General features: G+C 42.8%; 1 protein-coding gene and 1 long non-coding RNA gene across 2 annotated transcripts in view; one reads left to right on the forward strand and one right to left on the reverse strand.

The window, feature by feature from the left end:
* The first annotated feature begins 31,251 nt into the window (after nt 1-31,251).
* Nucleotides 31,252-32,067, forward strand: LOC134455840 (uncharacterized). Its single transcript, XR_010036171.1, has 3 exons — nt 31,252-31,334; nt 31,701-31,834; nt 31,959-32,067. It is a non-coding gene; the product is annotated as an uncharacterized LOC134455840 (long non-coding RNA).
* Nucleotides 32,068-68,117: 36,050 nt separating this feature from the next.
* Nucleotides 68,118-72,089, reverse strand: part of fen1 (flap structure-specific endonuclease 1) — a 7,182-nt gene continuing 3,210 nt past the window's right edge. Inside the window, exons 7-12 of the mRNA XM_063207180.1 lie at nt 71,843-71,979; nt 71,120-71,186; nt 70,456-70,587; nt 69,859-70,010; nt 68,891-69,005; nt 68,118-68,419 (exon numbers count right to left, since the gene is read on the reverse strand). Of these exons, the coding sequence (XP_063063250.1) occupies nt 68,342-68,419; nt 68,891-69,005; nt 69,859-70,010; nt 70,456-70,587; nt 71,120-71,186; nt 71,843-71,979 (681 nt within the window). The 3' untranslated portion in view covers nt 68,118-68,341. The remainder of the gene's footprint in view (nt 68,420-68,890; nt 69,006-69,858; nt 70,011-70,455; nt 70,588-71,119; nt 71,187-71,842; nt 71,980-72,089) is intronic.

Genomic DNA, 72,089 nt, shown 5'->3' on the forward strand with positions numbered 1-72,089 from the left:
CTCGAGGTTCAAAGATGAATACGACGGGTGCTTCCCCCCATTTTCCTTCTTCGCGGACTTCGTCTACTATGAGGCAGAAACCAGGAACGACCCAAGTTTTGCTATCCCCAACAGTAGCAATCCTCCTGTGAAAGACAAAACAGGCTATCGGAGCGGAAAAGTGCCAGTATCAGTCCACAAAACCGATGTTGCTGCAGAGACTGAGTCTGACGTCTCCTCGAAGCAGGCTGAGAACCCTGGCAAGAACTGTCCAATCCATCATAAGCCACACCCTCTGAAGAAATGCCGTGGATTCAGAGCTAAGACACTCGAAGAACGGAAGTTGTTCCTCCGTGAAAATGGGATATGCTACAGGTGCTGTGCATCAACTACCCATCTGGCCAAAGAATGTAAAGTCACCCTCAAATGCAGTGAGTGTGAAAGCGACCGCCACATCTCAGCCATGCACGCTGGTCCGGCACCTCAGACACCCAAAGTTCCAGCTCCTACTTCTACGCCAGGGGAAAAAGAGGAAGGAGAAGAACTCGCGTCTGTGCCTACAGTCACGTCACGCTGCACTGAGATTTGCGGTGAAGGGCAACCACCAATGTCCTGTTCAAAAATATGCTTGGTCCGTGTATTTCCCAAGGGGCAGCGTGACAAGGCCATCAACATGTATGCCGTACATGACGACCAGAGCAACCGCTCATTGGTAAGACCTGAATTCTTTGACCTATTCAATGTCAAGAGCAGCTCCTCTCTCTACTCATTGAGAACATGTGCTGGCACCATGGAAATGTCAGGCCGCAAGGCAGAAGGCTTCGAGATAGAGTCTGTAAATGGAGGAGTTACCCTTGCTCTGCCACCGCTGATAGAATGCGACCAAGTACCCACCAATAGGTCAGAAATTCCTACGCCAAGGGTAGCTCTGCTCCATCCCCACCTGAAGTCCGTGGCAAAGCACATCCCTGAGCTTGACCCAAACGCACAAATCCTTCTCTTGCTAGGGAGAGACATCATAAGAGCACATAAGGTGCGCCAGCAGATAAATGGTCCACATGATTCCCCCTTTGCTCAGAGATTGGATTTAGGCTGGACGATAGTTGGAGAAGTGTGCCTTGGACATGCCCACAAGCCTAAGGTGAGTGCCTTCAAGACCCACGTTTTGGAGAAGGGACGCCCTTCCTTCTTGTCACCCTGCAACAACTTCATCGACCTGAAAGAGAAAGTGTGCCACGGCGGGGAGCAACCAAGTGGTCTCGCCAACACCTGCAAGTCCAGTCCAGAAAGAGTTACAGAGCATAGCTTGGGTCAGAACCTGTTCCAAACAACAGAAAACGACAATAAGGTTGCTCAATCCATCGAAGACGTAGCCTTTCTAAAGATCATGGACTCGGAGGTGTACAGAGATGACAAGAACAACTGGGTTGCCCCATTACCCTTCAAGGTCCCACGAAGGCGACTCCCAAACAATCGGAAACAGGCACTCAATCGTCTCAACTCACTTTGTCAGACCCTGAACAGGAAACCTGTGATGAAGCAGCAGTTCCTTGACTTCATGAGAAAGGTGTTTGAGGACGATCATGCCGAACCAGCCCCTCCCCTGATGCAAGACGAAGAGTGCTGGTACCTCCCGACATTTGGAGTCTATCACCCTCGAAAGCCTGATCAAATTCGAGTGGTATTCGACTCCAGTGCTCAGGAATGTGGCGTCTCCCTTAACAACGTGCTGTTGACAGGTCCAGACCTTAACAATATCATTATCATCATCAGCTTTATTCCAGACTCAAGGTCCATTATCAACAACAACAACACAATACAGAACATTAAAAAAACATACAAAACACACTTATAAAAGACACTTGTACCAGTGTTTCCACATGTATGACTGGTATCGCACTGCGCTAAGCGCCGGATTTGACAGCAGCATAATAATTTGATTACATGAGCCATCCAGTCTACAAATAAATTTATACATCAAGTTCCTCAACAATGCATGAAATGTGTTGACCCCTAGACCACAAAACAATTCACTAGCACTGCTCCACCTGGGCTTCTTAAGCAGTATGCGCAGACCATCATTATATGCAACCTGGAGTTTCTGTAAGCTACCCTTTTTATACTTAGTCCACAAGGGGGCAGTATACAGAGGGGTGCAGTATGCCTTGAACAGGCTAATTTTCACACTATCAGTGCACCAGTGAAACTTCCTTACCAGCATGTTAGCTTGTGCATATAACATGCGGCGCTGCCTGTAGATGTCATCGTCATCACTCATTTGATCAGTAATTATATGTCCCAAATATTTTGTTTTGTCACTTACAGGTAAAACCTGCCCCGCCAAATAAAAGGAAGGAAAAGTGAGGTCCTTGTCCCCCTTGCTTTTACATAAGAGCACCACACTTTTCTTGCAGTTGTATTTAACATCATAAGTCAAACCATAATTTGAACATACATGTAGCATTTCTTGAAGACCAGTACTGCTGGGAGAGAAGATGGCCAAATCATCAGCATACATGAGATGGTTTAGCAGTGCATTCCCAACCATGCATCCTGTCCTACAGGCCCTTAGTTGCTCAGACAGGTCATTCATATAAATATTGAAGAGAGCGGGAGAGAGTAAACCACCCTGCCGAACCCCATTTCCCACCCCAAAATGGGTAGAGAGCACCTCACCCCATTTGACCTGCATGGTCTGGTTGGCATACCAGTATGACAGGATCCTAATTATGGTGCAGGGGACACCCCTCTGTCTGAGTTTTAGAAACAATTTAAAATGATTAATTCTATCGAATGCCTTGGACGCATCAATGAAACAAATTAAAATGGAGGAATTCTGTGATCGGTACCTCTCCACCATCTCCTTAAGAGCGTATATACACTGATCAGTGGCATGTTTCGGCTTAAAGCCAAATTGATTATCAGATGTGCCAATATAGTTATCAAGTCTATCCAGCAGGATCCTTTCCAGGACCTTGGATAGCACACTGGCAAGTGCGATAGGCCTATAGTTATCCAGGCTCCCCACCTTACCCGCCTTGTCCTTAATCACAGGTACCAGTGTCACAGACAGCATGGTGTGAGGCAAGGTGCCGTGGATCATGAGTCCTGTGAAGCATATTGCTAGAAGAGTGGCAGCTCTAGGGCTAGCAAGCTTGAGATGCTCAGCCGGTTAACATATCCTGCCCACTAGCTTTATTATCCGCTAACTGTGTGATAGCATGCTGGATATCCCTACATGTTATACCCACAGTATCATTACTGGCAATATTGTCAACCATGTATACATCACTTTTAACACAGTTGAATAGTTCAGAATAATGTTGTTTCCACAACTCAGCTATGTTGCTGGTCCCAGACACCCCTTCAATGGAACATGGCAGTGGTGTGCTGACCCGGTTTATATTCTTCACCTCCTTCCAAAAAGCATTGACATTTTTACCAATAAGTTTCTCAGCCATAGCATCTGCCCTCATTGCTTGCTCATGCTTACTGATGTACCGCATTGCATATTTATACCTTGCATTAGTACTCTTTTTGTGGTCCAGGGTGGCCCATGTCTGGGCCTACCTGCCAGGATCCAGGCCTTGTATGCATTTTTTGCTTCTGTATGAAATGCACTCACATACTTACTCCACCCTGGCTTACTGGTCCGTTTTTTATTGGGACAAGTAAAGAAAGACCTACTGGCTTCAAATAGTGCAGTAATAATGGAATTGTACATAGAACACAAGTCCTCTCTATGTGAGCTATCCCTACAGTTTACATTGGAGCACAGGATTGCATCCCTGGGAAAGAATGTGTGCTTTAAAAAATTGTCAGTATTATAAAAGTATGCGGACACATCTTCTCTTGAGAGCTTAGTCCAGTCCAATTTGGCGTGTGAAACACTGCTCGCTTCTTGTGACAACTCGGGGAGATTATCACAGTCCAGTACCATAACCAGAGGGATATGATCAGTCATTGCAGCCTCATACACAATCTCCATAGATGTTATAGCAGAGTGTGCATCAGATGTACTAATGCAGTGGTCAAGCCACGATGTAGAATGCCAGGCCTCACTAATGTAGGAATAACTTCCTGCAGGAAGGAGTTCATGGCTGGATATAATTAGATTATTATCATTGCAAAATTGTTGTATGTGCTTGGCAAATAGGGAGCCTTGATCTGCAATGTCAGCGTTCATGTCTCCAACAATAAACACACTCGTGGATGAACTGACAGAAATAAAAGAGTGAATAAAAGCAAGCCTATTTAGATATTCATCCTCATTTTGCTGTGACTCAAATGGCATGTACACATTAAGGATGATTAAGTCTTTGTTACACACCCTTATCTGGACAGCGACACACCAGTCCGCCTCCAGCTTTAGGACTGACACAATGGGGTCCAACCTTTTATGCCACAGGACGGCCACTCCTCCTGCGATTCTCCCCCTTACAATCCCTGTTGACAAATCTGTGGTAGACACCCCTGTGCCATGAAAGTTTGCATTAAAAGAGTTAAGTAGCCCCAACTCCTGTTTTGGTAAAAACGTTTCTTGTAGGCATAGTATCTCACAAGTTTGCAACAGATTTTCCACAGCAGTGCGACGGGCTTTATCGCCTGGGCTGTAGCCCAAGCGCAGCCCTCGGCAATTGTATGATCCAACTCTCATGCGGAAGCAGTAGCCAGTGGAGCAACAGCCCCACTCAGAGAACCAGAGTCAGAGAGCGGCCTTGCTGAAGTAGCCACCCCAGCCGCTTTTCGTGGCTCGTAGTATCGTCTCACAAGCGAGCCTTCCGGCCATAGTTCTGGATTGTACATTTCATTGATTTCATTACATTCCGCCGTTACTTTAAAAGATCCGTATCGATTACCTGCAGTGGCAATGCGTTGACAGTTCACGCTACGACCCATTTGGCCACTCAGGTATTTAGCCAAGGTCTCAGCATTAAGGTCCGGTGAGAATTTAGTAGCAAAAACACTTACTAGTTTAGTGCGGATCACACTGATATTCCCACTTGCTCCAGTACCAACAATAGGTTTAGGCGTTTTCCGTGCGGGTTTACCACCACCCACTGCGATTTGCCCCCCGGGATGATTTTTCCGCGGTCGGCCCCTTTTCACCACACCGCTCCAGTTTGGTGAATTGACCACAGGCCTATTCCCTTCAGGAGTCGGGCATGCTAGATCGGTAGATCCACTCCTCGTCCCTTCCTTGCCACAGGCGCCCCCGTCACCGGAGGGCACACCAGTGCAAGGAGATTCAGGCGCACGAACACTGGCGGATTTCGCTGGAGAGCCAGGAGTGCACCCCATTCTCCTCTCCTTCTCCCCCGACGAGCTGTCGTGTCCCCCGTTACTGCTCGCCCCCAACCGCCGCTCCACAGCGTTGACGCGATGGCCTATTGACACCGTCATAGCCCGCAGGTTCTCTCCGGTGTCTGCCTGAAGAGAGACTGCTTGCCTCAGCGTAGATACTTCGCTGTGCAGCCGCTCCATCTTAGCAAGCAAGCTTGAAACATCCAGGCTGTTGAATGTCACTGGTGGTAACTCGTCAAGGTAGTGGGATACAAATCTAGGAGTTTTATCTCCGCACTCATTTAACAGCTTTAAGCAGCTTTTGATATTGTTAGCGTCCTTCTGAGTGCCTTTGTGTTGCACACACCGCAACTTGGTGTTAGGGCAGAGTTCGAACAGAGTGTTTTTGGAGGACTCAATCCATTCAGTGTCAAAAGTGCTTGACGCTATCAGAACAATCTCGTCCTGCGTCATTGTTTTAATTTTAACCGCAAGGAAATTTAGGAACTCGTCCTCAACGATAACTTGCCCCTCAATGGTCTTATAAATTGTGGGTTTTTCTCGAGACCGATGCTTAAAGCCAGGAGCTCCTAGGCCGCGCTCGCAGCCGTCCGCCATCTTGCATAGGCCTACTAGCCTACTAGCCTGTACTAGGCCTACTAGCCTGTACTAGCCTGTACCTATAGGCCTAATAGCCTGCTGGGAGTCCTTATCCGCTTCCGAAAGGAGCAAGTGGCAATCATGGCGGACATCCAGAAAATGTTCTACTGCTTTCTGGTCCGGGAAGACCACCGGAACTTCTTGAGGTTCTTGTGGTTCAGGGATAACGACCCAACGAAAGACATCATCGAGTACCGGATGAAGGTGCATGTTTTTGGCAATAGCCCTTCGCCCTCCATTGCCATCTATGGGCTGAGGCTTGCCGCCAAAGAGGGTGAACATGAGCATGGCGCAGACACACAAAGGTTCATAGAGAGACACTTCTATGTGGACGACGGGCTCATGTCCTTGCCCAGCGACACAGAGGCCATCAGCCTTCTCAAGAGGACGCAAGCATCTCTCGCCGAGTCAAACCTTCGACTTCACAAAATTGTCTCCAACAGCCCAGCTGTAATGAGGGCCTTCCCACCAGAGGATCATGCTGTAAGCATTCAGGATCTAGATCTGAGCGAGGAGGGTACTGTTTTACAGCGAAGTCTTGGGTTGTGCTGGGAGATAGCTAGCGACGCCTTTACCTTCCAAGTGTCCGTGGGTGACAAGCCGTTCACCCGGCGTGGTGTCCTGTCCACCATCAACAGTGTCTTTGATCCACTCGGTCTCGCCTCTCCGGTCACAGTGCAAGGAAGAGCTCTTCTACGGGAACTTACCTGTGACACTTCGGATTGGGACGCTCCACTCCCGGAGGAGAAACGAAGTGAATGGGTAACCTGGAGAGACTCACTCCTGGAGCTGAAAGAGCTGCACATCCCGCGTACCTACACACCAGATTCCCTCACTAAGGCACGCCGACTGGAACTGTGTGTGTTCTCCGACGCCTCCACCAAGGCTATTGGTGCAGTTGCCTACCTTCGAGCCATTGATGAAGACGGAAACAGCAACGTTGGCTTCGTCCTAGGGAAAGCCAAGTTAGCCCCTCAGTGCAAGCCTACCATCCCTCGGCTCGAACTTTGTGGCGCTGTGCTAGCAGTAGAAATGGCAGAGCTCATCCTTGACGAGATCGACCTCAAGATGGATGCAGTCAAGTTTTACTGCGATAGCAAAGTGGTCTTAGGGTACATACATAACGAGGTAAAGCGCTTCTACGTGTATGTACACAACAGAGTGCAGAGGATACGTCAGTCGACCAAGCCAGAGCAGTGGCTCTATGTACCAACAGAGCACAATCCGGCTGATCACGCATCCAGGGGTGTCTCTGCATCAAACCTGGCAAAAACTACATGGTTCAGTGGACCAGCTTTCCTCCAAAGACCGTACAATGACCTGCAAGAGGAGTCCGAGTCCTTTGAACTCATCAGTCCCGAACTTGACGTTGAGGTCCGTCCTGAGGTATCAAGCTTCCACACACAGATCCAAGCGCAATCCCTCACGACAGATAGGTTCAAGCGCTTTTCAACTTGGGACTCACTAGTGAGAGCTGTTGCCTTGCTCATCCACATAGTCCGGTGTTGCAAGTCTAAGGACTATGCCAAGGGATGTAAAGGCTGCTGGCATTGGTGCGAACAACCCCGCACACTTGATGAGCGTTCACAAGCCATGAATGTCATCATACAGGCCGTCCAAAGAGACGCTTTCCCAGCGGAGTTCTCTGCTCTTACCAATGGTGAGCCTCTACCCAGCAACAGCCCACTCTTTAAGCTCAGTCCAGTGGTGGAAGAAGGCATCTTGAGAATTGGAGGCAGGCTCACACATGCACCATTGGAACACGCAGAAAAGAACCCCCTTGTTCTACCTAAGCGCAACCACGTCTCTGCCCTGTTAGTGTCTTACCACCACAAGCAGGTGAAACATCAGGGGCGGCATTTCACTGAAGGTGCCGTAAGGTCTTCAGGCTTGTGGATCATCGGAAGCAAAAGGCTCGTCAGCTCCATCATACATGGGTGTGTCACCTGTCGGAAGCTACGAGGCAAGTTGGAAGAACAAACCATGGCGGATCTGCCACCCGAGCGCCTCAGCACATCTCCACCCTTCAGTTATGTTGGGCTCGATGTTTTCGGGCCGTGGAAGGTCACTGCGAGACGCACCAGAGGCGGGCATGCTGAAAGCAAAAGATGGGCGATATTGTTTACATGCATGAGCACCAGAGCGGTGCATATCGAGGTAATCGAGTCCATGGACACATCTTGTTGCATCAACGCCCTGAGGCGATTCTTTGCAATCCGTGGACCTGCAAAGCAGCTAAGGTCTGATTGCGGGACCAATTTCATCGCCGCTAGCAAGGAACTCGGACTGGCAAAACAACAACAAGGACCCAGTATCCAGAGATACCTGAGTGACCAAGGTTGCTCTTGGGAGTTCAATCCCCCCTACTCGTCGCACATGGGAGGCTCTTGGGAGCGGATGATTGGAGTATCCCGACGAATCTTCGACTCCATACTGCTACAGGAGCACGTCCATCTCTCCCATGAGGTCCTTTGCACTTTCATGTGTGAAGTGTCTGCGATCATCAACGCCAGACCCCTTACTCCAGTGTCCACCGATCCGGACGCTCCTTTCCTCTTGACTCCCACAACGCTGCTCACACAAAAGGGTGCTGTGCCTCCTCCACCTGGGAACTTCTCAGACAAAGACCTCCACCAGAGCCAATGGAGACAGGTTCAAGCCCTCGCGAGCACGTTCTGGACCCGATGGAGACGTGAGTACCTCCCTACACTACAGAGCCGTCGCAAGTGGGTTGGGGCACACCGCAACCTGCAACAAGGCGATGTAGTGCTGTTAAAAGACAGCCAAGCTGCAAGAAACGAGTGGCCCCTGGCACTGGTGACCACGACCTACCCAAGCCAGGATGGAAAGGTGCGCAAGGTCGAAGTGAAGACTGCAGCGCAAGGGATACCAAAGACATTCCTGAGACCAGTCTCAGCCGTCATCCTTCTTCTTCCCAAAGAGGACTAAGTGTTTGAATGATTTAAATGTTAGTGGCATCACAGACGCCAGGCGGGGAGTGTTCTGCCTCCCAGGCAGTTTTCAGTTTTTTGGCATTTTAGCGCCCCCCTTTTTGGTAATGTGGTCAAATGTGGTATTGCAACAGGAAGTTAGAAATTAGGAAAAGGAAATACAGGAAGTAGTTTAAGCACATGTTCCTGTCAGTTCAAGCAGATGTCAGCAGATCATGAAGCTGTCTTCTCATCTATTACCATCCGTTTGTTTTGAGCCGTAGAAAGCATCGTCTGTAAGTGTAAATGTGTTGATAACATTGATATCTTTTAGTTTTCATGTATATTGAAGGAAATTTCTACTTTGCTAGATTAATATCTAGATGTTGTTTGTTATCATTGCTTAGCATAGGATATGCTAATTGTACAATGTATCCAGGTTATTGAAGATACCTGTACTGTATTTTTTACTATAATTCATCTGATTTTGGTTTAATATTCATACTCTAGTAATTGTATAAAGAATTCATTCCGCTTTATTTCTGTATTATTTCAGTTTTACACCTTGTCTGACAACAAGAGTCTACATAAATCTTGGAGCTTGAGACGCTACATCCTGACTCTCGTGTCATCATTCAGGGAGTTTGGCTGGCTGTCTAATTTTGGTTATGCACACCATTAGGAGGGCAGTACAGGTGAGGCAGAGAATCTTTTTCAGGATTATAGAGGTTTGATCTTGGTGAGACCGCTAGGAAAGTGCGTTTTCTTACGCTGATATAGCCTATTCTCCGACCCAAAGATAGGCTACTGTTTCCACTGTCAATGTCCATGTAATTTAAATAAATCCACTCCACGTGATAACTGACGTTTACTGTTCTTCTCAAGACATAGGCCTACAAAATGTGCATGAACTAACTAAAATATCTGTAATGAAAATAAAAGGTTATAAAGTCTGCGAGAAGCTTGGAGCTTCAGAGCAACATATAAGAACTGGTGCTCCCACGCCACGGTTCTTTGCGATCTAAAATGAAAGCCGGCTCGTCCATTCTTAAAGCGACAGTACACATTTTTAATATAGGCTACAAAAGACCCAACAAATGACCTAAACCTGTGAATTCTTATTGTTTTAGCTTTCCTATATAATATTCATCATTTTAATCATGGAATATGCCTAATAATTAAATTTCAAATTCAAATTAAATGATCTTTTTAACAATTTTTAACTATTTCTATTTATTATAACTTAAAGTCTACTTTGGCTGCTACAAGGATTATAAAGATGACAGTGGGTTAATTGATTAAGCATCCTCATATTTAGCCTATTAATTTACTCATCATTTCATTTCATTTAAGATGAGGATGACTCAGAGCCACAGACCTCTGCACATAGGGCAGGTAGGCATAAGACTGATCATCTCTGTGACTGATACAGGTTTAAAAACTATCAAGGCTTTTTCTCATAATTTCATTTAATTTAGGGGCAGCCACATACCACACACGAGGAAATGTGGATCAGGAGACATTTAGGGCAGGTGGGCATAAGGCTGATCATCTCTGATATGATTAATAGGTAGGCCTACATGTTTAAAAACTAGCATGTTATATCATATGGTACGCATATTCAGGATACTTTACAATAAAAAATATGAATAATTATGACAATGATATACTACTACTACTAAAAATAATAATACCCATGGTGCAGTTTCCTAAAAATTCTGAAGGCCGCTCATTGTTGATGGGTTTTTTTTTTTTGGGGGGGGGGGGGGGGCCCTTTCTTCAGGTTAGAGCAACTGCCATTTGAAATTCCTGTGCACGTCCCTGAGTGAGTTGGTCTAGTAATGCATTGGATCATTGGAGGTCAGACACAAAAGGACACAAAGCGCGTCCTCCAATAACAGCATAAGCCCGCCCCCTTCCTGAAACCTCCTCATCACCACTTTTAAGCTATTACACTTAAGCTCATGAACCCTCACTTCCCCATGTATCATATTGGACACAGCTAATGTACGTAGTCAGTCTTACTGAACCAGACAAACACGTCAAGAAAATATTTTTGCCTAGCTACTACTGCAAGGGTCGTCCCCCGTTTGAATCATTAGGGCGGGTTAATCACTGTTGGGGCGGGTTGATCTGATTGGCCATAGCGATCAGAGACAGTTTGAATGAATGATTTGGCACTACCCACAACCCTCAGCTTTGTTCTTATTTTAAAAGATATTTTGCTGGTCCTTTTACACTTTATTAGTGACAGGACTGTTTCAGAGAGAGACAGCAAACGTTTGGGAGAGAGAGACGGAGAAGGGTCGGCAAAGGACACGGGCCGGAATTGAACCCAGGTCGTCCGCACGGCAGACGACTACCCTACCGTTAAGCCACAATAGAGCCAACCCTTAGCTTTCTGAACTGTGTGGTGCCAGACTAGACTTCTCATGATAGTCTAGCTTTACCAGACTGATATGTGGTATTTATTACTGAAGTCTACTTGTGTGCCTTGCCAGGGTAGTACGCTGTATGCATTACAGAATTGCCTTTACTAGGCTAGTACAAGGTATTTATTACTGAAGTCTACTTTATTGTTTGTGAATTGTAAAGTTTTAAGTTTGAACCCCATGTTATGCATAGCTGAAGCGTAATGAGCAAGTCACATTTCCTTTGAAGAAAAGGTGTCAGCTAAATATGATGCAATTTAATGCACTCAAAATCCAGACAGGCCGGCAGAAAGACGATCAAAAACAGTGACAAGTTTCCATCTACATGCAAGTCTTTTTTTTGTTTTTCTTTTTATTTCATTTCCAAAAATATATACAAAACAAGTTATTAATGAAGCATGGGTTAAAAACAAAAACAAATTATAAACAGACACACACAACCCCACCCCCAACCCCACCCAAACCCCCTACTGACCCCACAACCCCATGGTGACACCCCCAACCCATCCTAGATCTCAAAATATACAATATACAATGTACAATATCTTTTGTATTTGTCATTGTGATGAGCACAACGAAAATGGGTGTATGTGTTGCCAGTGTGAAGTGACCAGGTGATGGTGGGGGGTAATAGGGGGAGGGGGCAGTAGCAGAGCAGCTCAGAGTCACTACTGACCCCTCTGACACCTCTGATGGGCCTGATACGTAGGGTTCTTCTGCCATCTCCCTCGTCCTGTATGTGAGTTGTGATCAGGGGCGGAGTGGCCCACCTTTTCCCACCGGGAGAATTTTCCCCTTGGCGGCCCTCTTTAAAAAAACAAAAAAAACAAAGTGAACATGGTTTCCTAACCAAAAAGACAAAAGCCACGAAATCTGCAGTCGTACTACATGTGGACATTAGTGTTGTCAAAATATCAACCTGAAGTGGAGAATTGTAGCCTACACCTTGATGAAATGCACAGCCAGTGGTGTAGTCTACGTAAAACGCAGGTATACGCACCCATTTCAAAATTTCAGGGATTACAGTATACCCACTTAAAATTGATTGGTCCATTATTTACAATAGCACAAATATATACAGTAGACTATACACACATCAAATAATGCTCAAATATACAGTATACCCACTTCAAAAAGTAGACTACACCACTGGAGCCATCATCACAGTCCAAAGCATTCATAGGCCTAGGTTAGGCTACATCACGCTACTGTTCCATGCAAATGTGCACTCCACTGTCATTTTGACAGTTTGAAATTGAAATATCGTTTAAGGAAGACAGGATGAGCATGGGCACAAAGTTTTGGGTGTGGGGATTTTTAGAAGAGTAGGCTTACAAAATATAGTATAGTAGCCTATAGCTTACAAAAAGTCTGTCCACATTGTGCAATAAACCCACCATGCAGCAAATAAGCCAAACTTAGCTACTTCAAACCACAACCATAAGTCAACAAAATGTATAACCAAACGGTGTAGGCCTACCTTAAAACGCTGTCTTCTCGCAGCAAATGTCTTTGTTTCTTGCAATCACTCTACTTTAATCCACAGCTTATTACTGTAGCTAACACACCCAGCACTGGTCACATCAGAATCTTGTGTGGTAATTATTTTGTTCCATTTCTTCAGACATAGGCTACATCCTAAATGTACCACATATAAATATATGTATGATAATAATATTATTTCGACTATAAGGAGATATACTGGTAGGTCTAACAAATCAAAACAAAACCCATTGCTTCTGTTAGGTGCAGTTATCTTGCTTCTGTTAGGTGCAGTTATCTTCCTTACCACTTGGTGGAGTCTGTTCGTAACCCAAGTCAATAACCACAGAGCAAGTGAATCAGGACTGGAAAGACTGTAAACTGTAACAGTCGTGTGGAAATCGGAAAATAAATCATAATTTATTCATATTTCCATCCTTTGGTAACCAATATACACATCACAGGTTCTTCAAATACTGAAAACGAAACTGTGTTACTAAGATCTTGCAAACTTCCGCGATCTACGGTGTATGAAAATTATCAGTAGAGAAGGGGTGTTTGACACCGTCAGTGAGGTATTGCCGTCTGGTGAACGGTATAAATACTGGCTAGTCAGCTTAATTCCTGTATAGGGAAGTGGACAGGGGGAAGTCAGTACTTGTGAATACCATCTCTAAACTTCAGGGCCGGTAGGAAACGCAATGCGGTCGCATTATTACATTTCACGGCCGCGGCCCACCGGGACAAGTCCCCGATCTCCCGACGGCCACTCCGCGCCTGACCACGATAGTGTAGACGGACCCAGCGGGTTGCCTCACTGCCAGGCCACTCCAAACCCGGCTAAACAGCCACCTTGATGAACTGCTCGCTTATGATCCAACTGACTGACTGAATGAAGTGAGGTCTCGCTCCGCAGCGGGACAACGGGGTCTCGCTGCCCACGGACAGGGAAGTCCGCTTTTAAACTTATTCCTTCATTTTGTGTGTGCGTGTTTGCTGGTGCGTGTGTGAGCGCGTGGGTGCCATCGCTCTGTTAAGTGTAACCCGGTCACCAACGAAAGTCTGTCTTCTCACGCGTGTACTGTCTTATTAGTGGTAGATGTTTTGATGATGATTCTGAAGGGTGCCGTGTTGATGCTTTTAATGGACTCATAATTACTTGCCGTGATGAATTGCTATATAGTGCTGTGATGAATTACTGAAGGCCTGACTTGCTGTGATGAATTGCTGTGATGAATTTTCCACTGAGTTGCTGTGATGAATTGCCGTGATTATTTTGTTGTAATGTAGCTTATTTATAGCCTCTATTTATTGCATGGTATTTATCTAGCTATTTATTGTGGGGATTGGGTTATGGGTCTAAGCATGCTGTGTGTATTGTAGCCTAGTGCATCACTTGACCTGTATGGCTTACTCAGACTTCTTGTTGTGTGGGGCGGGGAAACCCTGTGTAGGGGAGATGGCCTATGGGGCTCAGTTATTTTAATGAACTTGCATTAATAATAAAGAGTTGTTATTCCTTGAATCCTTTTGTGCATGGTTGTTCCATACCGGACCATACCGGGGTATAATTAAAGGTGGTGGCAGCTTAATTAGCATACTGTCATTTTAGCGCCCTCTTGTGGCAGCTCACAAATTTATTACATTGGTGGCAGCGGTGGGATTTAATCTTGCAAAATGGAACGACCTGCACGTGTGGATTCTAGTAATGCAACTGCGGGGGGCTCACATGGTAACACGATGGGCCGTCCGGTGTTCATGCCCGAAACGTTTACAGGTCAAGGTCGGGATTGGTCAGACTGGTCCCAGCAGTTTGCATTGGCCGCAGATGTTAATAACTGGAATGATGATCTTAAATTGAAATTCATGTCTTTGTTGTTATCTGGGCGGGCCAGAGATGTTTATTGTGGATTGACTGAAGAAGAAAGAAGTAGTTACACAAATTTACGCACAGCCTTGAATAAATGTTTTGACCCTTGTGAGAGTGAGGATTGGAATCGAGCTAGTTTCTCTTCGAGGAGGAGGTTGGCCACAGAGTCGGCACGTGAGTTTGGCAATGCCCTGAGACGTCTGATTTCCAAAGCGTACCCATCTGCAGGGGGTGCTACACAAGACTTACTGGCGAGAGAACATTTTGTGGCACATGTTGGGGTGGGGGAATTGCGTATACAACTTCGTAGTCCAAAACCAGCTACCCTAGAAGCAGCCATAAATTTAGCCTCTGAATTGGAACTGATAAGAGACATGGAACAGGGCCAGACAGCGAACAAGGCTAAAATATGCGGAGTGTCAAGTAGCTCCCCTGATCCCCAAATGACTGTGTTACTTCAAACAGTAGAAAGCCTACGGCAAGAGGTTAAGTCTCTTAAAGTAACAGTCGACAAACTCTCAGCTTCTCAAGATGGTAATAGGCCTACCCCTGTAGTCAGAACTCCACGGGTGGGACCTCAAGCACCTAGTCGCGCTCCTAAAGAGCGCTCTGACGTATGCTGGGAATGTGGATGTAATCGACACTGGAGAAAGGACTGCCCATATCTGTCGGGAAACTCGAAGGAGTGAGTGGTGAAGGCCAACGACTCACTCCCCCAAGTTACTCAGCGGGCCTACAAATTAGTGCGTCACGGGGCAGCCAGGGTGTGGGGGTGTTTTTACCTGCTAAAGTGGGTGGGGTAGACTGTAGTCTATTAGTGGACACCGGGGCCCAGGTTTCTGTAGTAGCCAAGGAGTTTTGGCAGAGGGCCACTGGTGGCCAATCTACACTGGAACCTTACACTGGGACTGTGTCGGCAGCAAATGGGGGGCCGATGAGCATCATGGGGAAATGGGCAGCAGCATGTCAGATCAATTCACTCGCCTTAGTAATTGACTTTCTAGTTGCAGACATTCCATTGCATGATGTTTTACTTGGGACTGACTTTCTCCTTAAATTTGGGGCAGTGATAAATCTGGGGGAACGCTGTTGTGAGATTATGGGAAAACGACTGCCTCTACTGTATAGTAATCTCAACAACCAAGTGCGACGGGTTGTGGTGCAGGAAGATGTTATTGTTCCTCCCTGTTGTGAAATCATACTACCAGGAAGTGTAGAGGGGGTTTTTGAGGAACCTGTAGAGGGGTTACTTGAGCCTGCTAATGGTGTGGCAGAAGATATTTTGATAGCACGGGCTCTCTGTAGAGTGAAGAAGGGTGTCCTACCCCTTAGGGTTCTCAATGTAACAGAGGGGGAGCTCTTGTTGAGAAAGGGAACGACTGTGGGTACTCTGGATGTGAATGTGGATGTGCTTACCGGTGAAGAGTCTGAAACAGAGTGTATGACAGGGGTTGCACAGTGGACTTCGGACTCCTTGATGACCCAATTTGGGCTAGACAACAAGGGGCTAACAAAAACCCAATTGCAAGCTGTCCGTGAGCTGTTTAATAACAATGTCTCTGTTTTCAGCCGTGATGATTCAGACCTGGGTAGGACACATCTGACCCACCACCAGATTGACACCGGGCAAGCAAGGCCCATCAAAATGGCCCCTCGCAGAGTACCTCTTCACTTGCAACAAGAGGTGTCGGAGCACATCAAGCAAATGCAAGGAAAAGGCATCATCCAACCCTCCTGCAGTCCCTGGGCAGCACCTGTAGTACCGGTGAGGAAAAAGGATGGTGGTTTGCGCTTTTGCGTCGACTACAGGAAACTAAATGAGGTAACGAAAAAAGATGCCTACCCCCTCCCACGCATTGATGACGCCCTAGATAGTCTGCATAGTGCCCAATGGTTTTCTACTCTCGACCTTGCCAGTGGGTACTGGCAGGTTGAGGGGGACCCTCAAGACCGTCCTAAAACGGCTTTTACCACCCGACAGGGGCTTTTTGAGTTCAACGTGTTACCATTTGGGCTAACCAATAGTCCTAGTACTTTTCAGCGACTAATGGACTTAGTTTTAGCTGACTTGCAATGGACTACATGTTTAGTTTACCTGGATGACATCATCGTCTTTGGGCGGGACTTTGCAGAACACCTTCAGCGTTTAGACCAGGTCTTGTCAAAACTCAAGATGGCGCACCTTAAAGTGAAACCGGCAAAATGTAACTTTTTTTCCACTAAAGTTCACTATTTAGGGCATGTCATTTCAGCGGAAGGGGTGATGGCAGACCCTGAGAAAGTGGAAGCCGTACGAGGCTGGCCCACCCCTAAAAACCAGACAGAGGTGCGTAGCTTCCTCGGACTAGCGTCATATTACAGACGTTTTGTTAAGGGTTTTGCAGAGATAGCTAGGCCATTGCACAAGTTGACGGAAAAAGGCCGGCGGTTTCAGTGGGATGAGGCGTGTCAAGAAGCCTTTGTCAAGTTAAAAACCTGTCTAATCTCTGCGCCCGGGCTAGCATACCCTGATCCCCAGAAAAGTTTCATCTTGGATACAGATGCGAGTGACACTGGTATTGGAGCGGTGCTTTCGCAGGAGGTAGATGGCTTAGAGCGAGTGGTAGCCTATGCAAGCCGAGCCCTGACCAAACAGGAGCGTAAATATGCTACAACGAAAAAAGAACTTTTAGGTGTAGTGGCCTTCACAAAGTACTTTAAACATTTCTTGCTCGGTAAAGAATTCTTACTCAGGACGGACCACAACTCCCTCAGGTGGCTCCATAACTTTCATGGGATAGAGGGACAACTGGCCAGGTGGCTAGAGCAGTTGGCAGCATTCCAATATAAGATTGTTCACAGACCTGGGAAACTTCACACAAATGTTGATGCGTTGTCTCGATTACCTGGGTACAAGGGAGACCTGCCCGGGAGTACATCTCAGATATGTGCAGTGGGTCAAAAAGGGGGGGAATTGCCTCCTGAACGGGGGGAACCAACATCAGACCCCCTGGACGATGATGCCTTGACTGAGGCCCAGCACGCTGACCCAGAGTTGAAATTGCTGATTAAGCTAAAAGGACAGAACGGGGACAGACGGGTGGCATTGAATACTTACCCGGACCTGAAGAAGTTTGGGTTGGTTTGGGACCAATTAAAGGTACAGGGACGGAGGTTGGTACGGGTGTTGCCTGCAAAGCCAAAATTACCTGCCAGAACCCAACTTGTGTTACCCGCGTCCTTGGTACCAGTAGTATTACAGCAGTTACACGATAAAACTACGGGTGCTCATTTGGGAGTTCAAAAAATACAAGGGAAAATAAGGGACAGATTCTACTGGCCAGGGTGGTTTCAAAGGGTAAAGAAGTGGTGCCAGGATTGTGGAGAATGTGGGTCTCAGAAGCAGTCAGGTGCAACCCCCAGGGCACCCATGGTGACCTCTGCCACTTCGGCTCCCTTTGAGAGGATAGCAATAGATATTCTGGGTCCCTTGCCTAAAACGGAGCGTTCTAATGTGTACATCATGGTGGTGGGGGACTATTTCTCAAAATGGACAGAAGCTTATCCTATCCCCAACCAGGAAGCAGAGACGTTGGCCAGAGTGTTAATGAACGAGTGGGTCTCTCGCTATGGCACTCCAAGGAGGTTGCACTCTGACCAAGGTCGCAGTTTCGAGTCCAATCTATTCCAGCAACTGTGTCATTTACTGGATATAAGTAAGACCAGAACCACACCATACCACCCACAATCGGACGGCATGATAGAAAGATTCAACCGTACACTTTTGTCTATGTTAGTCTTTTATGTGGATGAAAATCAACAGAACTGGGATAGTCTTCTTCCATTTGTGATGATGGCCTACAGAAGTAGCGTGAATGCCACTACAGGTTTTACCCCCCATAAAGTCTTGTTTGGTAGGGAGATGGTTTTACCAATCGATGTAATGTTAAATGTAAATGAAAAGTTCCCCTCGGCTAAAGGCTATGTGGAAAGGTTAACTGAAAGCTTGTCTACAGTGTTGGAGGCAGTAAAGAAACACCAGGCTAGAGCTTCAGAAAACCAAAAGTTTTATTTTGATTTTAAAGCACAACACCAGTCTTACTCAGTGGGGGAATTTGTGTGGGTAAGAAATAAAGCCAGAAAGAAGGGGGTGAGTCCAAAGCTACAGAAAAGATTCAAGGGACCTTTCAGAGTTATTGAGCGAGTATCAGACGTGCTTTATCGAATACAACCAGAAGGGGGAGTCTCCAGTAATGTTGTGCATTTCAATCTGCTAAAACCCTGTGTGTCTCCTACCGTTACAGAACCAATGCCACAGCTGGGGGCCCAAGTCCATGACCAGCCGGCTACAGGGGCATCTCCGCAGCTTGGGCGGAGGGGTGAGAGGCCACCGGGTGGTGCCAGTCGGGTGTTCCGGCGGTCGAGGGGTCCTGCTGTGGGGAGCACGGGGGCTCCTATGGATGCCAGAACTGTGCCCAGGGTCATCCCATCGGCAGTCGGAGGGTCCCAGAGGTCGGAGGCATCCACAGGAAGCCCAGCCAGGGGGACCAGATCGACTTCTGCTCCTGTGGTCTCTGATGGTGTGGCCGCCGACGGGGCAGCTGCGGGTGGGACATCCGGTTCATCTGCTGCAGAGGGTCTGCTGTCGCCTGAGGCATCTGCTGTGGAGGACTTCATCCTGCCACCCGAGTCTGGTGCCCAGGAGACACCTGAGGTTGCTGGGGAGGAGTCCGGCCTGTCAGCAGCATTGGCTGCTGGGGGGTCCTGCGTCCCAGTTGCTTCAGCTGGGGGGGAGGTCAGTTGGCCTTCCACGGATGGAGAACCTGGTTCTCCAAACGAAGAGCATCCCCAGCCGGAGCTGGGGACATCGCCAGGGGGGTCACTACTTCCAGGTAGTCCGGCGGCTGGTGACCTGGGCCGGCCGGAGCGTGCAAGAAGGCGCCCTGCATGGTGCCAAGACTATGTTGTTTCTTTGTGAGGACTCGGGGACGAGTCCATTTTTCTGGAGGGGGGGTAGTGTGATGTGAACTAATGGGTGCGAGTAATGGACATGGCTGCGCTCGCTTCCCCAATTATCGCACTGCCCGGCTCACCTGTTGACAATGACACTGATTACTTGGCGTGCCAAGAAAACCATGGCTGTGTTGTGGCTCATTGGCGAGAGGCCGAGAGACAGAAGCAGTTGGGGCTGCTGGGTCCAATTGTGGGGAACGTTTGGTGGCGTTCGCGGTTGTTTAGGACCGCCGGCGCTGAAGACACCGGGGACCACTTAGTGACCCGGAGTAAGATAGTGGGGGGAAATGCTTAGCTAGCCAGGACCACGATAGTGTAGACGGACCCAGCGGGTTGCCTCACTGCCAGGCCACTCCAAACCCGGCTAAACAGCCACCTTGATGAACTGCTCGCTTATGATCCAACTGACTGACTGAATGAAGTGAGGTCTCGCTCCGCAGCGGGACAACGGGGTCTCGCTGCCCACGGACAGGGAAGTCCGCTTTTAAACTTATTCCTTCATTTTGTGTGTGCGTGTTTGCTGGTGCGTGTGTGAGCGCGTGGGTGCCATCGCTCTGTTAAGTGTAACCCGGTCACCAACGAAAGTCTGTCTTCTCACGCGTGTACTGTCTTATTAGTGGTAGATGTTTTGATGATGATTCTGAAGGGTGCCGTGTTGATGCTTTTAATGGACTCATAATTACTTGCCGTGATGAATTGCTATATAGTGCTGTGATGAATTACTGAAGGCCTGACTTGCTGTGATGAATTGCTGTGATGAATTTTCCACTGAGTTGCTGTGATGAATTGCCGTGATTATTTTGTTGTAATGTAGCTTATTTATAGCCTCTATTTATTGCATGGTATTTATCTAGCTATTTATTGTGGGGATTGGGTTATGGGTCTAAGCATGCTGTGTGTATTGTAGCCTAGTGCATCACTTGACCTGTATGGCTTACTCAGACTTCTTGTTGTGTGGGGCGGGGAAACTCTGTGTAGGGGAGATGGCCTATGGGGCTCAGTTATTTTAATGAACTTGCATTAATAATAAAGAGTTGTTATTCCTTGAATCCTTTTGTGCATGGTTGTTCCATACCGGACCATACTGGGGTATAATTAAAGGTGGTGGCAGCTTAATTAGCATACTGTCATTTTAGCGCCCTCTTGTGGCAGCTCTCAAATTTATTACAATATATTGGAGCTTGAGCTAATCCTCTGACCCCTCTCAATGGGTACTTGCTTAAAAAAAGACACCACTGTGTCCTAAACCAATTCACAAAATATTATTCAGACAAATATATTATCTCACCTCTCGATTAGAAATATGGTCACCAAAGCGTATTTGAAGCCGCTGCCGTAGCCGACATCTGTGTCCAAGAGTGTCAGGTCCCATTTCAAATTTTCAGCCCGTGTTGGAGTCTGGTCTTGCGAGTCCGATATCCAAGGGAGTATGTTATCCTGACATGGTTAGTCCAGTGTCCCAAAAGCCAAAGTTCTTCCTGTAGCTCTGCAAAAGCCACCAAAGTTTCAAGTAGCTCAGCCTGCTGCTAACTCTCGTTACCTTGCTACTAGCCGAGTGATGATGAGCCTTGTCGCGTGTGCATGAATGATGGGGGCGGGGTCGGTCAAGTTCACGAGTCGGTGAACGCGCAGGGAGGAGGGGTGAGTGCTGGCGGTTGATGGACGTGTCAGAAACCAATAGAAGTGATGATGAGTATTACTTCTATTGGTTGCCGTTTTCTTCTGACTACGCCCTCTAGACTGGACCAAAAGATTTCGTTTTTTTTCCAAACACTCTATTTCAATGGGTGCTATGGCGTCATGAGGAGTTTTTCAGATGATATGGTAAAATATGTGCCAGAAAAACATCTCCTATCCCACCTTTAAGACAAGTTAAAAGAGAGAATATGTCGCTAAGCTAGTGAAAGTCAATGTATCCATGTAGCATTGTAGCATGCTACACGGATACATTGACTTTCACTAGCTTAGCGACATATTCCCTCTTTTAACTTGTCTTAAAGCAAGACAACGCCTAACATGAAAAATAAGACACTTTACCACCTTTATAAACCCCAGCCAACGATTTTAACTGTATTAAGCCCCAAAATAGTGGCATACCCCTTTAAGGGATTCACAACAGCACTGAATATGATTATGCAGGTAGGAGATTTGTCATTTTACAGTAGAAGATGTCAAACATGCCATGTCTTTGATGTACAGAATTATACAAATCTGTACCTCAAGACCAATGAAGATAAAAAATAAAGTGTTGATGGGTAACATTCTTTCATCCAGTGAATTAAATTGATTTTCTGGTAGTAAATAAGGTAACAAATAAACAGGGTCTCCGCGGATCCTTAAAAAGTCTTATAAAGTCTTACTTTTAATATTTGTTTTTTAAGGTCTTATAAAGCATTATATTTCGCCAATTTTTGGAAGTGTGGTATTATATTTACGTGGGAGGTCTTATATTTCATCTGGGTAGCTTGAGTGTAAGAAAAAAGGTCTATTTTTTGACGCTATAAACCTTATTTAACCGGCATACGTCCCTTATCAAGATGCGGAAAAGTAGAGGAAACGGATTTGTGTTTGTGTCGCAGCGCAGCCCGCTGGCCACACAGCGGGGGGCAACCGCAGACCTGTGGGCGCAGCGTCAAGCCTACTTGCATGTTCTAGTAGAAACAGTCAAAAAAGTGGTCGAAAAAATATGAACGTGAATCGAGATGGGTAGATAGATGCACGTTCAGTGTAATGTGGCTTGAGGACAAGAAATAAAACGGTTAGCTGCTATCCAAAGCAACGTCGGAATATGAAGCTTGATGTTAACTGTGTCGGGAGGACGCATAGCCTAATCAGTCGTTGAGTGTAAGTTTTGAATGTTGTCTATCGTAAGCATGTTAGCCATGCCCTCGCGTTTGGGTAGAAGCGTTTGCTAAATGTAAAGGGTTCATTTCATAAAGTCCATTATGACCGTATTCGAAAATAATTGTTCCTTCATACAATAGCCTACACTTTCAAAATCGCCTCTAGATACGTGACAGGCTATTTGATGCCTCTGTCAAATGCAAAATGATTTCGTTAACATGATGGCAGCATGAGAAAGTGAGCGCGAGGCAATACGAAATCGGATGAGTAACGAAGCCAATGATCTGGCGAGGTGCGTAATGTCCAAATCGGTAACCAGATGGGCAACGGTAAACGCGCTAAATGCTTGTTATGGACATGCTGGAAATCGCTTCCAAGTTGTGCGCTGTTTCTTGCGCACATTCTAGAGAACAACAAACTACAGACAGGCTAAGCTCAAAGTAGAACGCTTGCTTCTGCTACCCGTCTCTGATAAAGCGAGCTGGAGGAGGAGGAACGGCACTCAGAGTAGTCATACATTTAACCCTTTTGACACCAGGTGTCCTCTCTCCTAATAGCAAAGTGCATTCAACTATTTATCCACTATTTAGCCATTTTTAATGTGTACATTTAAAGGCATTTGATGAACATTCATCTGATTTTTCCATAGGCCGTCAAAACATGCGTGGGACCCTCAAGTTGACCCTCCAGTTGTCAGTTAACTGACCATATGCATGCATGGTGTCTGTAGGCCTACAGATCAGTTACACCTTGCTACTGCTTACACTGTGTTTACCCTAGGCTACACTATAAAAGCACAGTAGTCATATTCTATTGTTTATTATATATAATTATGTACTAGGCCTACATTTCATTATAGCAATGCAAACTAATAACATTAGCAATATTGCAATGCCTCACCCCGAGCGGTGGTCTTATATTTTATCATCAGAGGTCTTATATTTGTCTTAAAAAGTCTTATATTTGGTGATCCAAAATGTGCAGAATATTTATTAAATAACCATTAAAACCATAATGAATATTGACCTGAGCCAGGCCAGGAATAATGTGGGTGCATGCTGTTATAATGGTCTTTATAATGTTCACTTATTCTTGTGAATTTTAATGGAATTAGGTATTATTGTAGAAGAACGGATATTTCACGTCCTGGTCGGCATAGTTAGGCCAAAATTGTGAATTATTATTGCCCCTATAAATGATTGACTTTTTGGAGTGGACTTTTTGACCACTTAAGAGTTCAACCACTTTACTACAATATCATTGCTTTGAAAGCGACTTTTAACTTTTAGCATAAACAACATAAACGTCATTTAACTTTTAGCACAGTGTCCAAACAAACTATAGACAGCACCAACTATTGTTTTTTAACTTTATTTTAACTTTAAAAATGTGGACCATAATTTGTCTCATCCTGTGTTGGTGTAGAGAATCTAGACAGTATAATTCTAAGAGATGCTGTGTTGGCTTTCAGTAGGGGAAATATAGGTAAAATAAGAAGTGCACAAGCGTAAAATGTAGTTTTTCTTACACAGTGACCGTTGCCATATCATAAAAGGGGAAGATGTCTTGAACCGAGAAATGTGAATGTCTTCCTTCTGAAGTCAAGTTAACCTTTTCTAAACTATCAAGCACATCGAGTTGACAGATATGGAAAAGAAATGAACTTGAACTTGTGATATATCAAACATTTAGTCATTTATTTCCTCCATTCTTAGGTTACTATAGATGAGTGAGAAACCATGTTATACAATGTTAGAGGCGTGTTCAATGTATCTATCAGATCTTTTTAAATCATGCAATCTGGTGCTGTGCTGGACTGTGCTAGCACACCTGGACCATATAGAAACCCATGGGGATATGGGTTCAAGTCCCAACCTTGGGTCATACCCAACGGCAACCCATCTCTCTCTCACACTCGTTTTCTGTCCCTCCCTATTATAATAAAACGACTTCTTAAAGGACTTTATTTGTATGTCTTAGATTAGAATTTTAACTGCCATCAACACAATGCCTTATTGTAAGCTTGATAAGCAGGGAGCAGTTCTTCCTTCAGCATATACATGTTGGGTGGAAAGGTCGGGGCTGATCAAGGTGGACTCTTAGAACCCCGAGGCTGCCTGAAGTGAAGTCACGTGAGAGGAGAGGAGAGGAGAGGAGAGAAGAGGAGAGAGGAGAGATCCATGGGAGGGTTAGAGCAAAATGTAGACTAACAGGCCTAATATGAGACTTCAACCAATCCAGAACCCTGATATATCCAGGTTCAATCAAGACTTCATGTATGTACTGTTAATAATGTGTTTAATCACCCCTCTGATTTCACCTCATGAGTTATCCTCTTACTCCGAGTCAGAGTTCATGTGAAATATCTACTTATTTAATGATGTCCTCTTTATCTCTTGTTTTATCTTTCCCTCCTTTTTCATTGTAGGCCTATGTCTTATTTTTTTATTTTATTTCATTTGCCATGCTCTGATGCTTTTGATCATTGAACTGCAACTGTGTATGAAAAGTGCTACAATAAAATGGCCTTGCCTTGAAAAGCACGGAAGTGTGTGGTCACAAAAACTGTTATTAGTGTGAAAGGGCCTCCCTTAAACTTACATGTAGCCATAGTTACCCAAAGTTGCGCTAAGTGGCCTACCGGCAGTGTTGTAAGGAAGATTCTTAATTTTACATCCTGTATAGCTGTTCAGTTCAGCTGTTGAACCACAATGTCAAAGTGTGTGCAAAAGCCACAGGCACTAATGAAGTAATATGTGCAAAAGATATCTTACAGCTCTTCTTATTCTATAGTGTATTGAGCGCAATAGTCCCTTTGGCCCAGACATTTTACACTGCATTGCATTACATTTAGAAGAGGTTTTATCCAACTCGACTTATTAATGAGGGCATCAGTAAGTACACACATACACACATCTACTTTAGATATATGCCGATTCATAAATGCATACTTTTTATTTCTTTATAGTTAATAAAAAGGTTGGTGATTGTCCTGATTACTCTGATAGCATGCCAAGGCTGGGATTGGGAAGGTCCATGTGAGTGTTCATTTTTCTATGCATATTTGTCATCAGATCTTAATGCAGCCTACACTATCATTAGATTTTAATATACAGACACAGGATAGAAAGTTAGGCCAAGCATAAAAACAATTATGTTGACAACTTAACACAACATGTTGACATTTTTCCTTTAAAAAGGAAATAATCGTATCTACTATGATATTATGTTTTAGGTTGGAGAAAATACGACTTCTCCATCATGCTGCCAGAGAGCATAACAGCACTGGCAGGGTCCTGTGTGGTGATTCCTTGCCAGTTCAAGTTGCCTCCATACTGTAAAATGGGTCCATCCAGCCACGCTATCTGGTTGAAAGGTGGAACAATCATTTATTTTCATAAAGTTTTGAATAGCTCTCAAAATAATGAGGGGAGAATTAAAATGCTTGGGGACCTGCATCAGCAAAACTTCACAACAATCTTCAACAACGTGGAAAAAGATGATGCAGACCGGTACTTCTTCAGAGTTGAGGCCAATTTTAAATTCACATTTCAACTAAAACATGTAACTCTCAAAGTTCAAGGTAAGACACTCACTTATTCACTCAACTTGAAACTGGTTGTTGACCAAGAACTAATACAATACAGTTATATGGTGTCAAAACTCAATTCTGAGTTTCAACAGATTCCCCAGCAAGTCAATAGGCTATGTATCAGACTATATTGACATCCTTTTTTAAAAAGCCTTTACTTATTTTGCTTTATCATTGTGGTGAACATTGTTACCAGTGTTGCAACTGTACACTGCGCCTAGATGTCTTGCTTATTATCCAATTTGCCTTGTTACCTTCCTATTATTTAATGTTGCTTCTATTACCTTGTGTTTGACAATGTTGTCAGTGTTGCAACTGTACACTGCACCTTGAGGTCTTTGTTTATTTTTGCTACTTTTTAATGCATTGTCCTCTTCTTTACTCTTTGTAGGACAATGCTATCAGTGTTGCAACTGTACACTGTGCCTTACCCTGTTCTTGTTTAAATTGCTCCTTGTAAGTTGCTTTGAACAAAGGTGTCTGTAAAATACTAATGTAATGTAATGTAATGTAATATTGTAGCTTAACTGAACTACATTTCACTGCATTTACAGATTCCCCAGAGAGTCCACACGTATCAGTGTCAGAGGGGTCAGTAGTGACTCTGAGCTGCTCTGCTGCTGCCCCCTGCCCCCATCACCCCCCCACCATCACCTGGTCACTTCACACTGGCAATATCACAACCAGGCGCGGAGTGGCCGTCGGGAGATCGGGGACTTGTCCCGGTGGGCCGCGGCCGTGAAATGTAATAATGCGACCGCATTGCGTTTCCTACCGGCCCCTGAAGTTTAGAGATGGTATTTACAAGTACTGACTTCCCCCTGTCCACTTCCCTATACAGGAATTAAGCTGACTAGCCAGTATTTATACTGTGTACCAGACAGCAATACCTCACTGACTGTGTCAAACAGTAAATTGGCCACATCCCTTCTCTACTGATAATTTTCATACACCGTAGATCGCGGAAGTTTACAAGATCTTAGTAACACAGTTTCGTTTTCAGTATTTGAAGAACCTGTGATGTGTATATTGGTTACCAAAGGATGGAAATATGAATAAATTATGATTTATTTTCCGATTTCCACACGACTGTTACAGTTTACAGTCTTTCCAGTCCTGATTCACTTGCTCTGTGGTTATTGACTTGGGTTACGAACAGACTCCACCAAGTGGTAAGGAAGATAACTGCACCTAACAGAAGCAAGATAACTGCACCTAACAGAAGCAATGGGTTTTGTTTTGATTTGTTAGACCTACCAGTATATCTCCTTATAGTCGAAATAATATTATTATCATACATATATTTATATGTGGTACATTTAGGATGTAGCCTATGTCTGAAGAAATGGAACAAAATAATTACCACACAAGATTCTGATGTGACCAGTGCTGGGTGTGTTAGCTACAGTAATAAGCTGTGGATTAAAGTAGAGTGATTGCAAGAAACAAAGACATTTGCTGCGAGAAGACAGCGTTTTAAGGTAGGCCTACACCGTTTGGTTATACATTTTGTTGACTTATGGTTGTGGTTTGAAGTAGCTAAGTTTGGCTTATTTGCTGCATGGTGGGTTTATTGCACAATGTAGACAGACTTTTTGTAAGCTATAGGCTACTATACTATATTTTGTAAGCCTACTCTTCTAAAAATCCCCACACCCAAAACTTTGTGCCCATGCTCATCCTGTCTTCCTTAAACGATATTTCAATTTCAAACTGTCAAAATGACAGTGGAGTGCACATTTGCATGGAACAGTAGCGTGATGTAGCCTAACCTAGGCCTATGAATGCTTTGGACTGTGATGATGGCTCCAGTGGTGTAGTCTACTTTTTGAAGTGGGTATACTGTATATTTGAGCATTTTTTGATGTGTGTATAGTCTACTGTATATATTTGTGCTATTGTAAATAATGGACCAATCAATTTTAAGTGGGTATACTGTAATCCCTGAAATTTTGAAATGGGTGCGTATACCTGCGTTTTACGTAGACTACACCACTGGCTGTGCATTTCATCAAGGTGTAGGCTACAATTCTCCACTTCAGGTTGATATTTTGACAACACTAATGTCCACATGTAGTACGACTGCAGATTTCGTGGCTTTTGTCTTTTTGGTTAGGAAACCATGTTAGCTTTGTTTGTTTTTTTTTTTAAAGAGGGCCGCCAAGGGGAAAATTCTCCCGGTGGGAAAAGGTGGGCCACTCCGCCCCTGATCGTGGTCCTGGCTAGCTAAGCATTTCCCCCCACTATCTTACTCCGGGTCACTAAGTGGTCCCCGGTGTCTTCAGCGCCGGCGGTCCTAAACAACCGCGAACGCCACCAAACGTTCCCCACCATTGGACCCAGCAGCCCCAACTGCTTCTGTCTCTCGGCCTCTCGCCAATGAGCCCCAACACAGCCATGGCTTTCTTGGCACGCCAAGTAATCAGATTCATTGTCAACAGGTGAGCGGGGCAGTGCAATAATTGGGGAAGCGAGCGCAGCCATGTTCATTACTCGCACCCATTAGTTTACATCACAATATCTTGCTGCTACCTTGCTTAACATAGCTGCTACCTCAATCGCTTTGTTTTTTTGTGTTTTTCCCCCCTGTGGCATTTATTCTGTGCACATGAACACGTTTTCAGAATTGCTATGTGTAACTCAGACGGTTACTCTTGTGTGTTTTGCTACTAGTTGTGCGAACGAGCCAGACAAACCAGCTGGGAGGAGGACGGAAGCACCCCTTCTCCATCCGCGTTACTTGCTAAATACTGATTCACCCCGTAGTAAGTAACCTACCATGTTTACGCACACATTACTTTGACCAACAAAGCCCATGTCTTTCTATTGGTTTACAAAAATATATCGTTTGCATGTTGCTTTGGTACGTCTCTGTTCAGTCCCTCCAGTTTTTCGCGATTCAGCGATCGCGTGGATTCATGCAAATTCAATGATATTCCGCATAATTTCACGATGCCAAGTAATTCCTGTAAAGCCGCATTTTCCCCGCAAATTTTCCCCTTTGTCCCCTTCAACATTCTGTGGAGTTTATAGGCAGCTGGCATCCAGCATGCATACCTGTCAACTTTGAGCTCCCAAAATCCCGGAAAATGCCCATATTTTAAGCCAAAATCCAGGAAATTTTCTAAAGGCCAAATTTGGACAGTCAACGGGATGACAGAGACAGATCGGACGGTGCGTTCCAATCTGCTTTTCCCAACAGCGCGCATGCAAAGACAGATCCTGTCTAAAATCCCTCAGCACACGTTTTAGGCCTACAGCGTGGAGAAACAATGCAATGAAAACAAAACTATGAAATGAGCGCAATGCGTTTCTTCTTGTTGTTTTGTCGCACAAGTTGTCTGTTCGTGCAAAACTTCGTGCTGGTACAGGTTGTGATGGTTAATCGCATGATTCGCTGTTCCGAGGCTGTGTTATGCGTTGCATGAACTGACGGTTTCTGAGGAAAAGAGTGGGCGCACAAGCGCTACGGAGCTCGAGGTTGATAGCTCGTATTTTCAAGGAACTTCAATTCTTGGTGGTATCTGGCATACCGTCTTCTGGCAGGTAGCTTGATAAGCAAGACCCTCGTCTCTCTCTTCAAGAGGGGGTGTGGCTCGTCGGACAGGGACGTGGGTAGCCTATAAATAGCTGGACCGACGGTGTTTTTTGATAATGTGAAAAATCCGGGATATTTCCACCTGAATTACCCCCATGGCCAAATGTAACTTTTGTAAATGTAATTTGTGTTGGGATTTCTACAGAAAATTAAAAGGAAGTGTGTTTCTGAATCTCTCTCTCTTTTGTCTTAAGCCTGCTTAGACTGATTGTGGTTTTCAGTTACCAAAAAAACCCAGAAAGGGGCGCAAAATCTTTGCAAAAAATGAGAAAATGCCGCCACAAAATCAGACATTTTGACCGCAAAAATCACAAAATCCCAGTGCAAAATCCTGGAGGGACTGTCTGTTGTATGACTCTGGTAATAGTAGCAAGCACAAGCACAACCTGTTCGCCGCTGCAGCATTGCAAAATAGATTGCCTTGGGTTTTCAAATGTTTACATGATTGTGGGTGTAATGTTGTTAACTCGCTGATGTCGTTTTTGAGAACACGGTAGTTTTGCATTTGATAAATACCACCTAATGACCATGACGGCTACACGGCAGATCTTTATTGTGATGGCTACACTGAATGATCACATGGAGATGCCGGCACATTATTTGTTTTACCCTGGTTATTGAAATGTTCTGCTTTGTCCATTCCAAGGTGTGGTGTTTTCCATAGCTGTTCCTTGCTCCTGTATCACAACATATCAAGGCTGCCAAGTAAATGAAGAATGAATCACCGCACACTGGTAGTTTATTTTATTCATGTTTGTGGGTGTAATTTCGTCCAGTTGCAGATACTACTATCCTTTTTGGAATGATCTGCCTTTGAAAAACAATGGTTCTATCTGACAAAAGCGAACAGATCCTGTAGTTGTAATTGATACACTAAATCAGTGTTTCTCAACCTTTTTTTTAGGCGAGGCACCCTTTCAATTCATGAAAAATTAAGGCACCCCAAACCAACTAGCCGTAATATAGCATCACATCCGATACCACACAAGCTTAGAATGTAACACATTTGGAGACACACAACCTAGTAGCATGACCTACTTTCAAAGTTGCAGCTGGGGTGACCAATATTTACTTTATTGTGCGTAAATGGCAGATCAAAGATTCCACTGACTAACATTAACTTATCAATTTTGACAAATATGTTTTATGTTATATAATTTATTTATCAGCCACGTTTCCGCGGCACCCCTGAGGGGGCCCTACCGCACCCCAGGGTGCTCTGGCACCCCTGTTGAGAAACACTGCACTAAATTATGATATTCCTATGTGTGCGCGCGCACGCGCCAAGTTTTCAATTCAACACACTGGGACACTTTTCAGTCTTTGAGGTTGCTGGAATCAACACAGACTACCTCCATGCACCTTATCAGAACACTTTGCATGTTTTTTGTATACTTGTCCCCTTTGTGTATTGCTGCTAATCTTTCTCTTTCTAGGTTCTGTTGGTTGCATGCAGATTGTGCCAGATGATTTATCTGTCTATGGTCTAAGCATGGGCTCTGTGCTAATATGCAATTTGTGCTCTTTTTTCCCCTCAGGTCAACAGCAGACGGGGTCCTTCCACAACATTATGCCAGTAAAAGCCACAGCTTTTCTCCTCCAATCCAAGAAGCCTGGACTGCAGTCACCATCTCAACACACCAACCAAGAGAAAGGCGGATGGCTCAATTCAGTATGTAGTTCTGCAAATATTCTCAAAGGTCTTCACAGCCCCCCATGGTGCTGAATGCATTTACATTTATTTGTGTAAGGTAAAAACAATACTGATTACAGAACATAACTTGGGCCATGAATGAAATTTGAGGTAGCAGCCAGCCATCACCTGATGGTGAGAGGTGGTCCTAAGATCAGAGAGAAGCAGGTTGAAATCCCATCCTTACCTCTCCCTACCTACACCTCCATCCACAGCTGAAGTGCACTTGAGCAAGGCACACAAGTCCACTTAGGTCCTAGGACTGTAGCCAACACCCTGTAAAACCCTGCTGTGTAATTTGATGTAATGAAGCCCTAATATAGTCTAACACATTGCTTGTTACAGATATGGAAAATTGCACAATAAAAGTTCCAGGACATGAAGGCTGCATACTGTGAACGTCAACCTTCAGGGCACCGTCCTGCGCAGAAGACTTTCTACCCTAAGAGGGATGGCTGACCGCGGACACTCACAACCAGGTGAGCCCAGATAAAGGAGTTATTTTTGGTGTCCCTGCCCCAACAACCCAGGTTACTTGCATTTAAAATGTCACTGGAGCTACTGTCAGATATGTGATTTCTAATTCTGTTTATCTTTTTACAGCACAGACGCCTCCAACCTCAGACTAGGCCCTTCACAGTTGCTGCACTTACCCACCTTCCCAGAGTTTTTGTGTGGTAATGACAACTGTAAATATAGTATAAAGTAATGTATCTAGTGTCATGTATAGTACATTGTTTAAATTGTCCATACATTTCAAAGACAGTAAATATTGGTGGACACAATTTGACTGTGTGGCTTTTTTTTAATTCATTCTCTGACTGAAAATGCATGGTTACATAATTTATATATTCCACAAGACCACAATCAGAAGATTATTTGACAGGTTGCATTTATTTTCTATGTATGAAAAAAACAACGGTAACAAGACAAACGTGGTTCCAAACCAAAAAGGTGAGATGTACAGATGAATGCTCCTACAGATAATGAAAAATAAAAAAACTCTGCACACTGCCGGTTTGTGTGTTTTATACCGTACTCTGTATAAACCTTTTATATTGCTCTAGTGGAGCAGGGTAACCCTGGCTAATCCTGGGTATTGTACTGTGTATTACAACGTCAGCCCTGTTCAAGTGCCCCATACTGTCTGTAGGCTGCATGCCTGAAGAGACCGTTTCTCTCACCTGGTCCTACATCAGCCCAAAGTCTTATCAAAACTGAGAACACCACAGCATTTCCTTTCAATGTTCATGGGCATCTCCTTACAGATTGCGCAGAGGCGCCAGGTTGGTTGTGCTACTGGGCTGTGGCTGAGGACCAGATGTCGTGTGCCAGGTCGAACATCAAACTGGGGTCACGGGTCAGGGCACGCTGCAGTAACCGATGGGATTGCTTCAAATTCAATGATTGAATCAAGGCCTGCAAAGCAATAAATACATTTTATGTAGTGCATTTTCTATTTGATGATGGGGACTAAATAACTCTATTGGCAATAAGACCAATATGGACATAAGCAATCATTATTGTGTATATAAATAAAGATGTGCCAATTATATGCATACAACGTTTTCAGTCAATTTCTTACAAACTGGTGTTGTGCCAGGGGTTACACAGATGTATGAAGTAGATGGGCTTTTATGGATGTACTTGAACTACCACTGGTGTTGTGTACCTACAACCATGTAATATCACACTACTACTCATAGGAGTAGAAATATTGTAATGGTTATCACAACAGGTGTACTCGTGTAGCCTACTCGTGTTGCGATATAGAGTACATCCGTTGTGATAACATCCATTACAATACTTACACATCTGGAGGAATACAGCAGGACATAATGTTATTGAGGGATGAATGTACATACAGTTAGCAGGGCGTCAATTCTGTTGGAGTCTCCCTAATCAATACCCCCGACCTCTGCTGCGTCTATCTTCCTCCTCCTCCATCTCTGGCCATCGGTCCTACTGGGCTGTTAGGTCGTTATGATTGTGATGGGCCAGGAAAGTCAGAGCTGGAGCTCTCGTGGTCGTGGAAGGTCTAAAGCATATGAAAATATCGTCAGCCAAAACAATTTCATTAGCGTTGATCAGTTCGGTTGTTTTTCTTTACTCCCTCTGTCCCTGTGTCTGCGCGTGCGACAACCCAAGTGAAATCTGAAGTCATAGCCTAAAACACTACGGATTGTGGTGTCGGGTATATGTAAATACAATTGTAAAATGTATACTGCGGTACACATATGTCAAAATAAATCCATGTGTCAGTACTGTAGCTACTGGCTAGAACTACTGTCTAGGGATGACAGCAGGGTTGGGGAGTAACGGATTACATGTAACGGCGTTACGGTAAAAGAATACAAAATCAATGTAATTGTAATCCGTTACATTACAAGCAAAAAAATATGTATTCAGATTACAGTTAGGCCTACATTCAGTGGGAATGGGGATTACTTAACAGGATTACAATTCTTGCGAAATTGCGTCTTTGGTCCCTTTTATTTATTTAATTATTATATTAACTGATTTATTTATTCATTTATTGTTATGCCGCGGCTTGTATGTTGTGATTTTTGGTTTTTCGCCGGAATCATCACCTGTTACGTAATGACGACAGTGACAGTAGCATTCCTGACCGACCTACGTTCTCTCAGCCTTGCTTCCCTTCCCTGCTGGTGGGAGTGTTCAATAGTTCGTTGTCGTTGCATCAATCACTCAGTCAAAGAAGTACAGAGCAGTCGTGAGCAATGGAGAAAAATGCATTTACCCGGTGGAAATACAATAAACATTTCATTTTCAAGGAAGACAAGGGCGCCAATATCGATGTCCAGTGCCGGTTGTGCCAACCCAAAGTCAATATCTTGTCAGCGTCGAAAGACACAATTTTGATTTTGACGATTTTGTATATAGCTGTTTTTTTTTTTTCAATAAATTGAACTGTGGTCAGGACTTGCTGTGTGTACTTTAATTGACAAACTAAGCCTAAGTAAGCTTTCCTCAATTTATTTTAAGTCATTGTAAGTGTTTGGGGGGGGGGAAAGCATGATTCACTTAAGTCATTATAAGTATTTTGGGGGAAAAGTAATCCAAAAGTAATCCAAAAGTAATCCGTTACATTACTTAAATATTGAAGTAATGGGATTACATTACTGAATACATTTTTGAAAGAGTAATTTGTAACTTTACCGGATTACATTCAAAAAGTAACTTCCCCAACCCTGGATGACAGTATAGCATCTGTCATCAGTGTTAGGAAGTTAGAATGAGATATCTAAGTAACACGTATCAAGTCAAGTTCAATAACTAATCTAGTATACATCTACTGTCATCAATATTTCTTGAAATGGCAACCACGCGGCCTGTGCGTTTATTGTGATGTTGAACATTCTTACCGTAGCCGGAGACAGTGCCATGGCTGGAAGTTAGCTTGGCTAATCGATTTGTCGTGGCTTCTAGCCCGCCCCCGCCTCGTGAGCTCTCGTGGGTTCCCGGGATAATCCGAACACTTGACAGACTGCATGCGCGTTCATGTGTTTTGAAGGCGTGGCTTTGAGGGGAGGGCTGAAGGGAGAGGCGGGCTGTGTATTTTCAAAAAATATAGCTCACAGGAACCGTTTTTTCAAAGATCTCCAACCCTACCTTTAAAGCAAGACAATGCTTAACATGAAAAATAAGACACTTTACCACCTTTATAAACCCCAGCCAACGATTTTAACTGTATTAAGCCCCAAAATAGTGGCATACCCCTTTAATGTGCAGTCTCTAAAGAGTAGCAACAGCAGCTCTTGGGTTGCAAAGTTGCAAGTGAGTTCGGACCCTCTACTTTGAGCTGTGTCTTGACATAAACATGACAGCAACATAAAATAGGTGACCATTCACACACCCCTCCCTGCAGTGTCTCAAAGACTAAACGTCTGATGAGAAATGAGGCATCTGAAGACCAGAGTGGTCTCTTGTTTCCATACCTCCTGTTTGGCAACCCTCAGTCAACATGTAGGCCTACTACCTAAAATCTCCAGCAGAGGGCAATGCATGGAAGGCAAGCACAGAGGCCAGCACAGAGTCCTTCCACAGCTATGCAACCCTGTTAGTCAGCCTATGATAGCTCGTCACAGGGGCGGAGTGGCCCACCTTTTCCCACCGGGAGAATTTTCCCCTTGGCGGCCCTCTTTAAAAAAAACAAAAAAATAAAGCTAACATGGTTTCCTAACCAAAAAGACAAAAGCCACGAAATCTGCAGTCGTACTACATGTGGACATTAGTGTTGTCAAAATATCAACCTGAAGTGGAGAATTGTAGCCTACACCTTGATGAAATGCACAGCCAGTGGTGTAGTCTACGTAAAACGCAGGTATACGCACCCATTTCAAAATTTCAGGGATTACAGTATACCCACTTAAAATTGATTGATCCATTATTTACAATAGCACAAATATATACAGTAGACTATATACACATCAAAAAAATGCTCAAATATACAGTATACCCACTTCAAAAAGTAGACTACACCACTGGAGCCATCATCACAGTCCAAAGCATTCATAGGCCTAGGTTAGGCTACATCACGCTACTGTTCCATGCAAATGTGCACTCCACTGTCATTTTGACAGTTTGAAATTGAAATATCGTTTAAGGAAGACAGGATGAGCATGGGCACAAAGTTTTGGGTGTGGGGATTTTTAGAAGAGTAGGCTTACAAAATATAGTATAGTAGCCTATAGCTTACAAAAAGTCTGTCCACATTGTGCAATAAACCCACCATGCAGCAAATAAGCCAAACTTAGCTACTTCAAACCACAACCATAAGTCAACAAAATGTATAACCAAACGGTGTAGGCCTACCTTAAAACGCTGTCTTCTCGCAGCAAATGTCTTTGTTTCTTGCAATCACTCTACTTTAATCCACAGCTTATTACTGTAGCTAACACACCCAGCACTGGTCACATCAGAATCTTGTGTGGTAATTATTTTGTTCCATTTCTTCAGACATAGGCTACATCCTAAATGTACCACATATAAATATATGTATGATAATAATATTATTTCGACTATAAGGAGATATACTGGTAGGTCTAACAAATCAAAACAAAACCCATTGCTTCTGTTAGGTGCAGTTATCTTGCTTCTGTTAGGTGCAGTTATCTTCCTTACCACTTGGTGGAGTCTGTTCGTAACCCAAGTCAATAACCACAGAGCAAGTGAATCAGGACTGGAAAGACTGTAAACTGTAACAGTCGTGTGGAAATCGGAAAATAAATCATAATTTATTCATATTTCCATCCTTTGGTAACCAATATACACATCACAGGTTCTTCAAATACTGAAAACGAAACTGTGTTACTAAGATCTTGTAAACTTCCGCGATCTACGGTGTATGAAAATTATCAGTAGAGAAGGGGTGTGGCCAATTTACTGTTTGACACCGTCAGTGTGGTATTGCTGTCTGGTGCACGGTATAAATACTGGCTAGTCAGCTTGATTCCTGTATAGGGAAGTGGACATGGGGAAGCCAATGCTTATAAGTACCATCTCTAAACTTCAGGGCCAGTTGGGAACGCAATGCGATCGCATTATTACATTTCACGGCCGCGGCCCACCGGGACAAGTCCCCGATCTCCCGACGGCCACTCCGCGCCTGGCTCGTCACATTCATAGGCCTATATCTGATCATGTTATATCAGTCTATAGCCATTCATACATGTTGATATCATACCTGGTGTTATCATATCAGTCTATGGTATCCATTCATACATATTGATACCTGATGTTATCATATCAGTCTATGGTATCCATAAATACTGATGATACCTGATGTTATCATATCAGTCTATGGTAGCCATTCATTGATGATATCTGATGTTATAGTTTTGGGTAGGGTGCGCACATCCAAAAAAACTTGTTGCAGGTGCCAGACAAAAAGGTCAGACAGTTGAAAAAGGTAGGTCTGCACACTGCCAATCAGCTCCAAAAATAAACTTTGTTATCTAAAAATGAAGATGATGATGAAGATCCAGCGTGATCGAAGCGTTGCTTTTTAAATAATAATGTTTATTTTTGGAGCTGATCAGCAGTGTGCAGAACTACCTTTTTCAACTACCTGATGTTATCATATCAGTCTATGGTACAGCCATTCATACATATTGATGATACCTGATGTTATCATATCAGTCTATGGTAGCCATTCATACATATTTATGATGATACCTGATGTTATCATATCTGCTGTCATGCTCCTCAGAACGACAGCAATGACCAGTGTGTGATGTGAAGACTAAGGTGCTGATCTGAATGTGCATTTTCTATGTGCATTTTTATGTATCTCTTACTCAGATCACCCTTTCTTGCTGTACACATAAAAAACAAGAACCACATAGGAAATAATGCAAGTAAAACATCAGAAATCTTTTACACACATTTTTAATGAATAAGTGATGCAAAAAGAATAAATAGGCTGAAAACAAAATAAATAGAAAAATCACTCAATGCTTAAACAAGATGCTGCATCTAGCAAAAAAATGCCATTAACACACTGGCAGAATCCTGAATATTGACTCAATCAATGCCGGCCACAGACAAGAGGCAAACAAAAGTCTTACACAGTAAATGCATCACTAAGTCCAAAAGACCTGTGAAATCGAAATAACTTAACGATTAATTTTGCATTAGCTGATGAGGATTTAAGAAGACTATTGGCTATGTTTACTTCCTCACTCTGCGTCTTGACATGGGATTACATATAGTAAAGTGTATACAGGGGTGAATTCGGGTAAATTGGGCCACTTTGGGCCATTCGCTTATATATATATGCAAAAAAGTGGCCCAATTTACCTGAATTCACCATATAGGGCTAAAGATCACCATTGCTGTTCCCAACCGGGGATATGTGAGCTCACTGCAGGGGGTACGTGGAAAACATTTAAATAACTAGGGCTGTCAAACGATTCATTTTTTTGATTCCTATTAATCTTGGAAATTCTATAGTTATGCCTCCAGAGGCATGCTGTAATAGTCATTGAAACGTTAACTACCATAGTACTACACAACTATGACATAACACAGGCCAGGATCTTTGGAAATTCACTAGCACTTGGTCATTACCATTCTGGTAACAAACAGCATATTCATAAAACCGTGCCTTATAGGTTAACCCCTATGCCAGATGCTGCGTAGCGCAATGAACCAAGATGAGCTTCTTAGTTTTTAAGTACAATTTATTTCATGTTTTTCTGTGGTTCACAGGCTAAAATATTTAGGTTTTTATACCCTGACAGTACTTCCAAAAATGGCTTTAACAGGTATTTTTGCAGGTGTTTTAGGAGTAAAAGGATTAAAGCTCATAATGCAAAGTATTTCCGGCCAGATTAACTCAAACAAATAGCTGTTAAATCATGTATGACTTCACATTTAGATGTATGTCTTTCATTTCAAGTTGAACTTAACATTAACTGTACATTCAAGCAGTTCAGTTTAAGTTCCCTTGTTGTTATGCACTTCACTTTAGCCTAGCAAAGGTGTAAATAGGACATACATTAGCGTAGGTGTAAATGGGACATACACTGGCGGAGATGTAAATGGGACATATGCTTGGCCTAGCATAGGTGTAAATGGGACATACACCCTTTTGGCTTCAACCCTGATGCCCACTGCTAAGTTAGGTCTTTGTTGTTTTATTCAATATAGGTTAATTTCCGATATGTGTTTTGGTACAGCCAGATACAGCTCATCAATACCTTTTATTTGATATATAGAACTAATTTTTGCCATTAAAAAATGCCACTTGCGCCCATCTGGCACTAACTCCACAAAGGATATGGGCATGCAGGGAGTGCTGGGAAACTGATCACGATTGAAGAAATGAATCACAATTGACCGAGGGTACTCATGGCATGACAGAAAAGGCTAAGGGAGCACTAAAGAGGTTGGGAAACACTGTCCTAAACCACCAGAGCACTGCAGCTGCCCAACCCCAGCTTATCACTTCTTCACCTGGGCGTAAAGGTCCAGTTCACCTCTTCACCTGGGCATAGAGGTCCTCAGAGTCTGGTGCCTTCTGGTACCTCACCTGGTCATCTCGTCCAGGCAGCTTCACCTCTGCGTACTCGGACTCCTGAGTCGAACCCTGAGCCTGACCCTGTAGTCCCACCCCCTCACTGGAGCCTCCTCCTCCCTGGGGGGTTTTGGAGAAGCTGATCTCCCCGTAGTGGAGCTCATCCTCCCCCTGCTGCTGCTGCTGATGATGATGAGGATGAGGCTGGTTCTGGTCCTTGGTGGGGTTGGGAGTGTTGGAGTCTGCAGGATCATCTTGGTCATGCACATCGGAGACCTGGAGTGGAAAAAAATGTCTTTTTGGTTTTGTCATTCAAGTTTGAGGAGTAATTGTAGATTTTTTTTGTATACTGTATGGAAATGAATGCTTAACTTGAGTATTTCTACATTGATGTTGTGTTATGTTTCAAGTGAGAAAGAGATACCTTATTTTGCCCATCTTTCTGTTCAGTAACTTTGGATTTTTTCATTCTGTGGTTAACAGTTCCATATAGGTCATAGTTGTTACAATATATAATATAATAATGTATTATACATTTATAAATCAATAACAAAAAAAACCATGAATTGTCACCTCAAAGCAATTCCAGTTCCCGCAAACAAGAGTAAAAATCCCAAACAACCTCCAACAGCTATCACGTACATCATGGAATCTTCTGAAAACAATGTTAATGGACAGGTCATGAAAGATTTCAAAACATGTGGTGTCATACATTAAACCAGAAGGATATCCTTTAACATGTTATGAGATCACTAAAATCATTTTGAAAAATACAAACATCTCGTCCATTTTGCATCTTTGGGTCATTCTAAAACAAGTATGTGATCAAATAAATAAATAGTGGGCCTAATTAAAAACCTCAATCTCCAGTTTCATCCTGAGGTTCAGTTACAACTAGGCTACCTGCTAAAGGGTCTGTATACAGTCTGACTTCAACTCTTCCAGACTCCTTTGCTCCCTGTGGGTGCTCTGCCCTGCAGTAGTAGAGTCCTGCATCACTGGAGCTGATGTTGAAGGTGATGTTTGGTCCTGATCCTACAGGGGAGCTCTGGGTGTCTCTATACCAGGTGTAGTTGTGCACTGGAGGGTTGGCCTCACTGCTGTTACAGCTCAGAGTCACACGACTGCCCTCTGCCACCGCACCTGAAGGACTCACTGATGCCTCCACAACACTAGGAGGGACTGAGACAGAAAATAAATCGTGATATAACGGCATGAGAAAGAAGAAGATATGAAATGTATCATTAAATGTATGAAAGGTGATCTTTAATCATTTGACCTCGTATATTCTAAGTAGGCCACAAGTGAGACATGATATTTACACAGGACTCGCGTCTGCACAGTTCTGTTGGCCTGTCGGGGGCTCTGGATGTGTCTATAGGACACCATGCACAAGATGTCTCTCCCATGGTGACTACGGGAAGCAGTGAAGTTCAAAAGAGACGTGAGGGTTCTTCTGCCATCTCCCTCGTCCTGTATGTGAGTTGTGATGTTGCCAGTGTGAAGTGACCAGGTGATGGTGGGGGGGTGATGGGGGCAGGGGGCAGCAGCAGAGCAGCTCAGAGTCACTACTGACCCCTCTGACACCTCTGATGGGGACAGCACCGACACATGTGGACTCGCGGGAGAATCTGTAAGTGCAGTGAAATGTGAGTTTTAACACAAAGTCAGCATATCCTCATGCTAACATAGAGCCAGTGCATATTTGGTTAGCAATTGCCATATCATTATACCAGAATATCACATTTAACCAGAGGTGGAAAGAGTACAGAAAATGTGTACTCAAGTAAAAGTATCTTTACTTTGCTTAAATTCTACTCAAGTACAAGTAAAAGTACCTATCTAAAAATCTACTCAAGTAAAAGTAAAAAGTACTTCACTTAAAATGTAATTTGAGTAAAAAGTACTTAGTTACTTTTAATTAGCTTTCCTCTTCAGAATGTCATGTTTATTTTTCTTGAATATCGTCCTCCATAACCTCTATCTCTTGCTTGGCACCAGCCATCATCCAATACATTGATACAAGATAGTAAAAAAATGGAAATGCTGTGTGCCATCCTGCACAATCTTTCATTTCCGGCGGATTGTGGCATTATTGTGCATGGCATTTTGTCTCTCAGTCATTTTTTTTTACTCAGTACTCAGGCCAGGTTCCAGTGTAATTGAGTAAAGTACTTGGGTCAAAATGTACTCAAGTACAAGTAAAAGTATTAATTTAAAAAAATACTTAAAAAGTACAAAGTATTCATAAAAGCTACTCAAGTACAATATTGAGTAAAAGTAATGAGTTACTTTTCCACCCCTGCATTTAACCAACAAAAAAGCCCACAAAAGACATACACATGTTAAATTACTCCTCAACAGGTCTTACCTTTTACAGTAAGATCAAAACCACCAAAGTTGTATTTTAAAGGATAACTTTCCACTCTGAAGAAGTACTTCTCTTTATGTTTGTTCTGGATGTTGTAGAAGATGGTGGTGCAGTTTCTCTGATGGAGGTTTCCTATCACCTCTATTTTGTAGAATCCATCAGTAACGTTTGTAGCACTGTTAAAAACTACAATCTTAGATTGCCTGCCACCCTTTTTCAATTTCACAGATATCGATACAGATTGTTCTAGTTTTTTCGCACAGGAATCTGAGAGATTAAGTTGGCATGGAACCACAACACAGGACCCTTCCAGTGCTTCTACCTTCTCTGGCAATACTAGCGGATATACATCTTCTTTCTGACCTGAAACACAAAATCAAATTCATGAGTATTACTCTGTAATGCACATACCAAGAAAAGGTTGCAAGACGATTCGTTTAACGCATTCTTCCGAGGGGACCATTCGTATAAAGCTTAGGACTATTCGTATAAGGCATGGTGCGTACCTGAGGACGTTTCGTGGAAGACCTAAGGACGTTCAATCCATGCAGACCTATCGTGCAACTGGGCAGATGTTTAGTTCAGTCTGCCTATTTTATTATTATTACCTCCGCCAGGAGGTTATGTGATCGCCCGATTTCTGTGTTATCATGTCTGTCCGTCTGTCCTTCTGTCGCTCTGTTCGTTCGCTGCTATTTCGTGGCCTGCCACAAGGTGGCCGAGGTGAATTGAGCTATGACAGGGCGTGCCTGCGAGGTGGATTGATGGACAGTGACCACACACAGCCAGAATGTATTACGCGCGGATTTGCTGTGCCTACATGGCTGCGTAGCCAATGCGTAGCCAATAGCACACCAAATGATATATAATAGCCGATATGCCGACAATATGGCACACATATCGTCGCCGAGTTTATTGTTCTCCGAGTGTTTGCCCTGTCAACCAAATCAGCGTTCGCGGAGCTAATTGCTCTCCGAGTGTTTCCCTGAAGTTTACGAAGGTTGGAGATATTAACAACGGCAAACAGTGTTTAACAGTGAACAGACAGCGCCAAGGAGGGAAAGGTACCCAGTTGGTTCTCTACATGAAAGTTTAAATAAAGTTGTGTGGCGACAGTCACCACAAAGCCAAACAGAATGCACAGCGCGCGGATTTGCTGTGCCTGCATGGCTGAAGCCATAGGTGATATAGTCAATAAATAGCACCCAAACATAATGTAAATATGTAGGCTAATGGCATGCATATCGTCACAACTTTCGCGGAGTTCATTGTTCTCCGAGTGTTTTCCATGTCAACCAAATCAGATTGATATCACATTGATATTAATAGCTGCGCTATTTAATATTGTGGCAAAACAATTATGTGATGAAAGGCATAATGCTTCCAATCATCAAAATGTTTATAACAACACAATGAATGAACAATGACACCAGGCTACAGTATAGCGATGGGATACAATATTTTCCAAATTAGGTCCTATAGCCTATGGCATGACCAATCACATTTGCCAATCACACAATGGCAGGTGAACTAATACCAACGCTAACCAGGTGAGGTGACATAAGCCTTAGCTAATAAAAGAGACACATAATTTGGTTGAAATTGAATGTTCACTTCTCTGAACACTGTTGGCCTAGCCTATAAATAGTCTAGGCATGCATGGATTACACCACGACATGTCACAAATATTACAACCAAATTCAGCTTCCTTGGCGGAGGTTTGCACTCTCTGAGTGCATTTCTAGTATTTTATATTTTATTAAACTTGTGCCTACCACCACAATGCAATGATTAGGTTAGGTTAGGTTAGGTTTCTTTATTAGTCTCCACGAAGGAGAAATTTGCTTTGGAGACAGGGAGGTTGCAGCATCATAAAAAACACATAGAACACATAGGACACATGACACCAACACAGAAAAACAAACAACAGTAAAACAATAGAAGAAAAACAGTGTAGGCCTACATGCTCAGAAGCACTGGATGTCCTAACCCCACTGCCCCTGACCCATCCCACACACACACACACACACACACACACACTCAGTACACCCCCCCATACACACACACACGCGCACACAGCTCAGTACCCCCCCCCCACACACACACACACACACACACACCGTCCTACAACCAACCACACCTTCACCCTGCAATAAATAACTAGGTTACATCCATTCCATAGTTTACATTAAAAAAATAAATAAAGATAAATAGTAAACACAGGGATACATTCATGTTTACATATCCCCCTCCCAGCTTTTACCCTAGTTTCCATCCCCACCAACAGTACCAACACTAGCTACAGAGGTCCATTTTGTCCCACTCAATCTCTCTTATTCCCTGTTTATTCAGTAGCTTGATTGAATGGGGTATAAAGGAATTTTTAAAACGATTATATTTGCACCAAGGGAGTCTGAACCTCCTCCCAGAGTTCAGAAAGATGTATTCTCCATTTAGTGCATGATCACCATCCGCTACAATGGCATTCGCCTGACTGATAGTGGCCTGCTCAAAGAGCTCCTGCGGGTTAAGGGGGGGCATTACCCCCATAATCTTACCTGCATTTTTAATAAGTCTTGAGATTTCTGCCCTGTGTTTAACTGTGAGATTGCCAAACCAGCTGGTAATCCCATAACGGAGAACAGACTCTATTGTGGCTCTATAGAAGATTAACATTATGTTTTTACACACTCCAAAGACTCTGAGTCTGCGCAAAAAATGGAGACGCTGGTGTATCCTGGCACAGACATTGGTGACCTGGGTGCGCCAGCTAAGGTCGCTATCTATATGTACACCCAGGTACTTAAAAGTTTTAACCTGTTCAATGGCCTGGCCATGCACAGCCACTGCACCCTGGCCACAGAGGGATTTGGGGTCTACCACCATCTCTACTGTTTTTTTTAGTATTGATGTGTAGTAAGTGTGAATCGCACCAATCAACAAATGTATCTATAGCTGTTTGGTGGCTGTTTACCTTATCATTATCATGTTTAGAGAGCAGGCTAAGAACAACAGTATCATCCGAGAATTTAATAATATACTGATTTGGCCCTGAACTGACACAATCATTCGTATACAGAGTGAACAAAAATGGTGAGCTGACGCAACCTTGGGGCGCGCCAATACTGCAACACGTTGTATCCGACAAAGTAGTATTGAACTTGACCACAAAACAAAAATTGAACCATGTAGAAAGTGCATGCACCTGTATTATTTTTTATTATTTTAAATTTTAGTTCAGGGTGCCTTTTTTATCATTATTTCTATAGCCTATTTCATTAAACGTGTGTGCCAACCACAAGGAAAGTGCAAGGAGTGCACTCACACGGATCTCTCTTTATTCAATAAAAGCTGGGCATGACGCACCGACCTGTCGCTATCAGCGCATACAACAAACGTCAGGAGGGGTAACCTTGACATTTTAAATTAGATAGTCAGAAAATGTAATTGGATAGGTTTACAAATGACCTATTTCTGAATATTAAATGTAGCCCCTACAACAAGCTATAGTGCTTCTCCACTGAACACGGCAGGTAATTTGCATGACAAGACTCCATGCCCATTAGCGAATACTTTGTTGTCAACAACTTCCCATTTAGAAATGTGTATTCTGAATGTGTTCGTCATCGTTTTCAGCAAGCCTGGTGTCCTGTCTATATGAGCTACCCGTCCAGATGTGATACTTTTCGCTACTGAGCATGCGCACACATACACACACCCTCGCGGCGGTTTTCGCGGGTGATTGCCCATCGAATTGTGGTACCGCAGTTACTGTAAATTGCATACTCTCGTATGGGTTAAGTAGCCTAAGGCTGGTTTGGTACAATAATAAGAAATGCACTGGTGGGGATGTTTTGTAAATAAGATTCCGGTCATTAAAAGAGGTGTTGCCCATAAATTGACTGACATCTGCCAAAACAAAGCCACAATACGCTATCTGCTATCTGGGAATCTGTAAACCGCGCTTGTTTATCCCCATAGCACATAATTTCATATGGCAAAGTTGCCTTGCGAGACAGGCCCACGTCGCATTGAAACCAAACCAACAGCAAATGGCTGCATTAAACAACCCGTAGCCAGGACACTTTCTCCAGTCCGAGTCCTGTATTTGCGCAAACTCAGCTCGGTCTCTTTCATATGGCACGTTTCTTAACTTGCTCAAACGAGAGGCTCATGTTTTTTTTTAGTGGTCAGCAGTCGCACGTTCTTATTAAACTCAGCACGAACGATTGCACACCCCTGTCCGTGAAATAAATAAAGTAATGGTTATTAAAACAGTCCTACGTGCATGGGGGCCGCTAGGGGGGGAAAAGTGGTACAGATTCTAAGGGCCCAAGCACTGAGAGGGGCCCTTAAGGGGGCCCAAAATTCGAATCTTTCATGGGGCCCAGCATTTCTGGCAGCGCCCCTGCCTACGTGGACCATGGCCGATTGAAACGTCTTCCACAGAAAATCAGCTCATTTAGATGAGGCAGCGCAAATCGATAGAACACCACTTTTTTAAAACCTTCTCACCGTTTCACTGATTTTAAAGACTCACTGCTCTGATGTGGCCTACTCTTTATTATTTGGTGTTGGAACTGTCAGTGCATCGCGTGGCATGGACAGACATTGGTATACACATGCGCACACCAGGCTTGTACGGAATTCCGAATTGAATGAATTTGAATTCAAAGTAATGCCATAATACGAACACTAGGTGGTGTCATTACCTTGAATTTCTTTGAATTTAAGCTACAACACCCATTGAGAGTACATAGAACACCACCACCTAGTTTTCATATTATGGCATTACTTTGAATTCAAATTAATTAAATTCGGAATTCCGTACAAGCCTGGCGCACACAACACGGTTCAGTTCAACGTCTAGTGACCAGCAAGCGAGCAGCGCAGTACCAGCTGATTTGCTCTGGAATCGCGAAGTGAAAACTGACTTTCAAACCCACATCGCAATCACCTTCAAGCGAGAGCGTGCACGCTTGGAAGAATGTTCCATTCATGTTGATGTGGGCAGGGGGAAAGTGTTGCAAGAACATTGGACTCATTTAATATCATTGTGCAAAGTGTGTGTTGCAATATTGTGCTGGGGATATGTGTTGGGGATTTCATGTGTGTTTATTTTGTTTGCGTAAAGGGTAACCTTTTGTGTTTAAAGCAGCGGGTTACGTCTGACAAGTAGGCCTACGGAGGAATTCTAATGAAACCTAAAACAAAATAGGCTGCTAGTTTATTTAATAACGAGGCCAAAATAGGCAGCTACCAGCTTATTTAATAAAGAGGCCTAATACAAATAAAATAATTGCTCAAGAACATCGCCTTTACAGTTAAAATGATCGTTAAAAATAGCTGAATTACATTTTTAAATCAACAAAAACTGTTAGAATGAGCGTTAAAAACAGCTGATTTACATTTTTAAATTAAAAAAAAATATATATAAAAAGAGGCAGTCTGAAGGCTTGAAGGGATTGATGGACGACTTCCAACAAAAACTATTGAACAAATGAGCATTAAAACAGCTGATTTACATTTTGAAATCAACAAAAACTAAAACCTTTTTTTTTTTACTGTAGCATGGATTTTACACGGGTAAATCAACAGAAACTAACAGAAAATAGGCAGCCTGAAGGGATGTTTAGTTCAAACCTAAGGATGTTTAGTTCAAATTTAAGGACGTTTCGTAGGTCTTTGCGGTAGACGGAACATCCTCGACGAAACATCCCATGGCTTATACGAATGGTCCCACGTTTCATACGAATGATCCCCTCGGAAGAATGCATTTGACGAAAATACCTGTACCCACCAAGAAATATTTCAAGAGTTTTGTTATTACTGAAATTAAATCATGTGTAGTGTCAAAAAATCTCCTTAAAATTTAGAATAAAGTGAACACTAACAATATGATGTATCTCCACTGCATATGTTCAAAAGAGTCAACAGAAAAATCGTCCTCATTGTCACTGTCTGTGGAAATAAGCAGAAAGAAGAATTAGCATAAAATAAACTCTCATGGAGACTTGCCTTCAGGCATGATGCAACATCCTCTTTGTAGTGTGACAACAGACTCTTTGAAAAGTGTATTTTACATAAAGTACTAAGCCAGCATATATAGGCCTATTTGAACATGTTGTCAAAAAATACAGTATATCTATTGCCATTTACGATTCACCATTGAATGGCAATAAAGAAAATTGAACTCCAGACTTGGCACTAATCAACGAGTTATTGTCTTATGAGCATCAGACACTCAAGTAGCCTACTACTTAAGTGGTGGCACCTTTCAACAGACTGGGTAAGGTTGAAACCACCTTCACTTTGTGTTTAAGAGCATCAGACTCACACAAATACTTCAGGAGAAATGGGAACAGGCCAATCACTTGCAGTCATAGCAAAAACTTGGTTTGAGGGTGCGTGTGTGCTGCTTTCAAATTTGGTACACATAGCCCATACAAGATTCAAGATTCTTCGTAGGGCGACCCGGGGCCGACCCGAATGACTTTGAACTTGAACTTGATCTTCATTCCGCAATTGTTTAAAATCCAGGTGGTGTAATAAACCCAGGAACATTATATATCATTGGAAAGCTTAGAATCTCAGGAACACACCTAGCACTACTATACAGGGATATGAACATACAGTGCCCTCCATAATTATTGGCGCCCCTGGTTGAGATGTGTTAAAAGCCTTAAAATAAATTCAGTGTTTATTGCAGAAGAATACCGTCACACTGAAAATTGTAGGAAAATGTAGCCTTCAACTCAAATGAATTGTAGGAAAATAAAAAAAATCCCTGACTAAAAAATAATTATTTTTCATTAAATCACCTGTTCCACAATTATTGGCACCCTTAACAATTCCCAGGAAATAAATATAATTGAAGCATTTCTGTCATTTCTACAGTAGTTTACAAAGTTTACCAGAGTATGTAGGAACATTTAATTAGTAATTCATCACTTCCTGTTTCCCTGGGGTATAACTATGACGTGACACCGAGGCCATTTCTCTTATCCACTCTTAAACATGGGAAAGACAAAGGAACACAGCATACAAGTGAGGCAGATGTGCGTCGACCTTCACAGGTCAGGCAGAGGCTACAAGAAGATTGCCACTCAACTGCAGCTGCCTATATCTACTGTGAGAGGAATAATTAAGAAGTTCAAAACAACTGGAACAGTGGTAAACAAGTCTGGACGAGGACCCAAGTTTATTTTGCCACCACGCACAGTGAGGAGGATGGTAAGAGAAATCAAAATATCTCCAAAGCTCACTGTTACAGAATTACAACAAATGGTAACATCCTGGGGTCACAAAGTCTCCAAATCAACCATCAGGCGCTGTCTACACGCCAACAAGCTGTTTGGGAGGCATGCACGGAGAAAACCTTTCCTCACCCACAATCATAAACGCAAACGTCTGGAGTTCGCCCAGCGGTATTGGGGCTTCAACTGGGACCGTGTGCTTTGGTCAGATGAGACCAAGATTGAGCTTTTTGGCAACAAACACTCTAAGTGGGTCTGGCGTGCCACGAAAGATGCGCATGCTGAAAAGCACCTCATACCCACTGTGAAGTATGGGGGTGGGTCAGTGATGCTGTGGGGCTGTTTCGCTTCCAAAGGCCCTGGGAAGCTTGTTAGGGTGCATGGCATCATGAATGCTTTGAAATACCAGGACATTTTAAATCAAAATCTGTTGCCCTCTGCCAAAAAGCTGAAGATGGGTCGTCACTGGGTCTTTCAGCAAGACAATGACCCAAAACATATGGCCAAATCTACACAGAAATGGTTAACCAGACACAAAATCAAGCTCCTCCCATGGCCATCTCAGTCCCCAGACCTCAACCCCATTGAGAACCTGTGGGGTGAGCTGAAGAGGAGAGTACAGAGGAGAGGACCCAGGTCTCTGGATGATTTAGAGAGATTCTGCAAAGAGGAATGGCTGAAGATCCCTCTTTCTGTCTTTTCCCATGTTGTGAAACATTATAGGAGAAGATTAGGTGCTGTTTTGTTGGCAAAAGGGGGTTGTACAAAATATTAACAACAGGGGTGCTAATAATTGTGACACACATTATTTGATGTCAAATAATTATTTCTTTATGTGGGATTTTTTCCCCACTGAATAAATGCACTTGTATTGAAGGTTGGATTTTTCTCTTTTTTTCCATTAAGGTCCCATATTATTTAGAGAAAAATAATAATAATTGGAAGCTAAAAAACACATCTCAACCAGGGGTGCCAATAATAATGGAGGGCACTGTATTTCTATGTGCATTATTATCAATTTATTACACAATGTCACCTTTCAAATTTGACCCCCCCAAGCACCCCCCGCCTGATGTCTCCCTACCTTCCTAGGATGAGTGGACATCCAAACATGAACATATCCTTATCATCATGGTCTCAAAATGTCTGTTACAATCCAAGGTCTTTTTTTACTCTACTTCAACCACAAGTTGTACAACTGCACTCAAACTAAACCACTTTATTGTGGAAAAAACGATCACATTTTTGTTTTCTTAAGAATTGTGCTGTTTTGCCTACACTTCCATATATTTCATATGATCAATGGTATTCCACATGATCCCCAGACCCTGCTGATTACATGGGCACCACTGGAGTGGCTCTGTGACATTCCTACCCTGAAAGACAAGCCTTAGAAGAGAAGTAGGCAGGTCCAGTTTTACGCAGCTTTGTGTTGGCTCATTTGCTTTGAATGACTGCAGCTCCCTCAAAGCAAGAGCTAGAAACTCCATTCAAAGACTGAATGATAGTCTAGAGTCCACGTTTTCAAATGAGTCATATAGCTCTTCTGTGTTACACCCAGAGACAGAGGAATCTCAAATCTGCTCAAGAATGCCCCTTTCTTCCCATGTTTTTACTGTACATAGTGTACAGTACCGTACAGTACTGTACAGTAACATCTCTGTGATACTACCCAAAAGGCATATCCAACTAAGTCAGATGACTATAGAACACCTCAAGGGGTAAGCTTTCATTTGAGACCATCATGAGGCTTCTAGCTCAAACTGTTCTTGAACAGTGAGACCTTATTTGTGGGGTGCATTTTGACTAATCAAAAGGTCTACAATAAAACATATGGCAAAACGCATGTGCATATCCACACATAATTGTCTTGAGAAAGGTCATATATAAGATGTAAAAAGACCAACTTTGACAAACAGCTTCTGTAGACCTGTGAGTAAGTATCACATTTGTTTCCAAGGCAAAATGTATCAGCTAAACTGTTGAAATGTAGTAATTTCCAAGAGTTTCTAAAACCGCTTGTCAGAAAAAAAGATGTTCAAACCTGTGTAAGTCCTTGACAGTACATCACAACATCTTCCTGTCACTTCCTGTGGATTCTACAGAGTCTCTTCTTTCAAATGATACCAGCCACTTCATGATAGGTCAAAGTATGCAGGCACAGGAACCATTTAAGTAGACATTGTGCAAAACCTCAAAAACACTCAAAAATAGCCCAGAAGTTTAAGGTGTTGGTCCCGGAGGAAATTTCTCTTGTACATACATAGCTGCCACATACACACAACATGGCACACGTAGCTGCCACATACACACAACACTAATACACATGATGCAAAAAAAACAAAAAAAACAACAACAATAAACACATACATACATACCATACATACACACAACAAAGGCCTATTTTACAAGCCTCCTCTGCTTCACAGTCCTTAACTTCTTTTTCAGAGTTGCAAAAGCTTTCCAAATGAATTGACTCTGGATTGAAAGGCTCTACGTTAACACTGTTTTTTTCTGGGTAGCCAAGCTGTCATCAGGCTAGTGCAGGGATGTCAAATTCAGGCCCATGGGGGAATCGCAGAGTCGTTTGATTTGGCCTGTGAGATCATTTCAAATTTGTAATACAGTTGGCCGACCCACATACACCATTATTGTAAATACATAGTGTGGGCCCAGGCCAGTGAAACAGCTCAATATGCAACAGAATTTTTGCAGGCACCTTTGAACTAAGATGGGAATCTGTTTGTGAAACTAACATATGAGTATTAGGCCTAAGTGCACCGAATATGGAGTTTGCCTTGCAACTTCATTCCAGATTTTGATTTTGGCCCTCAGTCAATTTGAGTTTGACACCCCTGGGCTAGTGCCTCTGCTCAATGAAACTGGCTAATGCATAAAAAGCCAAGCATTGAAAATTAGGAGATTCCTAATCCCCTTCTGGAGCATGTTACATAAACAAGCAGGGTAGAATCTGTGGCCTTTTGCACACCCGCTTGGTGTCAGAGCTCATCCTAGCACTGGGAACCGAAGTGTCAAACTGCTTGTGTATGAACAGCCCAACAATTGATGGGGCACCCAAATGGCTAGCTTGCTATATATTGCGTCACTCTTTGAAACACCCATAAAGATAATTAAACCGTTTAGAAACAGTGTTATGAATTTGCTGTTACCAGAATGTCAATGACCAAGTCGTACTGCATCACCAAAGACACTGTGTTGTGTCATAGTATTAGTAGACCTACTATGGTAGTAACTGTTCAATGACTATGACAGTGTGCCACTGGAGGTACGGCGTGTGTTAAGGGGCTACCATGTTTTCTATCTTACCATGGTTGTTAGGCTTTTCCATACATTGTTTTCAACCATACATTTCTAAAGTAGGCTAGCCTATAGGCTTCTAGCCTATGTTCAGTGAGTCAACACTCTACAAGCACATATAAGTTAATTGACCATCCTTTCCTGTTTGACAGACTGCCAGCCACCACTGCATACTAGCCTATATGTTCTGTGCACTATATTAAATATGTGTGTGCTTGATTACTGTATGTCCTTGCTTGTATGTTGATTTGGATAGAATCATCTGCAAATCTAATGTGGTGAAATGTCATGTAAAGTGTCTGGGGTACAGTTACTGGTGTACTGGTGTAGTGCGAAATTTGTTTAACCTTTGCACACATTTTAATAGCAGATAGCATAGTGCAGGTGTTTGCATCCATATATCATTGTGGTTCAGCATTAGACTGAACTGAAGAGGATGCAAGCAAGCAAACAAGCAAGCAAACTGCAAGCAGCTTGTCTAAACTGAACAGGATGTGAGTTTTTTAAAAAAAATCCCTCTTGCACTGCTGGTAGGCCACTATGGCTAGTCGTAAGGGTTTTTTTTCACACTAATAACAGTTTTTGTGACCACATCCTTTTTCACATGAACCCAGACTAAGAGGCAGACATGGAGGAGGGAGGAGGAGGGAGAACCAAGCCACTGAAACTGTTTGCATGTTTAATGATGGTATGATGATATGTTTGATACTGTATGTGTAAGTTGATATGGTTGGATGGCATTCAGTTATGAACATGTTCAGTATGTTGAGACGATACTGAATATGACTGTTGTCTGGCAACACACCGTTTGTGATGACGTAAGCCTCTAGCAAACTCTACCTCCATCCTTCAACATTGAACCTGGCATTTCTCACAAATCTAGAGTAAACCTAGAAGGTGCGAAATGGAAATTGATGTATGACAAGTTCAAGTTTATCACTTTTCATGCAGTGCCTTTTTCATGAGGCAGTCGTGATCATTGGGTTGCAGGTTCGATCTTTAGATCATTGAGTTGCAGGTTTGAGTCCCACTTTACCAATCCCTTCCTCCATAGCTGAAGTGTCCTTGAGCAAGGCACCTAACCCCACATTGCTCCAGGGACTGTAACCAATATTCTGTAAGTAATTGTAAGTCGCTTTAGATAAAAGCAGCAGCTAAAGGTAATATATGTGTGTGTGTGTCCTGATATATAACAAGCTCAAGTTAATCAATTCTCCATATCTGTCAACTTCATATGCTGAATAGTACAGAAAAGGTTAACTGGACTTCAGAGGGAGGACATGCACTAATTCTCTGTTCAAGACACATTCCCCTTTTATGATATCAAAACCAATGGTTACTGTGTTCTGTTACATGCACAACAGAAGAGCATCACACACACTGATCACCTCCCCTTTTTCCATCTGTTTAATTTTGAGTATGAGCTATTGGTAACACTTTATTTTAGGGATACATCTATTAGCACTAATACAATGTTAATGCCTGCATAAGTAACTTGTAAGGCATGTACTAAGCAAACGCTAAGGCCTAGGTCCTAACTAAGGTTAAATTCGTAATAAATCCCTTATTGTGCATGAACAAGACATTTGCGAATACATGCCTAACAAATGTTTGATTTTGCTTTGTACATGCCTTATCAGTTACTTATACAGGCACATTGTATGTATTAGTGCTTATACATGCATCCCTAAAATAAAGTGTTACCGAGCTATTCTACATCTTGACACAACAACAAATGTCCTACCTTCATCGTTCTTGTGGAGCCTTTGACATGTAGGCTACAGCGTGGGACTTTGTTAAATCAAGTCCGCTGTAACAACACAAATGCACTTATTGAGGTCTTCAACAGAATTCAGTACTTCCACTCTGAGCTGTCTCTTTAAATGAATGTGATTGCGATAAATGCACATTTAAAGTGAACATTAACATCCCTTTCCCTCCAGTTCCTCACCGGCTAAACAGCTGTGATGAAGCATGAAGTAGAGGACTAAATTAAAAGGTTACACAGGAACCCTGACTTCCTCATTCATCACATTGGACACATCTGATGTGCCTACGTAGTTAGTCTAACACGTCTGATGCACGTGGTTTGCCTTAATGAACTAGACAAACCCATTTAGCGCAGCAGCAGAAAACATTTTTGCCTGGCGAGTGAGTTGGTCTAGGGCAGCACCATTGGAGGTCAAGCACAAAAGGACGCAAAACGGGTCCTATAATCACATCGCAACCCATTTGAATCGTTAGGGCAGGTTCATCTCTTTTGGGGCAGGTTGCTCTGATTGGCCACAGCGAGGAGAGTCAGTTTGAACGACAATGATTTGGCCCCACCCACAACCCTCAGCTCTCTGAACTGTGCGGTGCCAGACGCAAAACACATCCTTCAATCACAGCACAAGGGTTATTATTTTTGGGGTGGTTAGTCACTGTTGGGGTGTATTAGTCACTGTTGGGGTGGTTAGTCACTGTTGGGGTGGTTAGTGCACTGTTGGGGTGGTTAGTCACTGTTGTTGCGGGTTAGTGCACTGTTGGGGTGGTTATGGTGCCTTCACGGGCTCGGGAGCTCTCGAGACAGCTGACGGCACTGCTCACGTGACAACCGAGTTCTGGACTTTGGCGCATGAACGGCACAGATCCCGGAACAATCGGGAATCATGCCTGTTTTGTTTTGGTCCTTTTTCAAAAAATTCACCACCACTTGAGCCTCCACATCCACGACATATCATTTCAGCTTAAGTAGGCTACATTAAACCGTCAGAGACCAGCATTACTGACATATGTGCATCTGCAATTGAATGACATTAACTGGTGTTGTTGATCGTGATTACAAGTTGACATTTTAGCATTTATTACTGTTTACATGCCAGTTGCATGCATGGCTGCCATGTTGATGATGTGTGTGTCGTCACACGAAACATTAGCTCGGGAACTCGTTGTTATATACTTCCGCCTGATCAACCACGAGAAATATTGATCTGACATTGCGTCTCTAAATGTTCACGCCCACTTTCCCAGAGTTTTAGGTCGGCTTTCTTGGAATTCTCGACATTTTGCACGAGCCATTAGTCACTGTTGGGGTGGTTAGTCACTGATGGGGTGGGTTAGTCATTGTCAAGGAGGTATCATTGGTCATTGTTGTTGCGGGTTAGTCACTGGGTTAGTCACTGTTAACCCATTATGTTCTGAGTCCTTTTTGGGAAAGGGTGCCCTCTGCCTATTAAATCCTAAATATCTCAACCTCCGAAGCACATACAAACATGACATGATTTACATTTAAAAGCTAGGACTTAGATTAGCCTTAGAATGTGTTAATTCAGCTCTAACTTACCCATATTTTTAATAAAACATCACTTTAATAAAACATCACTGGGTTAGTCACTGATGGGGTGGTTAGTCACTGGGTTAGTCACTGATGGGGTGGTTAGTCACTGTTGGGGTGGTTAGTCACTGATGGGGTGGTTAGTCACTGGGTTAGTCATTGATGGGGTGGTTAGTCACTGGGTTAGTCACTGATGGGGTGCTTAGTCACTGATGGGGTGGTTAGTCACTGTTAGGGTGGTTTAGTCACTGTTGAGGTGGGCCACTGTTGGGGTGGTCACTTAGTCACTAATGGGGTGGGTTAGCCACTGTTGGAGTGGTTAGTCACTGGGTTAGTCATTGATGGGGTGGTTAGTCACTGATGGGGTGGTTAGTCACTGTTGGGGTGGTCACTTAGTCACTAATGGGGTGGGTTAGCCACTGTTGGAGTGGTTAGTCACTGGGTTAGTCATTGATGGGGTGGTTAGTCACTTTCGAGAAATGTACTCCAGTACACTGTATTTGAAGTGTCTTTGAGCAAGTCACATTGCTCCACTGCTCACATTGCTCCATGGACTACGACTACCTGTGACTGTCTTCATACGTAACTGAAATTTGCTTTGAGGAAGTTGTCAAAAAGAACAGACAGACAGACAGAGATACATATACAGACAGACCGATCAAAACCATTGACAAGTTTCCGTCTACATGCAAGTCTTTATTTTATTTTTTTAAATGAAAAATGTACACAAAACGAGTTATTAATGATGAATAGGTTTTCAAAAAAATTAGAAACATACTCACACCATTACCCCCCACCCCCACCCCAACCCATGGTGGCCCCCCAACCCCATGGTGACGCCCCAACCAATCCATCCCAGATCTCAAAATATAATACAAATAATAAAAAGTAAATGTACATAATTGAAAGTATATGGAACAAAAACATAAATCATCCTATTCAGATTCACATTATGAGTATAGACATTTTATCAAGCAGACTTGACTTGTCTGAAATAGTCCATAAGGCGCTTGGCCTGGCATCCCAGGTGAAAAATCCATATACTTAAAGTGTACTTTTTTTGACCGTACTTAGTACAAAGTGTACTATTTTCGGCAATTTAAAGTGCGCTTCATTGCACTATTAGTGCGCTGAAGCACTACTAAAGCAGTACTTCAGCACACTTGCAGCACACTGAGGATGCTAAATTGGCACCGCTTTTGGACAACTTTAAGTGCACTACAAGCATACTTTTGAAAGTATGCTCCAAACACGCTTTTCATGCATTCGTATGGCATTAAGAGTGTGCTTGAGTACACTTCTATAACATTTTATTGTTACTAGAAGTTCAATAAAAGTATATTAACTTCATGCTTCTTTGGACTACATTGGAACATTTTAAGTCTGTAAAAAGTGACATTTACAATCATTGCATTGTTACAGAGATTTCAGATACACATATCACTTTATTTCAATCTTGCTCCATTTTCCTGCAATTAATCACTTGAATTGATCATTAATGATAACCCTCTATTCTTTGTTTGAACAACTAGTTCCAACTTACCTCCCACCGAGGTATTATGGGAAGTGTGAGCCTATATATACCAGAACATATACGTGACCATCATAATGACGGTGGGTACCACTTTAAATTTTAAAAACCTCTACAATAAACACAGAATATAACAATGAGTAATATTTTCATGCAAACCAAAAATATTCCTTCAAGATAAATGGCTTTCTGATTGAGAAATTTAGCTCCAAGAGGTGCATTGCATGATGGGACATGCATGATGGTGCATGATGGGTAAATGCACTTTGTGTAAGCACACTTTGAAGATATTTGGGTGAAGTACAATCATGGTGCACTTAGAAAAAGTGTACTTGCAATATGTTAAAGCGATTTACTTTAAAGCGCACTATAGAAAATCACACTTCGAAGACATTTGGGTGAAGTGTAATCATATTGCACTTTAAAAAAGTACAATTGCAATATGTTATTAAAAAATACACTTTAAGTAAGTTCACTATTAGAACACTATTAGTATATTCCTCTAAATACACTTTAGCCAAACATCTTCAAAGTCCACTTGAAGTATGGTTCGCTAAGTGTACTTTCTTTGAGAGCAACTTAATTACATCTAATTTTAAGTACACTTTAAATAAGCATATTGTAAACATACTTTTTCTTAGCTTTTAACATGCTAAGTACACTTCAGTCGTGCTTTTATTGTACTAAATTGAACCACTTTTTCACCTGGCATGGGAGACGCATTGAAATGAACACATAGGCTATTTATATCCATATTTATTTGCATTTCACTTGGTGGGTGTTTGGGTGTCAGGTGTCTTGTGATATGTGACTTGGCCATCTCCATCAGACGGCAGGACCACCTCATATTCTGCTTGTGGAGAATCACTGTGTCTAGATCCATCTTCATCATGGTCAGCATTCTTCTCCTGCAGTGTGGACAGATTAAAACCAACTGTGTTGTGTGAAGTTCTATTTAAGATTTAATTTACATGAAAACCTGTGTGATTGGATTAGTACTTCAAAAATAGTTTATAGGCCCTGCCGTGGCCTAACGGTGGGGCACTGGGTTGCTATGTCGACCCGGTTTTGATTCCGGCCTCGGCCATTTGCCGATCCTTCCCTGTCTCTCTCCCCACACTCACTTCACTTTCCTATCAATAAAGGCACCAAAGCTCCTAAATGTCTTTTAAAAAAGTTTATAAATCAAGACTATCAGCTGTATGAATAAGTGTGGGTTATGTCATGGCAGAAAAGAGATGTTTTGCTAGTGTGTGTATGCGTGTGCGTGCTCGTGCGTGTGTGTGTGCGCACGTGCGCGTGTGTGTGTGTGTGTGTGTGTGTGTGTGTGTGTGTGTGTGTGTGTGTGTGTGTGTGTGTGTGTGTGTGTGTGCAGTACCTGAGTTACAGACTGTTGGTCCTTCTGCGTTGGTCTTCTTCCTCTGCAAAACACACTTGCAATTTAGTGCAGGTCAGCAAGCAATTGCTTAAATCAAACATCCTCTAATTTTCAGAGAAATAATTTCATGGAAGAATTGATGTTGTTCAAACCTGCCAAATAGCCTGCCAGACCATCTGATTTACATAATATCATATTTTAATTAATATTATTACTGAACACATTTCTGCTATTTCACACATTTTATTTCAAAGATATCTTACTCTTGGAAGTTTAGGCACGGAGATAAATAGAAACCATGATAAGTACTTACCTCAAAACGAACCCAGTCATGACACACAGGAGAAGAACTCCCAGGCAACTTCTGACAGCCATCATGGTGGAGCTTGTTTCAGAATCTAAAATACAGTAACGTTATATGTCATCAGGTCATACATCATAATAGAACAATAATTACGAAGGATAAGGACCTTTTAAACAAGCACTGCATATTAAGGATTTTGAAGGATGACTTGTATCCCCAATTGGAATGGAAGGGGAAGTGTAAAGTCAGTGAAGAAAGTTAAATGCTTCATTCATAAACTCAAGCCATTTTGTGCTGTAGAAACTTTGATTGCTGTAGCGTATTGGATTTTGTTTAAAACACAAATTAGATGTAAGACTTTAAGATTAAGATTTTTAAATACACAAATTGCGTGTAGAGTTTAGTTTTAAATAACATATAACGTTTCAGCAGATGCCCAATCCCAATCTCCTTCGGCCCCTGTGGGTATTGTTTTGCCCCATACTATGTCCTATACTTCATAATATACTGCACTAACATTGAAAATAGGTAGGTCCACATTGGGCCAACATGGAGGAAGGTAATATTTTAAAATGTATTTTTATATTTGCTGTTCACCCTGTTACAAATTGCTGGACCACGGAAGTGATTTTGGAAACATTGCTTTAAAAGATTGACACACCTTTAATCTCCAGAATCACTCTATTTGACTCCTTTGCTCCTTGTGGATGCTCTGCCCTGCAGTAGTAGAGTCCTGCATCACTGGAGCTGATGTTGAAGGTGATGTTTGGTCCTGATCCTACAGGGGAGCTCTGGGTGTCTCTATACCAGGTGTAGTTGTGCACTGGAGGGTTGGCCTCACTGCTGTTGCAGGTCAGAGTCACACGACTGCCCTCTGCCACCGCACCTGAAGGACTCACTGACGCCTTAACAATACCAGGAGAGACTGAAAAAGAAAATAAATTATATAAAAAGGCAAGTCACCCGGACCTGTCGATTCCAGATGTCCATCGTACGGAATATCAGACCTGTGCTGACACAATATTCTACACAACGACTGGTGCAGGCCACGGTCCTGTCCCGCGTTGACTACTGCAACTCACTCATGACAGGTCTACCTGCTTGTGCGCTAAAACCTCTGCAGATGATCCAGAATGCGGCGGCACGGTTGATATTCAATCAACCCAAAAGGACCCATGTTACTCCAAGACACAAGGCATTGACCCTTGCCTACAAAACCATCACAGGAACGGCCCCAGCTTATCTGAAGGACCTACTAACGCCTTATGTTACTGGAAGAGAACTGCGCTCATCCAGCACAAGCCGTCTGGCTCTGCCATCCAGTCGCTCTAGGTACTCCCAGTCAAGATTGTTCTCCGTTGTGGTACCCAAGTGGTGGAACGGTCTCCCAGAGGCAGCAAGACTAAGCACATCTCTTGCAGCCTTCAAGAAACAACTAAAGACCTTCCTCTTTCGAGAGTATCTACTAGACTAATGCTTGAGCTGGCCTTGCCCCAGGGCAGACTCCTGACATGATGTTTAGTTTAGTTTAGTTTGTGTGTGTGTGTGTGTGTACTCGTTATTTACTCTTTATAAAAATAAAAAATAAAAAACTAACCCCTCTTTGCAACTGCACTTGTTGTTCTGTATATCTCCTGTGCACTTTGTATTTGCTTGTGATGTTGGCTTGATTATGTCCTCTTTTGAAAGTCGCTTTGGTTATAAAGCGTCTGCCAAGTGCAATGTAATGTAATGTAATGTAATGCATATGAAAAAGCAAAAGAGTATGAAATGTATTATTAAATCTATACAAGGTGATCTTTGATCATTTGACATTGTATATCCTATAGATGATATTTACACATGACTCTGAGTGTCTGCACCAGGCTCTTGGCGCCCAAGGCCTTGTGATTGCCCTTGTGCCAGGATGCCATGCAGAAGATCTCCCTCCCATGGTGACTACGGGAGGCAGTGAAGGTCAAATTAGACGTGAGGGTTCTTCTGCCATCTCCCTCGTCCTGTATGTGAGTTGTGATGTTGCCAGTGTGAAGTGACCAGGTGATGGTGGGGGGGTAATAGGGGCAGGGGGCAGCAGCAGAGCAGCTCAGAGTCACTACTGACCCCTCTGACACCTCTGATGGGCCTGATACGTAGGGACTCTCTGGGGAATCTGTAGAAAAGTAGAATTACATTTTGACACCACATGACTGTATTTCATATCTTATTGCTCAACATAGAACCAGTTTCAAGTTAAGTGAATAAGTGGGTGTCTTACCTTCAACTTTGAGAGTTAAATGTTTAGTTTGAAATGTGAATTTAAAATTGGTCTCAACTCTGAAGTAGTACATGGTTGCATCATTGTTTTTCACATTTTTGATGATTGTTGTGCAGTTTTGCTGATGCAGGTCCCCAAGCACTTTGATTTTCTCCTCGCTTTTTAAAACGTTGTTCTTGGTCAAAACTGATCCACCTTTCAGCCAGATGGCGTGGGCGGATGATGGACCCATTTTACAGTTTGGAGGCAACTTGAACTGGCAAGGAATCAGAACACAGAACCCTTTCAGTGCTGTTATGCTCCCTGGCAGCGTGATGGAGTACCCTTCAGTTACCTTACCTAAAACACAATATTAATATCATAGTCAATACAATTATTTCCTTTTTAAAGAAAAATGTCAACATGTGGTGTTGTGTTGTCAACACATTTGTTTTTTTGCTGGGCTAACTTTCCAGCCTTTGCCTAGGTGTAAGATCTGACACATGTCTAGGTGTACATTAAGATCTGATGACAAATATGCATAAAAAATGAACACTCACATGGATCGTCCCTCCCTTGGCATAATACAAGCAGAGTAATCACAAAAATCATCCACATTTCCAATTCCTATGAATGAAAAGTATACTATTAGTAATATTAATGAATGAATACATGAATAACAATATAAAAGAATAAAAAGTAGCCCTCTAGCGACAACAATCCCGCCCTGTTGATAAACAACCAATCAGATTCACTTTATTCACTCGGGTAAAGTCGTGCTCCACTCAGGAGAATTCTGAACGACAACAGTTGGAACGGCCGTTTCCCTACGTCTTCAACCCTATCCAGACCGTGTTTGATGTCGGGCACCAATTTTGATGTCGTACAATTCCTTAATGACAGGCACTATGTCAAACCTTCAATCAACAGTTTTGACTTTTAACTCAACGCGAGTTAGTCATGTACAGTATTGTGGCACCTAATTAAGGAGATATATGAGTTTTTTTAGCCATCATTCAGATGCTGTGAAAGGAGAGTTCATAAGCCAACATATTTAGATTTCTAAAGATCCATTATTGTAGTCACCGTCTCTCAAGCAATATTACTTTTATAATTAATCTTTCATCTGGGTCTATATAACAGTGTATATCTCAAGACCAAAGTTTATTGTAGATCCAAAATTTGGTCTAAAAAGAGATACACTGTTGGTGGCTTTTCAAAACAATTCTTACATAGCCCTACATTCCTCAAAAAGGACCCAAGGACTCAAGTATGGACTCAAAGTATGGAAATATGTAGGCAAATGCGGCAAAGGGAGTCTAGGCCCCAAGTCAATACACTACAGAAAAGAGGTTATCGTAACCTTTGTGCATATTAACTAGTGGTGGGCCGTTATCGGCGTTAACGTGCTGCGATAATGTGAGACTCTTAACGCGCGATAAAGAAAATATCGCACGTTAATCTATTCTCAAAATATGGGTTTGGAGTTTGGGTATGCACGTCACTAGCGTTTGATTGGCAGACGCTTTCAGACTGCGCTCCAGTCGCTTCTCCTCACAACCTGTTGCTTCAGCAGACCTAATAAATATGAACAGTGTTTGCATGCTGAAAACATTCATCTCTCTGCCGTGGTAGGTGTTGTTTGAGGGCTTTTTCATAAGTGGTAGACTAGAGAGACGTTATTGTTTGAGCCTTGTTTGAGGTGAAGCATTATTTTATTTTTTTTGGCAAAGTGAATTCATTTAGATTTTTAATTCCTCTGGCATTCTAACAACTGTCAGGTTTAGGCCAAATCACCGTGGGCCAGCGCTGTAAGGTTCTAGATACAGTATATAGTAGCCTGGCTCTGCTGTGGGCACTTTGCTGTTCTAGGCTTGTGTAGATCCTCCCTCTTTTAAAGGAGCCGACGCTCTTTTTAACAGTCAGTGGCAGATTCTCTCTCTCTCTCTCTCTCTCTCTCTCTCTCTCTCTCTCTCTCTCTCTCTCTCTCTCTCTCTCTCTCTCTCTCTCTGCCCATTAGAAATGCTGAATTGTTGAGGTCATTTTGTTTAAAGTCTAACAGCCTAAATGTTTGATAGATTTATCTGTAGGCCTATTTGCCTCTACAACGTATAGCGCTGTTCATTTTGTAAGCCTATCATGACTGTAAATTCTTCCTAACATATTCGACACATTTTACAAATATTGCAGTGATTTTTTTCATCACCAAGTATCAACATGACCATTTTTTTGAAGATGAGATGCATTTTGGAGAAAAGAGGTCTAATGCGCCATCTGTCTTAAGAAACCCCCAAGGTTTTTTTCCGTCATTATTTGGCTAGCATGCCTGTTCTGAATGAGCCATTTTGATATAGATGAATCTAGATTAATCTAGATTAATTTCAAAATTACAGTGAGATTAATCTAGATTTAAAAAAATAATCTATGCCCACCCCTAATATTAACGTAGTAGCACTTGCCTGTAACTGTTTGCACACATTTAACATTGTGGTTCAACAGCTTGTCTGAACTGACGGTTGGCCACTTCGCCTGCCTTTGGGTAACTGTGGCTAAGGGTAGTATAAGGGAGAGCCTTTCACACTAACAGTTTTTGTGACCACATACTTCATGCTTTTCAAGGCCAGGCAAGACCATTTTATTTGTATAGCACAAGATGTAGTTCAATGTATTTTACAATAAACTAAAAATCAAATAAACGAAAGCTTCAGAACATGGCAAATGATATTACGACATAAGGCATACAATTAAAAAAAGGGGGAGGGGGCAAGAGATAAAGAGGACATGATTAAATAAGTAGATATGTGAAATCATAATTTCACATGAACTCGGACTCAGTCAGAGTAAGAGGCTAACTCATGAGGTGAAATCAGAGGGGGGCGATTAAACACTTTCTTAATAGTACATACATCAAGTCATGATTATATGATATATCAGGATTCTGGATTGGTTGAGGTCTTGGGCCTATGTCCCAGATAGTCTTCATTTTATTTGCCTTTCTCCTCTCCTCTCCTCTCCTCTCCACTCATGTGACTTCACCTCAGGCAGCCTCGGGGTTCTAACTTCTAACTAATTGGGGTTCTAAGTGTCCACCTTGATCAGTCCCAACCTCTCCACCCAACATGTTGTACATTGGCTGAATGAAGAACTGCTCTGCCCTCTGCTTATCAAGCTTATAATAAGGCATTGTGTTAATGGCAGTTAACAGACTGAGACAGACAAGTGAGGTCCTTTAAGAATTTATAGTTCAACTGGCAAGGCCCTAAAAAAAAATCTAAAATAATTATCAACTTTGACCTTAAATTACAACTACGACTTGGTCAGCCACTGGAGTCTGGAACTTCAGACCCTACTGATGACTTCTAGCATAGCTTCCAACTTGAAAAAGTAAATAGAAGTAATAGTTTTAAAAATATATATTTGAAGGCTTTTGCTTTTATTAGAGAGAGTGAGTGGGACAGGAAACAAGTGAGAGAGAGAGAGAGCGATGGAGAAGTGTTGGTAAGGTTGGGACTTGAACCCACGTCCCCATGGGAATTGCAACTGCATATGTGGTCCAGGTGTGCTAGCACAGTGCAGCACAGCACCACATTGTTGGACAAAACCTTTGGCAAATCTCTAACATTGAGGAGTATCTCATTCATCTGTAGTTAACTTAGAATGGATGAAATAATTTTAAAAAAAAACTTTTGTTTGATATACATGACAAGTTCAAGTTCATCTCTTAATATGCTGAATAGTACAGAAAATATTAACTTGACCTCAGAGGGAAGATATGCACTATTTCTCAGTTAAAGACATCTTCCCCTTTTATGACAGTCACGGTCACATTGTGAATAAAAAAATTACACTTGTACATCTGGGAAAAATAACAAGTGCACATCTCAATTTCCCCTTCTGAAAGCCGCTAACAGAATTTAACACAGAATTATACTGTCTACATCCTCTAAATTATGGCCCACAATTTTAAAGCTAATATAAAAAGGAAGACGGTGCTGTCAATCGTAGAATCTCTTTGGGCACAGTGCTAAAAATGAATCAATGTTGTTTATGTCCGAAGGAGCTTTCGAAGCCCTTATAGTAAAGTAGTCAAATATAACCTAGTAAACTAATCACATAGTGTATACATATCAATAAATAGGTGACAAAAATGTTACCAATTCACACATTTATTATGCTGATCAGGATGTAAAATATTCATAATAATTCAATAATACATTTTTTCTATTAAAATGCACAAGGATTAGTAAACATTATAAAGACCATCATAGCGGCATACACATACATTATTCCTGGCCTGGCTCAGGTCAATATTCATTATAGGTTCAATAATTGTTGCCTCTCACTACCAGCAACTCCATTTAAATCTATGAAAAACTGTTTAATTTGCATCTTCATGGGTCTTGAGGAAAAGAGTTTTATAATACCGCACACCAAAGAGATGGAATGTAGTTTGTGCAGTTTTTGTTTCATTGTCCGAGCCTATTTGTACTATCTATCTTGTGTGAATTTGGACATGTGTCTGGCAAATAAACAGAATTATCTTCCACATACCGCACTTTCTCCTTGTTGGTGTGTCTGAAGTAATCACACATCTAGGGAATAGATCACAATCAATTTCTTATTTTTTATTTTTTTTAAATTAAGGCTCTTGTAGCCAAACTGTCTGAAATGGCAATGAATGAATAAAAGCACCAAAAAAAGGGAAAAAAAATAAAAACTGAGTGCAATCTATTCCCTACATGTCCAAATAAACAAAATTGAAAATTGAATTGAAAATACTTTAACACCTTATACTGTAAAATAACAATAAATGTCCTACCTGCTTAATCATCTTCAGTGGTCTTGTGGATCCTTTACCGTGCAGCTTGAGACAGAAGTCTCTAGAGATGGCGTCAAGTCAAGGCTGCAGTAGCAATGCAAAAGCAATTATTGGGGTCCTGGTTTGCAAGGTTGCAACAGAGTTCAGTTCTTCTACACTGAGCTGATTTTTGAAACGCAGATGTAAGATAAAAAATTGTGACTATTCACACCCCCTCCCTCCAGTCTCACACACACTTAACGTGTGATGAGAAATGAGGCAGCTGAAGACGAGAGGTTATGCTACAGACATGAACCCTCACTTCCCTTTTCGTCTTTGAAAACAACCATTCATTACATTATATGGGCAGTCATGGGTGAGCGGTTAGGGCGTCAGACTTGCATCCCAGAGGTTGCCGGTTCGACTCTCGACCCGCCAGGTTGGTGGGGGGAGTAATCAACCAGTGCTCTCCCCCATCCTCCTCCATGACTGAGGTACCCTGAGCATGGTACTGTCCCACTGCACTGCTCCCCATGGGGCACCACTGAGGGCTGCCCCCTTGCACAGGTGAGGCATAAATGCAATTTCGTTGTGTGCAGTGTTCACTTGTGTGCTGTGGAGTGCTGTGTCACAATGGGAGTTGGAGTTTCCCAATGGGCTTTCACTTATATGCATTTTTTGTATTTTCCATACTGTCATGTAGGCTGTTGCATTCTGTGAACTTTTTTTTTTAACCAGTAGAAAGATTCCATGTGGCCCCTCTGCACCAATTGACACCCACAATATGCGACCTTGCTCCCTTCACTTGTGCTCGTGGCCTCGCCCCGCCTCCTGGCCCCCTCCTCCGTGGAGAAAACGATAAAGTTTCCCAGCTGTCAGCCTAGCCACAACAGCTTTTGAGGGACTGTTTTTCATTTACCTTCCAAATTGCAAATGAGAAAAGACTTTACAATTGAGCTTTTGCAAGATATTGAAATATAATGCTGTTGTCAGTGATGTCATCATGACATATTACTTCCTGGTACGAGGAAACAAGCACAAGTGGAGGAGGCAAGGTCGCACATTGTAACGCACTCACTATAATATGGAAGACACAATACTACAGGTACCTTTTTTGGTGTGTGTGTGTGTGAGAGAGAGAGATGTCTTGGCAATAAGTATGCAACAGTGAGCAATATATGATTATTTTTATGTGTAAATATGTGTGTTATGTCTTGTGGACAATGTCTTTATGTCTTTATTTATGTGTGTATGCTACTTGACACCTTAATTTCCCCCTGGGATCAATAAACGATACTCTACTCTACTCTCTACCTCGCTGGTGCTGTGGAGCACTGCCATATGCATGGGGACAGGGACCCAGGTTCAAATCCAACCTTGTAATATACCATGCATGGGGAGCCAGGTTTATATCCAACCTGGTAATTATAGGCCTACCATATCGGCCCTGCAAAGACAAAGTGCAGTATAACTACATACTATGTCAACATTGAGTTTAGACATCTTCATAACACCTCCATTATCTTGTGACAAAGCCTTATGGTCCAAATGAGTCCCGTTTTAGATATATTGCTATGTCAAATTTGCTGTAACAAATATCCAACCCAATACCAATACTTTGAAGGCCTTTTTCTCAGTTTCAATGTTGGCGTAGTTGCTGCCCTTTGCCTTTGTAGGGCAGGAGGTAGTATAAGAACTGGAGTGAATAAGTCCCGCCTCCAGTTATTTCAATGGGAAATGCTAGGCTAGTGAATTCAGCCAAAATTGAACACATTTTTCAGCTTCAAAGATGGAGTCGTTTCCACCACCAGTTTACTCAGCCAATTACGTGCCACGTTAATGACTGACGTTAATGACTGACTGACGATTGACCAGAAAGATATATGGAAGACGGGCATTGGATGCATGGAGGTGCCCAACCACACACCTGTATAGGTAGCCTATGTGTGCCCAACACTAAACTCGCGCACCCACCAATCGCGTCCACCCTCTTTGAGCGAAGTGGTGGTGGAATTGCGACGAGGAAGTGCCTTACTAATCGGCGAAGCTAATCAGCCAAATCCTGACCCCCTGGCCTGGTAACATCCCAATCATATACCGTCTCTCTCACTCTCCACACCCTCTTCTTGTCTCCGTATTCACCAGTCATGTCTCAATAAAGGCAACAATACCCAAAAACTATTTTTTATAAAAAACAATACAAATGCACACTGCAATACTTTCAGGAAATACACAATCCAACTTTATTTTGGTAAACACAGACAAAAAATATTTATTAAAACAGTTATCTACAGCTTCGTTGAGTTCATTAAAATGATTTTGTGAACCAATATTGTCTGGAATCATGGAGAGGAATGGAATAAAGGTGAACACCGCTTTCACCACACGTAAACACTTCTGTTCTGGACTCCAAATAGTAGTAATCCCATCTCCTCTTTCTTTACCGTCCCTTCTTGAACTTGCCAGGAGTAGCACCAGTCTTCTGTTTCTTCTTAGCGGAGCCATTCTGCTGTGGCTCCTGGAAACACAGAGATAATGAAAATGTGTCAAACCCAAAGAGACATTTGGAAATCAAATATGTTAAGAATGTTATACAACCTTTGATCATTTTCACATTTGCCGTCATTATGAATACCAGCTTGCCTAAAATTATTGAATGCTATCCATTCCAGAATACAAATCCCAAGTTCTGTGGATAAATTACAAGCAGACTACTTCTATATCTTTTTTTTTATATATATACTTTATTCATGAGAGGACAGTGAAGGTGGTGACAGGAAGCGAGTGGAGAGAGAGAGAGACGGGGAAGGGCCGGCAAAGGACCCAGGTTCGATTTTCGGCCCGGCCGCATGGTAGACAAGTGCCCTACCGTTTAGCCACGGCAGGGCCTCTATATCTTCATTTGCTTCTATACAATGCGAGAGTGACCAGCCATGGTGTGACACTCGTGATATAGTGGAAGTGTGTACCACTTTGGTGCGGCTCTGACCTTGCGTTTGGAGGAGAGCGATCCGGTGACGGAGAAGAAGGAGTCCAGTCGTCCCTGCGTGCTCCCCTGGCGACTCTTCATGATCTTCTTGCAGCCGTTACGCATCCGGTCCTCACTGCACACACAGCAGGATACAAAGCAGCATTGAAGTGAGATTAAATGAAATGAGATGAAATGAGGTGGTGATGTGAGGGTCTTGGCTGTGCACATGCATTGTCTATGTGTAGGACCTCTAAACACTGGAATATCTGGACTGTGCTTCAAAAGAGGTTCTCTCAAATTCATATTGTTTTATTATATAAAAAATATGAATGCGTCATTGAAGATCTTCATTCAGCCAATTCCTTTAAATTAAGAGTTTTGTTGTGGGTGACAAGACTTGTAATGTTTTTTTATTTTTTTATCCCAGGGCCTTGTACCGTAAAAGCACCATTATACAATAGTTAGATATTTCACAAATTGTGATTGGACAAGAGGCGTTCTACACGTCACTAGGAGTGAGGGTATCCTCCAACACTCTATGAATGACTCTTCACATCTAATAATCACTCCGCGACCAACGATACAAAGTAACCGTAACCAACGTGGTGCGCGTTGCGCAGCAACCAAAGACAATAACTGGAACTATTTTTCCGGAGCAGAGGAACAAGCAAATAAACAATCAAATAAAGTAATTAAAATAATTTAACATTTCTTTCAATTAACTAATTGTGTTAGCAAAGGAACTATTGTATAAAAGCAATATAACACTTGTGGTCGTGAGGTTGTTCTGGGACACCCTCACGGGTGTAATTGCCTGCGGCGAATCACACCCGTGAGGGTGTCCCAGAACAACCTCACTCCCACTCGTGTCATATTGCTTAATTACTAACCACTTAGCCACTTAGTTGTTTGCCACTGAGAACCTACACTGTAACCAATGAAGTAGCCAACGACGTTGTCCAGAAATGCTCCCCAGGTTAGCGTACCTGAACTGTTTCTCATCGCACATGAACTTGATGAGTGCCTCCTCATCGGGCTCGTTCCACTTGAGGTCAACAGTTGAACAGTCCACCACGTCTGGTTCCAAAAACAGCCCCCGGGCCTCCTTATACAGCCAGTCCTCAGGTGGTGGGTATTTCTGCAGAGAATAACAACCACAGAAACACATTTATTACCACAGTTAAGTCAACACCAGAAACCATCACTGACATTCTATTCACCTACATGACCACCAGAGGGACCCAGTCACCATCACCAGATTGTGTGAACTGGATTTCCATTCAAATTTAGATTAATGTGAACAGAAGATCATGTCTTTACATTAAAGTTAATGTAAACAGGAACAAAATAATGTACATTGATATAGATGTGACTTTATAGAATATGGATTAATGTAAACTATAGATTAGACCTACATGTAATGTACTGTAATGTAATATCTTTACATTGAGGCAGATGTAAACTGAATACTGTCTTTATATTGAGGTTGATGTTAACACTATACACCGTCTTCTTAACATTGCGGTTATAGTGAACTACAGACTACATTTTAACATTGAGGTTATAATATAAACAATATTTACATTGAGGTCGATGTTTTCCAGGATCTCCTCAATGCTGCCATGCTGCTTGATGAGGTCCACTGCTCTCTTGGGGCCGATCCCCTTGATGGTCCCACAGTAGTCACAGCCCAGCAGGATACACAGGTCTATAAACTGGATATGAGGAAAGAGGAGCAGGAGTTAACATAAGATGCAACACAGGTCTATACACTGGACATCAGGAGAGAGGAGAGAGGGTCAGGAGTTAACATAAGATGCAACACAGGTCTATACACTGGACACCAGGGGAGAGGAGAGAGGGTCAGGAGTTAACATAAGATGCAAAACAGGTGTATAAACTGGACGAGAGGGGAGAGGAAGAGAGGGGGAGGAGTCAATTTAAGATACAACAGAGCTCTATGAACGGCACACGAGGAGAGAGGAGGTGAGGTAACATAACTAGAGGATACACAGGTCTATAAACTGGACATGAGGAGAAGGAGAGAGGGGTAAACGATGATGTGAAAGCGTACATCTACATGACATAACCTAAATGTATGAGAGAGAGAGATGTAAGGCCCTTGACAAAACCTGCTAATGTGTTAGCCCCGCCTCCCACAGATTTACATGCTGACGTTGTGTGTGAGAGAGAGTGAGTGTGTGTGAGAGAGAGTGAGTGAGAGTGTGTGTGTGTGAAAGACTTTACCTGCTCATGTGTTAGCCCCGTCTCCTGAAGAACACGACTGAAATGAAATTCCTGAATGGGCAGCTTCCTGTTAGAATGAAATAAAGAACCTTTTAATTTAATTTAAATTAAATTTTAATTTAAAGTGTCCCAGTTTATGTCTAGGCTCTGTTTCACAATGCCAGCCTCAGAAAACTCCAAGGGCTTGTATCTCAACCATCTGCAGTGGTTTGCGGAGACAATCTAGTGCAGTACAGAGTTTGCTAATGCTAGTAAGCAGTGAGGGACTATGTAGGGCTGCACAATATTAGAGAGAAAAAAAATACTCGATAACAGCATGCAATATCTCGATAACAATATTTAAATGATATTTAGAAATATTGCTGAGTGTTTTTCTTGTCACTAATTTGTCGATCTGTGTGGCGGGCGTGGCTTTGGTCATGGCTGGCTTCTTGCGCATTTTTTGATATTCAGCTAGAGATTGGACTGCAAATAAATGTTTTACTTGTCAGCGATATTCACGTCATTTCCGCGTACGCACATCGCCACTCTTGATCTCGAGATTTCGATACATTTCCCATATATTATGCAGCTCTAGGACTATGCATGATTTGCTTCTATGCTAACATACGTTACATACTTGGCATCTAGCGCAGTGTAGTTTGCTAATCCAAAGGAGCGTGACGTGAGTGTACTATCGGACCACACATACTTTGATTCCGCGCCATGAGGGCCTAGACCTACTTTGCTTCGCTGGCTGTGAGATGCCTCAGGAGGACGTTGGTTCCAAACGTCAGCCCGTCCATATCCTCCGTTGCCGTGGCGAACACCTTCCCAGACTTCACCAGGGCGGCACAGGAGGCCTCTGCCTCGCACGGAGCCTACACAGAGATAACAGTAGTACTTTAGACCCTACACACATGCCCTACACCAGGGGTATTCAATTAAATGTCAACGATGGCCAGTTTTTCAAATTCCTCCCAGTAAAGGG

This window comes from Engraulis encrasicolus, chromosome 9, assembly GCF_034702125.1.
Source record: "Engraulis encrasicolus isolate BLACKSEA-1 chromosome 9, IST_EnEncr_1.0, whole genome shotgun sequence".
Classification (NCBI taxonomy): domain Eukaryota; kingdom Metazoa; phylum Chordata; class Actinopteri; order Clupeiformes; family Engraulidae; genus Engraulis; species Engraulis encrasicolus.